This window comes from Pinus tabuliformis, chromosome 1_2, assembly GCF_031772625.1.
Source record: "Pinus tabuliformis cultivar Carrire ecotype Pingquan chromosome 1_2, CPIR1, whole genome shotgun sequence".
Classification (NCBI taxonomy): Eukaryota; Viridiplantae; Streptophyta; class Pinopsida; order Pinales; family Pinaceae; genus Pinus; species Pinus tabuliformis.
The window spans coordinates 829,984,488-830,056,576 of NC_142298.1; the positions used below are offsets into that span (position 1 = coordinate 829,984,488).

General features: G+C 37.9%; 2 pseudogenes; both read right to left on the reverse strand.

The window, feature by feature from the left end:
* Positions 1-14,936: 14,936 nt before the first annotated feature.
* Positions 14,937-31,279, reverse strand: LOC149208481 (cytochrome P450 CYP72A219 pseudogene; annotated as a pseudogene).
* Positions 31,280-42,765: 11,486 nt separating this feature from the next.
* LOC149208482 (omega-hydroxypalmitate O-feruloyl transferase-like) lies at positions 42,766-43,663 on the reverse strand (annotated as a pseudogene).
* Positions 43,664-72,089: the final 28,426 nt, after the last annotated feature.

The window sequence follows — 72,089 nt, forward strand, 5'->3', positions numbered from 1 at the left end:
TCGGATTTATTTGTTCTTCATCTAGGCTTTGTTCCTGGAGTATATCTTCTTCTTTTGACCTTTCTTGCTCCTTTTCTTCTTCCTCTTCACAATCTATGTAGAATAATTTCTTCTCAGCACACTTATGACCTTTAGTGTATTTGCTATCACAACTGTAACAAAGCCCTTTTGCTCTTTTTTCTTCCAATTGTTGTGGTGTCAACCTTATAGGTTGTGGAAGACTAGGGGCAACAACACTTCCGTCTTTATAGTTGTGAGTGGTATGCTTCCTGGTTGCCATAATTTTGCTTTCCATTTTTCTTGCTAACCTGAATGCCTTCTCTAATGAATCAGGTTCCCAAAGGCGAACATCATGTTGGATATTATCCTTTAAAGACCCTATGAACACATCAATCCTATGCTCCTCTGGAATATCTTTTACCCTTATGTTCAATTTTTGGAACTCCTCAATGTGCTCCATTACTGAACCCTTTTGTTTGAGACTTATCAATTGGCTAAAAAAAGTGTTGCTTTTTGTATCTTCATAATGTGCTATCAATTCTTCCGTAAAAATTGCCCAAGTGATAAATTGTTTACGAGAGCAAAGCCATTGATACCATACAAACTGATTTGGTTCCAAATATACAGTTGCCATACGTACCTTTTGTGTGTTTTGCACATTATTGAGATCGAAGAATTGCTCCATCTGTAATATCCATGTGGCGGGATCCTTGCCATCAAACTTCCTCATATCGATTTTTGGAATATGGTGATTCTTCGATCCAACATTAGCATCTATGGAATCATGATTAACATTTCTTTTGTTTTCATCATGAGTTTCCTTTACTACCTTTTCACCATTAGTGACCCTTTCTTGTAGCAACTTATTCAATTCTTCCATGTCTGTCTTCATATCTATCATCAAATCTGCCATGTCTCTCTTCAAATCTGTCTTCGAATCATCCATCTTAGCTTCCATGCCCTTTATCTTAGATTCCACGCCATTTATCTTAGATTCCACGCCACTTATCTTAGCTTCTGTTAGCTTTTGTGAGCGTGACATTTGTTGCACTTGTTCTTGTAATTTTGATATATCATGTAGCATTTCTTCCTCTTCTTCATGAGTCATGCTAGAGCTTTCAGGTTCCTTACTAGGTGTTTGCATTTTCTTTCCTCGGGGCATCAGTTACCGATAATAATGCTTTACTATGCCCTTTGAATTCCGTTAAACCAAGCTTACACAAAAATTTAAAAAAAAAACTACACACCTTTTTTCACTTTATAGAAGCCTGATATTGAATCTGATGTATCTCTGTAATTTTGGATCATCCAGTTCTGAAATTGCTACCTGTAGTAGCCTTTTGCATCCTCTTTCCAATGCCACAAGTCTGAGCCAAATTGGATTCTCCAATGAAGAGTTATGTGAAATCTCCCACAGTGACTTGCTTTTAGACTGGTTCAGTAGAGCGAACTTGTACGACGTGTCACGAGTAACTGTTTCAACCTTTGAATCTGAAACACACAGACAAGAAACTACAGTCCGTCCTCTTTCTGTACCTTTTTACGAAATTGCAATCCGATCCTCAGAGAGAGAGTTATGACGATTTTCCCCAGATCACCTGTTTTGAATGTAATTTAGGAGTCTGCAAAAAGGTCAACTTCCTCAGATCATATCTCCGAAAATATCGCGTGCGAAAAGCTCTGAAATTTGGACCCAAGGTTCAGTGCCAATTCTTCTCAAATGGGTTTTTTTTGCGACTTCTGAAACGTCACAGAAAAAAAGTTATAGTGAAAATGCCACGATGACCTGTTTGGAGCAGCGAAACCCTAGAATCCAAAGCTCTGATACCAAATGTTATGAAACCAGCTCAAGAAAAGATAGAAAAGATAGATCAACGCCTTAGAATTCAGCCTCTTCGAGGGGGCAACCTCCTTTACATTACATAAATGAACAATTCTTGGATGATACAAATGACAAAACCTCCTTTCTATATATAGGAGTCTAAGGAGTCACAATATAATCCAGCCGACCTAACAATAATAATATAAAGCCACAAAAATAACAATAGAGGGATTCTATGGGGCACAAAAATAACAATATGGGGGTAATAGGGGCACAACAATATAAATAAGGGGTATAACTACAATAGTAATGGGGTAATCACTAGTATTATAGGGACCCAATAGTACCCCAAGAAGATACATTTTTGACTCCTTACACCATTTTTTTTTCTTTTTTCCTTAGGTATCAAGGCATAATAGGTGGAACCAAAAACCCTAATGTGCCTCACTGAAGGAATGCGACCATACTACATTTCATAAGAAGTCTTGTTTTTTAGAGAATGAGATGGAAACTTAGTCCTAATATAAATTGCACATAGAACTACATCAGCCCAAAACATTAGCATTATGTATTTGAAAAACATCATTGAACATACCATATTTAAGTTTGTCTTGTTCATTCTTTTAGTTGCACCATTCTATTAAGGAATATAAGGCATTGTTGTTTTTTTATTATCCTATGTTGGAAAAGATAGTTTTCAATATCATTTGAAGTATATTATTTTCCATTATCAATTCGAACTGAGCCAATATGATATTGTGTATCATTTTCAATCTACGCATGAAATTTTTGAAATTTTCAACAACTTCAAATTTGTTCTTCAATAGATATACCCAACACATTCTGGCGTAACCATCGATAAAATTTATCATGTACTTATTACCATTTTCATAAGGAACATGAATAGGGACATACAAGACAAAGTGAATCAATTCAAGCTTTATATGTGCTCTGGAAGGATAATCATGAAAATATTGTTTATTGTGCTTTCCTAATATACAAGCATCACATTACTCAATTTTTCTAGGAATGGTGGGAAAATCAATAACACCATTTCTCTTCAATAAAAAAATACCGTTGTAGGTCAGATGTCCAAATATAGCATGCCATAAGAGACTGGATGGTATTGTACCTTCATCAAATTGAGAATTGTATGCAAAGTTTTGTGCATGAGTAGATGTTAATTGTAGCTTTATGAGTCTTTCTTCTTCTATCCCAGTCATGACAAGTGAGTTTTTTGATGATTTTATGACCTCACACTTTCCATAAAACATGTGGATGGAGTGTCCTTGTTGGCAAATGTGAACTGAAGACAAGTTTCTCTACAACTTTAGTAGGTAGATAACATCATGTAGAAGAAATTATGGGAGACCAGGCAGTTTGATCCCGATGGCTTGATTTTTGACTTGTCTACAAAGTAGAATGGTCCATCAACATTATCAGTGAATTATTCAAAGAAATCTCTTTGAAAATTCATGGGGAAAGTTTCTCCTGAATCGATAAACCATGCATCTTTCCATGAATAAGTGAAGCATTAAACAATTCTTTATTTACTCCAATATTGTTACCACAATATAGTGAATGGATTCAGATGCTTTACCTTTCCCTTGATTTGGTGAATTTCCTTTCTCTTCATCCCTTTCCTACCTGATCCTATCCCAAGAGATATTTCATGAGGAAGTATCATGTCCATTTATATTGCATTGTATACAATGAATATCGGGTCTTCCTCCATGGTAATTCCTGTTCCCCCTGCCTCTATTATTATTCCTTCCACGTCCTCTTCAGCCACCTATTTCTCTAGAAGAATCTTATGCATGATTACTCTCTTTCTATGCAAGGCACACAACTTCTTTAGAACACTGAGTTGTTGTATTCCTCTTCTCAAAATCTCTCTTTTAGCAAACTTCTCCACAAGAGAGTCAAAGGAAATCTCCTTAATTTTTCTAGTAGCTTATAATGACTCAAGATAATGGGAATAAGTGGGATACAGTGCCTTGATCAAATTTGTGAGAGGAATATCTATTTTAAGATCGGTTGCTTCTATATCATACATAATGACTCTTATTTCAAGGGGACATCATCTTTCAATTCTAAGTTGAACAATTTGGTCATTAATTGGACTGCTTCAAGCTCAAAGCGTGAGTCGTATAAATCTTTTGGCTTCTTTAATGCTTCAAAGGCATTTGTAAACGATGCAATATGATGACTCACCTATTAATTGACTAATGTTGTAGTTAAGGCATAAGCCTTGTTATTATTTTTCTCCCATATGGCGAGCTCTTTTTCTGAAGTGGGATTCTAAGGAGGATACCTCCTTCTCCTTCATCAAATCCTTTCCAAAGTTCATTAAAAATAAGGGTATGTTTTATCTTCCTAGACCATTCATGATAGTTCTCTTTTCCAGAGAGAACTACTCAACTATAGAAATAAGAGAATACATTTTAACAATAAGTACACCTCATAGTACCTCTACCTTCCATGAGATTACAATGCAAATTGTATACTTGTGCCACAAACCGCATTTATAAGGGTTTCAAATTCAAAAGTATAACACTCAATTAACTTCAAAATGCACCATATAGAAATCCATTCATCATTAATCAATACATTATTTAAACCAAGGCAACACCGACTTCAAAGGCTCAACCAAGAATAACAATTCAATATTTAACCTTATGACCGACCATAAAAAAAGCAACACAAAAAGCACCACCAAATTCCATATACAATGTTCAAATTATGTGCCATCACATACCATATACAATATTCAAAAAATGTGCCATCACATACAATACTATAATATAATATATATGCCATCACTATGGTCTTCAAAAACTATTTACAATCTTCAAAGAAATATCAATGCACAACATATTCAACGCAGCATGAACCACACCATACATACCATTGAAATATAAATGAAAAAACTATCCACCAAAATGCAGGAGTCTACAATGAATTGTTATGCACCATGCAATGTATACACTTGTAGGAATCATGTGGCAACATATACACGAATTTCAAGAGATTCCAATGGACTGATAATAGTTCAAACGTACATTCAATCACACCATAAGTTGTCATACCAACACACATATACACTAGCATAGTTCCAACACACATTCAAACACATCAAAATAAATTCAACACAAAATATTCACACAAAATTCACACTAGATCAATCACAGAGAATGGGCATCCACATTGCGCACGACCTTCAAAACTCTTATTCCATTTTGCATGCTATAATTGTTTGATATTCTCTTCACATTTAACTAGTTTCTCAGCTCAATGTTCTGCAAAGTGAATCGGAGGAATGGGGGTGTATTTTGAGCCACATCATCTACGATGCAAGAGACAGAATCCAAGAGACAAAGTTTTTAATTAATGAAATGACTAGAAGGATTGAATATGGTATGGAAGAGGAGTTACAGGAGCAGAGAGATGAATAGGGACTTGTTTCTTTGATACGATGGCAGGCCAGGTTTGAGTGACTCCCATGAATTGTGATTTGAATTAAGAAAACCATGAATATATACAAGGAGAGGGAGACTATTGGAATTCATATTCCAATGTCTCTTCATCTTATTAATTTTTTTATTTATATTATTTACAATAATTTCCTAATCCCAAATATTAGGTGTCAACAATAATATTTCTTAGTGTTTTTTTGTAGCAATGCACTTACCACAATAATATGGAAAAAATCGTATTGAAACACAAACTCATCCCTCTTTTCAGAATGAAATTTTTATAATAATTCTAGCAGTTGTATAGTTTGTGATTATGTCTTCATGAAGTACGAGTGAGCATACAAGTATTAGAATATATGCCAAATTTTCCAAGATAAATTATGCTAAATAATCTTTTAGGAATTTTTTGAGAACCATTGAAGGAAAATTTGGGTTTTTAGTTGGAAAGATTTTTCTGTTTGATTAAAAAATTTGAATTTCAGTGACTTGTTATTTTGGCCTCATGGATCTTATGGTTTCACTCCTGTTTCTGTGGCTACAACCCATTTGCAAGCTCATAGTTCTTCTATGTTGCATGCCCCACCCTCATACAACAATGGTGTCTTTCTTCTACATGTTCGCACTGACTCTAGGCTGCAATAATAGGTTCCCCTTCCTCCAATAATCATCAATGCAAAACAATATCCATAATGCTCCAACAAGTTCAATAGTAATAGGACCTCAATCTACATGCCTCCTCAGAATCTCCACTACTAATCAACATATGGTTTGGCCCAAATATGTTCAATTCTTAACAAATTTGATCAAATTGAATTTTTAGAAGTATGATGCAGGGGCAATCATTCCTCTATAGTTTCAGATGAAATTGTAATTTGTATGCAATCATTCATCAAGTATTCTTGCAAGATCATTGTTTTGAAGCCTTCATAAATTATTTATGTATCTCCACACCAAAAAAGGGGTTTTCAGTGATATTGAATTTGACTTTAATTAGATATCAAGATCCATCATTCTGAGATTTCATGATAGTTGGTAAATGTATTTTACAAATTCAATAATCATTCTTGATCTATGGTTGATATCAGGTAGTAAGATGGGTCTAGTTAGTATATTTGGACATCTATATCACAGCGAGGTCTTTAACAGAGTTCAATTTATTCAGTGATTATCGAAAAACTTGAGGATTACTATTCTAAAGGAAAATTGTTACAAAAATGCAGGGATGATGTATGCTCAGATTTTGTGGCATTTTGAATTTTTGTTCCTCATTTGTATGAGAATCACCATCATCTAATCGATATCCTAAAAGGGTCTAAATGTTTTCACTGGTTTTGAAGATGAATTTAGCATCCAATAAGTGGTATCATAATTTGGTTCCCTTTGGGGATTTTTATTTTATTTTAATGGAAGTTTAGTTTACCCCTAGTGAACTTCAACATGGTTAGGTCATTACAAAAATATTTTTAAGTTGATATGGGGTTAGCTTGAGGATTCTACTTAATTGATAACACATTTGGAAATCGATGGGACAATGAGAATACTTTCCAATGCTATCTTGGAGAATGACAATGAAGTGATATAAATAAGTATTGATTTCTAAATGTTAATTTATTTATGAATAATAATAACATTTTGAAATTGAAAAATATTGAGAATAAAATAAGTACTCCATGATAAATATTATAGAATATATGTTTTCATGTTGATTGATTTTAAAGAACACAAGTTGTATGGAAAAAATGAGTTTGATATTTATCACATGCATATAGCATATCAAAATAACTCCAACGACATAAGGAGAAAAGATGTTAAGCAAGATTGCTCCAATGCCTTAATTAATTAAGTTGATGATGACTCCTACAAAAATCAATCCATGTTGCTTTAATATTGGAGAGGCTCTGCATCTAAAAACCTAATGGCGGCAAGGCGGTAAAACCCTTGGGGAAGCGCGAAGGAAGGGCCAGAGGCCGTCAGCAGCCCGGACTAACAGGAACCGACAGAGAACTAAGAGACAAAGTATGACAGAATATGTCAGGAGGGGAGAGATCCCCTCCTATCGTGATACGATGGCAGGAGACGGACAGAGTATTCAGGAGACAGAGGAACGGAAGAGCGAAGGACCGGTGCTAGGATCTTCCTAGCAAGCAAGCCGCAGAGGAAAGTGCCTACCATGTGCAGAAGAGAGACCCAGGTTCGTGATTCCAGCAAATAAACTAGAAAAGTACAAAAGCTATATGAGGGATCATGCCCTTATCTGCAAGTTCGTAGGAGTCTGGCCGTCGGAAAGAGACCTTACCAAGTGGATTCAGCAAAAATGGCAGCCCCAAGGCCACATCGAGCTCAAGCTGGGAGCAAAAGGCTTCTTCATGGTAATCTTCTTTAACCTGCAAGATAAGGAAAAGGTATTTGAAAATGGCACGTACTCCTATTATAATGCCGGTTTGTTCATGCGTTTCTGGGAAGAATGCTACAACCCTGATAAAGAAACCTTTCTAGCTGCGCCTGTCTGGGTTCGCTTATTCGGGCTCCCCATAGACTTTTGGGACCCAGAAATCTTGGAGGGGATAGGAAACTCAATAGGTAGTTTCGTGAAAATTGTAGAAACCACGAAGAAAGGAAGATACACCACATACGCTAGGATCTGTGTTTATCTGAACCTAGCAAACCCCATCCCAGACTCAGTAGAAATTGAATATCACGAAGATGTTTGGTAGCAGAACATAGATTACGAACACATCTCATTCAGGTGCCATAGGTGCCATGTCCATGGACATCTGGCTAAGGAATGCCCGATAACAAAGGAAGAAGAAGAAAGGAGAAGCCCCCTGCAAAAAAAGAAAGAGCCAACAGAACAGGAGGAATACCAAGAGGTGAAAAGCAAAAGGAAAGTAAACAAGGAAACCCCCTAGAAAGGCATGAAGGAAAAACAAGCAGCCCCAGAGAAACCAAACAGCTTTGCAGTTCTATAGGTAGAGGACGAAGAGGAAGACCAAGCCATGGAAAATCAAGAGGATAAGGGGTCGAACAGTAGTGCGAGCTGCAAAAGAAACCACTCAAAAAGGAAAGCCTCGAGCGAGCCAACAGAGAAAGGTAAGGAAAAAGACGAACAAGCCGAACAGATGGAGACAGACCTGGAGACCAGCAGAGAAGATCTGAGTCAAGAGGAAGAATTCTTAAGAAAACTTCTGAACGAATGGAAAAACCTGGATGAGAGGTTTATTCCGGATGACCAAAAAAGGTTGTATGCGGAAACCTTCCAGCAATATAAAGCCAAACTTGAAAAAGGCAAAGCCTCACCAGAAGAACTCCAAGAGAACCAAAAGGAAAGTAAACCAGATCAACAAGGACAAGGTAAAGGGGGGAAAAAAAAGAGGAAGAAAAAACCTAAAGGACTCCATCCAACTCATGGGAGAATTGTTAGTCAATACAGGGAGAGTGGTCCCGCTATCAGTGGTATTTCAAAACCTATCCCAAGTTAACCAATGATTTTGAAATCTTGGAATATTAGAGGCCTAAACAGCAAAGGAAAACAGAGACATCTAGCAACAAGACTAAAGAAGGACAAACCTCAAATTATGCTTATCCAAGAAACTAAAATCTCAGGCCAGAAGATGGAGGAAATTCTCAATAAAATAAAACCGAGATATGAACATGTAACTATAGATGCCAAAGGGAGTGCGGGAGGGATAACAATTATTTGGAATCCAGCAGAAGTCCTAACTGACTGGTGGATAGGAATGCTAAGAATCCTGACAGGGAGATTCAGGCTCATAGGGAAAAGTGAATGGGTGGCGATCTTGGCTGTCTACGGGCCCCATACCCGTGCTGATAGAGGCCTGTTTCTCAATCAGTTGGAAAAACTTAGAAATATGCACTAGGAGCAGAGATGGATTCAGGCAGGAGATGTTAACTTAATCACTTCCAGAGAAGAGAAAAAAGGTGGAATAAACAGAGAAGACCCAGAGATGGAAAGATTCAAAGACGTTCAAGCAGAATTAAGGGTGGTCGATATCCCAACTATAAAAGGGAAATTCACTTGGAATAACAGAAGAGGTGGGACCAAACAAATTGCATCAAGACTAGACAGATTTTTAATCTCAGAGCATATAATTGGGCTGGATATCTTCTACTAAGCCTCTATCCTACCCTCAATAGGGTCCGATCACTGGCCAATAAAGCTCGAAATAGCCTTGAATGATCAGAACAAAAAGAGGCCCTTCCGGTTCGAGTCTTTTTGGCTTCAAGCCCCTGACTTTCTAGACAAAGTAAGGAGCTGGTGGCAGGAAAGTACGAGTGGAAAGGAAGGCCGCAACAAAATGCACTCGTTCCAGCTCAAACTCAAAGAAATCAAGAGCAAAATCAAGAAGTGGAACAAGGAAGAATTCGGCAATATTCAACAAGAGCAAGGAAAGCTCCAGTATAGATTGGAAAGAATACAACAGCAAATCATCTTGGAAGGACGAAATGAAGAGCTGGCTGAGGAGGAAGGCAGGGTAATCAATCAAATGGAGGAAAGGTGAAAATAGGAAGAAATTCTGTGGAAATAGAAATCTCGGGTCCAATGGTTAAAAGAGGGGGAAAAAACTCCAAATTATTCCATAAAGCAATGCTGAGTCACCGCCAGCACAACAGAATCTTCTCCTTGAAAGACAGTCAGGGAAACAGAGTGACGCAGCAGATAGAAATAGAACAGCTCTTGGTGGATCACTTCAAAGGCATCCTCACTGAACCAAACGCCAACAGATCTTAGGACATAGACAAGGTCTGCCATTATATCCCTAAGAAAGTTTCTAGAGATGAAAATCTGGCTCTGCTCAGGGTAATCACCAAGGAAGAACTTGAGGAGGTAGTTAACAAAATGTCGAAAAATAAGGCCCTGGGTCCTGACGGCTTCACCATTGAGGTTTACTAGGCTGCCTGGAGTTTTATGGGGAATGACCTGCTAGACTTAGTGGAGGAATCCAGGTGTTCAAAGCACATGCAGTAGGGTCTGAATGCCACTTTCCTAGCTCTAATCCCGAAGAACGGTTGCTCGGATGAACCGCAGGGATTCAGGCCCATCTCCCTTTGTAATTTTGTTTACAAAATCTTAGCAACAGTCATGGTAAATAGGCTCAAGCCGATCCTGCCGGATCTCATTGCCCCAGAGAAAACAGGCTTTTTCAAAGGGTGGCAGATTGCAGATGGCATAATAGTGGCCCAGGAAGTGATCCACTCCTTGAAAAACTCCTGCACCCCAGGTATGCTTATTAAACTTGACTTGGCTAAGGCGTTTGACCGCCTTAGCTAGGGTTATACGGAAGGCATTCTTAAAGCCCATGGCTTTGACCAAAGATGGATAAACTAGATCCTGTCCATGGTTGGCACCCCAGTCATGTCAATTCTGTTAAATGGCACCCCCACTGCAGCCTTCACTCCCTCTCGCGGGCTTAGACAGGGAGACCCCCTGTCTCCCTTCCTCTTCATCCTAGCCGCGGAAGGCCTGAGTAGGTTGGTCAAGGCTCAAGTCTCCAGGGATCAGCTAAAGGGCCTTCGAATATGCGGGAATGATATCCCAGTTTCTCACTAGCAATTCGTAGACGATGTGGTGCTATATGACCAAGCCACGCTGAAGGAGGCCCAAAGAGTAACCAAAATTTTATCTGAATTCAGCAAAGCTTTTGGGACGGAGATCAACAAGGATAAATCAGAAGTGTTTTTTTTCAAGACCCCACTGGCTGCCCAAAGATTCTTGGCACGCACTATGGGCTTCAAAATCGGAACCTTCACGTCAAAATACCTGGGTATAATGTTGCATGAGCATCAATTCAGGACAACTAACTGGGAACCTCTAATCAAAAAAATTAGAAATAAGGTGGAAAACTGGACCTTTCGCTCGTTGAATGCCCCAAGCTGGCTAATCCTCCTGAAAGCTGTTCTGCAGGCTATCCCAATTTACCAGATCTCATGCCAAGCTATCCCAAAGACTGCAAGCCAAAAGCTGGTTGCTTTGTTTAAGAAATTCCTCTGGCAAGGAACCAGCGAGTCGAGAAAGTGGGCCTTAATTTCATGGAAGTGGCTAAGTCGGCTCTCCAAAGATGGCGGTTTAGGGCTTCGAGACCCCTTCGTCCTCAACCAAGTCATGGGTGCGAAGCTCTGGTGGAGATGGACTCAGGGCGGCCCTGACCTGTGGAAAGTGATATGGGAAAGAAAATATGATGCGGTAGGGGAACCCGAAGGAAGACTAAGAAGTACGACGGAGATCAGAGGTTCAGCAATCTGGAACCTGGCGAGGGGCAACAAAGACCTCATAAGGAATTACAGTTTTTGGGAAATTCGAGCAGGGGACAAGGCCAGGTTCTGGGAGGAATCATGGCAACAATGGGAAAGACTTGTCCATAAGGCCAACCTTCACGACATTCATGCTTTCACGTCCCAGGTTGAGGCAATAACCGTTGGTAATTTCTGGAAACCCGGGGAAGAAGGATATTGGCGCAATTGGAAATAGAAAGAAGATTGGGAAGGGGCCTCTGAAACAGACAGATGGCACGAGTACTACACAGAGATGGCATCCCGCAAAGTAGCAAGGAAAACAGGGTCTGACACTCTTAGATGGGGCAACCGAATTCAAGGTAATTTCACAATAGTAGAAGCCTACTACCACATATTCAATCAAAATCAATAGACAGAGACCAAAAAATGGACGAATCTATGGAAAATCAAACACTCACCGAAAGTTTCTTTTTTTGTTTGGACTATACTACACGGTAGAGCACTTACCTGGGAATAGCTGCAGAGGAAGGGGCGCCAAGGTCCTTCCCGCTGCGGTCTTTGCAATTCCTAAGAGGAGACTATGGAACATTTGATGAACCAATGCACAGTCAGCAATTCCCTGTGGGAAAGTCACTACAAATTGTTTGAGCGCCACCATAGAAATTATCAGAACATTGTAAACACCATAAAAACCTAGCCGAGAAAACCTTACCAAAATCTGGTGGTCAATCGTGCATGGCTTCTCTCTGCCAAGTTCCTCCTTTGGAACATCTGGAAGGCACGGAATGGGGCAATCTTCAAAGTGGAAACCAGATCCGCAGTAGCCATATGGGAACAAACCACCAGGAACATGCGCGAAACAATCTTAATAGAAAACTGGAAGGACGAAGACTAGCAGGCGTCGCAAACGGAGGAGGCAATCCTGAAAAAGCTTGAGGTAAACCAGAGTATGGTAAATGGGGGTGTAAAAAGAAAAGACCAAAACAGAGAAGTGGCTGAAAGCAACCGGTATCGCCATCCCCCGCAGGGATTCATAAAGCTTAATTTCGATGGCGCCACAAAACATAACCCAGGAGAGGCTGGCATTGGGGGAGTCTTCAGAGACGCCAGGGGCAAAACCCTGCGAACCTTTGCGATGGACTACAGGGAGGCCTCAAATAATGAAGCCGAACTACATGCTTTGAAACGTGGCCTGGAAATTGCAATACAAGTTAATTTCAAGAGACTCCAAATCGAGGGAGACTCAAAGTTGGTGGTAGACATGGTTAGGAAACTACAACAGCAACAACCAGCGGATAAAATTAGTAAGAGCTGGAGAACGACTTGGCTTGTAGGAGAAATAGGGAAACTCCTACCTAGAATCGACTATCTAATTCCGTCACACATTAGACGATCTGGAAACAAACCGGCGGACTGGCTCGTGAACTGGGGTAGTTGGAATCGTGGCAAAGAGATAGATAGTGAAGGTTTGTCTCAACTGCTCCCGGAGGAGAGTGATCATCTCCAAAAATTGCTTGACGTTGATAAGGGTGGTAAAGGCATGCCCGAGGCGAATGACCAAGATCAGGCGGCATGCAGCAGCTGCGGGGCAAGATTGCAGCGGATGGGAACGGACAGCATATCCATGGGAAAGGACAGGAGTAATAGGAATGATAGAACCGGGCAGATGACGGGGCAAGATAAGACTAGTCAAGGCGACAGAGAAGAAGCGAGAAACGAAACATCATCAAGGAAGGATCTGGAGTTAGCTTGGGAAGTCGAGATCAATGACAGAGGAAGGACTACAGGTGGCACAAGGAGTACAGAAAGGCTACGGCGGGAACAGCCTAGAGAATATTGGAGTAATGATGCATAATGCAGGTAGGTCAAGTCACGCCTCATCCCGAGGTAGGAATACAGGGAGGCTAGTCAGAAAATTAAATGGCCAAGTGGAGGTCCGTATGGGAGGACATTGGGTAGATAACAACCATATGCCTGAGGAGGTAGATGGAATGCTCATCCAGTTTGGCAAGAACCATGAAAAAAAGCGAAAAGGAGACAGCACGACTCTACGACCAGACCTCTTCCCCGGCTCCGGCACGAAAAGGTGGTATGTTTCCTATAGTTCCTGTCCTCCAGGCGTTATGTCAGCTAGCAATTACGTTAACTTTGTTCGTCCTGAAATGTTCCACCCCAGTGAGCAGAATATCAGTAGTAGAATTGATAGCAGCCTTCCCAACACTCAGTCGATTCACCTCTCTCCCTTCAGAGCAGGGGAGGTTTTGCATGGCGATAGTTTTGATTCCTGTACTAAGAGCTAGGAGGCGAGGGGGGATTTGTTGGGTCTAGTTGCGCTCCACGAGGGGCACCATGGCCCTGCCCATTTCTGTTCCCTGGATTTCTTTCGTGGCTATAATCACGGAAGCTCTCCATACCAGATGGCTAGGTCTGCTGTCTAGTGCAGGTTTTCTGGGGCTAATGAGAGAGGGAGGCAGGTCTTAAGCCTCTTCGCTGGGAATTTTGTAATAAGGATGCAGACTACCAGCCATGCCGAAGCTGGGGTGGTAAGAGAGTGGATTTTGACTGAGTTTCAACGCAATGGCACTGACTTGTGGTTTTTCGTTGTGATAGGTAGAAAATCTCTTACAATTTCAAGGTCCCAGGTCCGAAGCAAGATGGCACCAAGGAAGGATAACTCTGCTAAGAACCGGAAAGAAGGCACCAGTAGCCATATGAACAAAAGGGGCAGGAAGCTTGACTCTGAAAAGAGGATGCGCACAATAAATGCGTACATGGCCGGGAATCCTTCGGAGGTCTGCACCCAAATCAATGGGTGGAAGCGCGAGCTGCAGTATATCAGTGAGAACAAAGAAATCCCCCATGGGGAATGGGAGGATCTGGTCCCGAACCCAGGAACCACAAGAGGCAGAAATTCCTTGTTCAATAAAACGCTTCAGCATTACTGGATTATGAAACATGTGGTTTCTCAGGCTATGGAGATGAATCAGGCCATTCGCGAAGAGGAGGAGGGGGAACGCAAGCAGGCTGAGGATCAGCTCAAAAGCCAGCTGGCGAAAGACTCAAAAAACATCAAGAATACTCTCCTGAAAGAGATCGCGGTCGTCCAAGTCCAGGCAGCGGGAAACCATCTGCTGCTGAAGAACATGGAACAAATGTTGCTGGAACTAAAATGGGCCATGGAGCAGAAGCAGCTGAAGCCCGGTACCAGCGCCTCAATGCCTGCCCCGGTCAACTTGTCGGACGAGGATTTTTTTCTTTTGTTTTAAATGTTGATAAAACAGAACTGTGTCTGGTTGTTAAGTCATGCTATTGATGGTAGCTTAGTCAGTACTAGACAAAAACATGGTTATGATAGGAAAAAGGAACAAAACATTTTTAAATTTTGGTCAGGTTTTAAGGCCGAAAGGTGGCGGTCTGGTTTCCTGCAGGCAGACCTGCCACTTGAACTCTAGTATGCTGTAATTTTGTTTGTCATCTGGAATGAAGAATGCCTAACTTTACAAAAAAAAAATATCAATCCATGTTCCATATTTGTAGAAATGGATTATAGAATAAACTAGCAATTGCACTAGATGTTGCAAAGGAAACATTGTAAGGGGATAGTAGCATGTGGAAGAAGAGCATAACAAAATAAAAGAATTTAGAACCTGCTAAATAAATAAACATGTTACAACTTTGTCGTTGTATATTTAAAAGGATAAATGATAATCTTCACAAGCTCCTTGAAAACAAGGGAACTCTCTAAAAATATAGAAATATTTGTGGTTTTGTACACCTAAATTTTCAATTTTCAACAAAAGCCAAACAGGACAACTAATTACGAAAAAAAATCATTGGAACAAAATAAAAGAGCTCGAAACCTTGCTAAAGAAATAAATATGTTACAACTTTGTTGATGCATATTTAAAAGGATAAACGAGCATCTTTGCAAGCCCCTTGAAAACAAGGGGACTCTCTCAAATACAATATATATATATATATATATATATATATATATATATATATATATATATATATATATATATATATATATATATATATATATATATATATATATATATATATATATATATATATATATATATATATATATATATATATATATATATATATATATATATGCAGTTTTGTACACCTAAATTTTCAATTTTTAACAAAAGCCAAACATGATAAATATTTATGAAAAATATCATTGGAACATAGTAAAAGAACTCTAAACCCTGCTAAACAAGTAAATAAATACGTTACAACTTTGTGGCTAGATCTCGTCATAATAGTTTTGAATTCTGCCTAATTATATTGGTTTATTTTGTTACAGAAGGTAGCTTCACTCAAATATTTTGAACTTAGTATCCATATTACTCTTCTAATAATATCTCATTCTAGAGTAAATCAAAACCATGCATGAAAAAAGATTCTAGGTAGAAAGGAGCATGTGCAACTTCAAACCAAGTTCATGATATTTCTAATAGCCAAATGAAACATTTATACCATGGTAGGTCATGGTAGGTCATAGGGAGTGGGCTTATTCACATGATTAGAAGCAAATTTATTTATTTATTGTAGTAGTTATCCTTGTAGGGTAATAAAGACTATCTAGAAATCCAATCACCAGATTATTGGTCATCTTGTGGGGTTGATTCCATCATGATTACTCTTTCAGTGCCTCTTAAAAAATATGAAGGTACTTGATTCTCATCAAGGATACGAAAGTAGGAGCATACCAAGTCATTTCAGTCAATTAGAAAACCTCCCTTCATGTTAACTAAAACTCGAAAATTCTTGCCATTGACTTGAACAAACCCATTGTTGCCTCTGCTTTCAAGAAAAATTGTCACATGGTTTCATTTCATCAAAAGAGACCATATTAATTTAAAGTATCCAGGAAAACAAATGCATCACCAACAATTTTTCTACATCAATCATCAACAAATTTACTCATTTTATGATTACATAATATCATTTTGTCTTGAAACACACAAACCAACATTACCGAAAATACAATAAATATTATCGATGTATACTTCAACTTGCACAAAACTATACTAATAAAAGGATCCTTTATGCATAAACTAGAAATTTTTCTCCGTTCATTGTGCCAATTAAGTATACATTCAGATTCTAGAAAACAAATCAGGTATGGTCAATAGGTGAGAGCATCTTGGTGGTTTCCTTTTCACCTAAGTGAATGATGTTGGAAGAAACTTGTGTTTACATATCTCCTTGTTGATATTTATGTTATAAATCAAGGAATGTGGGGTGCATAGTGAATTATCAAAACCCTTTGAGTAGGAGCCAAATATATCATATCAATATGCCAATAATTCTTCAAGAAAAGAAACCCTCATAAAATCAGTGTTGAAACTAAACAACATGCTTGCAAAGTGAATGACATTGAAACCCTTACGAATCAAAAGCTAGTATAATCATGGGAAAAAAAATTAAACATAAAAGCGTAGGCACAAGAATTTAAAATCCCTAAATTATAAAGCCATGAGAAAGCCTAAAAATCTCTCATAAAATAAAATTAATTTTCAAAAACCCCTTACTTCCATCATGAGTGTGGGAAGTCAAAGTACCTTAGTGGCGAGATATTCAAGAATAGTGGTGAAGTAAATTGGTGCACCAACCCCCACATGCTCTGCATACTTTCGAGTCTTCAGGAACTATCGATTCTTCCTACCGGGAACTACAAGATGACTTTCTGTGACCTCGACATAAACTTTGTAGACTTGGCCTTCCCACGGCCACCTTTTGCACCAAAATATCTCATGTTTGGAGAGATTTGGACTTTGTAACCAAACATCGCACCTCGCAAAATACTTATATCTCACAAGTGGATTGTGGCAGACTGAATTCAAACCCTTGAGTGCACTTGAAAACCTATTGATTCTTGAAAATATGAATGAAAATTGTAGAAGTGACCCACCTATTTAGAGGGAAAAGAAAGGGACTTAATGACCTATTAAAAAAATAAATAAGTTGAATGGTTGCAAAAATCAAGATCTGGTTGATAATTAAAGTAGTGGATCTAATAATGGAAGAACTTCCAATCATTTAACAATGGATTTGACGGTGCAATGGGGTGCAGAGTGGTAGGTGGGGGAAACATCGTAACTCGGTAGCATATGGAAGAATAGTATGTTGCTATACAACCAAGGGATCATACTTTTAATTTAAAGTATGTTAAAATCTAGAGATTGTCATTATTCTGTTGATATGTCCAATGATGATCAAGAGTATAGTGGAGTATTTTTAATTCACAATTTTTTTACACATTAAAATTCAAAGTGGAGAGAAGAACATACATATCGTGTTGGAATTGGAGAACATCCCTCGTCTCAACTCTCCACTCTAAGTGATACAAAGAATGAACTATGGATAATTTTTTCCTTTTTATGATTTGACAGACATGAGATATGCACCACATATGAATCCAAAAAAATTAAATTGACGAGGACTAAACAACATGACCAATAAAACTTAAAAGACAAGTCAAACACAATCCATTGTAATGATCTACTCTATTCAATTTTAGATCAATAGTCCAGTGTAATGATCTAGTCTATTCAATTTCAATTTCAAAGCAATAGTCTATTACAATATTTTATTTATTGGCAACATAGGCACTTGGATTTCATTGTAAGTAATCAATATGTAACAATTTTCTTGGTTATTGTTATTGTGTTCATTGCTTCTATTCTTTACAATATTTTATTTATTGGCAGCATACGTACTTGGATTTCATTGTAAGTAATCAATATGTAACAATTTTCCTGGTTATTGTTATTGTGTTCATTGCTTCTAATATTCATGTTCCAATTTTCACTCCTTTTTTCTGTATCTTTCCTTCTTGATGATGTTCTTGCTTTACAAGAGCTATGGATCTATCTCTTCAACCAAATTTTCTCATGACTTGAAGTTTGTAAAATCAAGTAGCTTTCTTAAGCAGGTGAAATGGCCTTTGAACCAAGGTGGGGCTATGCAACACCCCTACCTTACCGTTGAACCAAGACAAATTTAAGTTTTCATTTGTTTTTGACATAGAGAGATAGTTAGTTTTCAAGTTTGCACTAATTTTGCTTATGGAAGAATGATAAACTATTTTTTTTTCCAATGGAACCTATGATTTACCATGAAGAGAATAGGGCATGGGAGAAGGGTCATTTGACTGGTTCCCTTGGTAATGATTCAAAAGTTATATGTATGATTTTTAGGAGAGTTAGAGGTTTTTTTTATGACCTCCCTCCCCACCCTCCACAACAATATAACTAGTGTATGACATTGTTGAATTTCTTCTAGATCATGTCATATTAGTAAATTCATTGAAATCACAAGCAACAATATAACTAGTGTATGACATTTTTGAATTTCTTCTAGATCATGCCATATTAGTAAATTCATTGAAATCACAAGTTAACCTTGTTGATTAGAAATTTTCTAAAAACCAATGTAAATCTCCCCAACCAAAATGAAAACGTTGATGTCTAATAAGCATGGCTTATCTCAAAACAAAAAAATATTGAAAACCTATTTATGAAGTAGTGGAATGCTTCCATCTTACTTGGCTTCTCAATTTTATGATTTTTTTATGTTAAATATTCTTTAACAAGTCTCTTTTGAGATCCTCTTACCCTGCTATAAACGAGGTTTATGGATTTCCTCAAAGTTTCTACCAATTATTAGTATCAAATGAATGAGAAATCAATGATATCTAGAAAATGTGAATTGCATCACATCTACAAAGATTAGTTGGAACCAGAATAAATTGAAATTGTTCAAGGGTAATTTTTTGAGCATGGGATTTACTTTATTTAGAAAGAAACATTTTGAGTGTAACTGGTCATGAATGAGAAATCAGTGATATCTTGAAAATGTAAATTGCATCACATCTACAAATATTAGTTGGAACCAAAATAAATGACATTGTTCAAGGGTAATTTTTTGAGCATGGGATTTAATTTATTTAGAAAGAAACATTTTGAGTGTAACTGGTCAGCTATGGATCTTAATATGATGATAAATGATATTGTTAAAGGGTAATTTTTTGAGCATGGGATTTACTTTATTTAGAAAGAAACATTTTGAGTGTAACTGGTCAGCTATGACTCTCAATCTAATGATTTCATAACTGCAAGATGATCAACTTGTCCCTACAAATGATTTCTTCCAATTTAAGTAACAAAGAAAATGGTGTATTTTTTTCTATCTTGTGTGTGACTTTGAAGTTCCATTGCACCTTCTATCCTTGAATTTTCATTCAACTAGAATGAATTGTCTCTCCATTACTTCATTCAGAAATAAACATTTTGAGTATAACTAGTCAGCTATGGCTCTAAATTTGATCTCTAAATTTGATGAGATCATAGTTGCAAGACCATCAACGTGTCCCTACAAATTATTTCTCCCAATTTAGATAACAAAGAAAATCATGTATTCAGGAACAACCCATACCAAAAAATGATCCAAACAACTTTGCCCCTCCATTACCATATCCATCAACTTGTCCCTACAAAGGATTTCTCCCAGTGTAGATAACAAAGAAAATTGTGTATTCAGGAACAACCCATACCAAAAAATGTTCCAGACAACTTTGCCCCTCCATTACCATATCCATCAACTTGTCCCTACAAAGGATTTCTCCCAATTTAGATAACAAAGAAAATCGTGTATTCAGGAACAACCCATACCAAAAAATGTTCTAGACAACTTTGCCCCTCCATTACCATATTACAATTCTGAGTCTTTTTTCTATCATGTGTACGAACTTTGAACTTCCATTGCACCTTCTATCCTTGAATTTGCACTCAACTAGCATGAATTTCCTCTCAATTCCTCTCAAGTCTCTTATATTGCTAGATTATATTGTTTACATTTTTAACATGTGTCTTCATATATTTCTTTTTTTCCTGAAGCAAGAATCGGACCTTCTATTCATATGAAGCTAAAAAATTGGTTACATAAAATACAACTGGCTCCCTGTGCTTTGGGATCTGAGCCAATTGCTCAAGAACCTGGCTAAGGGCCCACAAAAGCGAACAACCTTCTAAACCAAACCAGGTTAAAATAAGAAGTCAATGAGCGGACCCGAGCAGGAAATAGAGACCGTGGTGAAAACATTTTAGTTTCGCAAGGTAGATAACCATCGAGCAGTTGTTCCACCCGAAAACCCTTAACCCGCTCCTGAGCTGGAACATGCAAGGAAGATATCCTGGTCCCACCAACAAGCACAACAAACCTTAGCCGTAGATCCAGTGCCACTAGATCCTACAGTTGTGAAGGATATCGAGCTGGAAAGAAGAGCAAGGAATACCCGCCCGATGAAGGCGATATTCTCTCTCCTCCTTGAGCCACGTGTTGAATGGTTAGTGGCATCAGAAGCATTTCTGTAAAACCACTTATGGTAATGCGGATGCCCGATAACCACTATAACTGTAGAAAAAGCACCTTGAATTGTAGCAAAGCTGTTGGCGCCACCTTTTGGTTTCGCACTCTTTCTTCTCTGCGTTCAATCCATCTACGAGACCCAAATATACCAATTCTCATGTTGCCTGTTTGTTAAACCCTTAACATCCATCATCTTAATTTTCAACTGGTTGTTTCCCTTTCATGTACCGATAATGCTCCCTGTCTGCCAAAATGTAGCAGTCCTCACGCAGTTGTCCTGCAGGAACCAATTCCCACAAGCAACACTTGTTGTCTCTTGTACAAAGCACCCCTTCATTAGCTAGCCGGTCTGCCACTCTGTTGGCATCTTTGTGCACATGAACAAAGCTAAGAGTTCTAAGTATTCTTAGGTGAGATTGAATTCAGTGATAGACCTGTGAAAGTCTCCAGTGGTTCGAAACTTTGTCTGGTGTTGTGCCAGTGCCTATCCTTTTGACCGAATTAATTGTTAATTCCGAGTCTGCCTCTATGATTGTGTTATGTAAATTGTGATCAATCAGAATTTCTAAGCCTTGCTCAATGGCCATGAGTTCCACCATATTGTTAGTTGCTCTCCCAAAATGACTGTGAAAAATGACTTTTATATTGCCCTCTTCATCTCTTATGACTCCTTCGTAACCAGCATCCCCAGGGTTTCCTTTTGAGGCTCCATCTATGTTGAATTTCAAAAAGCCATGGGGAGGGAGTTGCTAGAATGCCTTTCCTTCTGATACGTGCCTTGCTTTCTTTTTTATGCCCTGAGGGACATGTGACTAGAGACCCAATAGTTCAAGAATGTGAGCATCCCATTGACCAGGGGGTTTCTCAGGAGGTTGCTTCAGAAGGGCACTAACTGTTTCTTTGAGTTTTTTTAGGATTTGAGCCATGATGCTTTGTGTTGAACTAGATTTAGCTTTGAATATCTTGTTGTTGCATTCTTTCCAAACATCCCAGATCAAAAATCTTGGCATCAGAGTCTAGGCTAAATTGTCTGTCTCATTATCTGAGAAGTCTTTCCTCTAATTCTTTAAAGTTTCAGTAATGTCATTTTTGTTTCTGACTGTTTGGTTGAAGATAGAGTCCATCCAATTCCATAAGGTGGAGGTGAAAGAGTAGAGGTTGAGAAGGTGATCTATAGTTTCCTCCTGTAGACCACATAACTGGCATCTTGATGGACCAACAAAACCTCTCTTTCTGTGATTTTTCCAAGACAGAATATTTTTATGTTGTACCAACCACATGAACAATTTGATCTTCATCTAGTGTGGGTTGTTCCAAAGGTATTTCCAAGTCTTGTTAGGGCTTGGATAATTAAGTCCTGTGACTATTCTTTTGGATTCTTTGAGGTTGAAGATTCCCTCATTGTTTCTCCCCCATCTTAGTAGATCATTCGAGGTTGAAGTCAAAACTTGCCTCATTTCTAGAATCTCTTCAAGAACTTCAGCTTGGGCCTTCAAAGGGGTCTCTTCACTGTAATCAAGTACCTTCCAAATTCTCCATTTACCTGTGTCTCTTGACTGATCCCAAAAGTCACTTACCCTTTTTAGTCCTTTATTAATGGTATCATTTTTTACGATGTCCAGTCCTTCTCTATAGAGGTTATGTTCCTACTGCCAATTGTTCTCCCAGAACCAGACTAGATTCCCATTTTTTATCTCCCAGAAACTATGTTTCTTAACTAAGGCTCTCTTCTCCCAAGCATTGTTCCAAATATGGGAACCCCTGATGTGTCCTGTCATTCAAATGTGGTCCCTTTCCTGCCAATCCATTGCATATTTTTTTTTCCAAAGCTTTGCCCAGGGGTTTCTTATTTCTTTTAGCAATCTCCACCAAAGTTTTGCCCCAAAACTTTGCTTAGAGTGTCTAGGTCATGGAGACCCAAACCACCATGGGTTTTAGGTTTGCAGAGCTTGTCCCACGCTACCAGAGCCTACTTATTTTTCACTTCCCCTTTACACCAAATAAAGTTTCTTTGGATATTCCTGATTTGCTGTAAAACTCCTATTCGGAAAGGAAGGGCTGAAAACATGAAAATTGGAATGGTTTGTAGTATAGCCTTTGTAAGAATTAGCCTTCCTGCTAAATTCAAGGATCTGCTAGTCCAGTTGTTGACTTTTTCCTTCAGTTTATTTGTAACTGACTCCCAAACTTCCTTACTCAGAGGTTTATCAGTGAGAGGCATTCCTAGATATTTGGAGGGAAGATGATCTCTTTGAAAGCCAAGAATTCTGGAGAGATTTCTTTGAATAGAAATATCAGTATTGAAAAAGAAAACTTTCGATTTTGTGAGGCTTACCTTAGTGCCAGCAGCCATTGCGAAATCATGCAGGATTTGTTTGAAATCTTTGGCTTCCTTGACTGTGGGTATGCCCTACAGCATAGTGTCGTCCACAAATTGTTGATGAGTCAATGTGTCCCCATTCTAAGTAAGTTTGAGTCCCTGGATTTTTCCTTCCTCCTTGGATGAATTGACCGCTTCGCCCAATCCTTCCATCATGAGAATGAAGAGGAATGGGGAGAGAGGATCTCCTTGCTTGAGGCCTCTCGATGGCCTAAAGGTTCTCGATGGAGAGCCATTAAGAAGGATTGAACAACTAGCTGTGGTAACTAGGGCCATGACCCACTTTATCCAGTTGTCCTCAAAGCCATAACGCTTTAAGAACTTCCCTGATGTACGACCAACTTAGCTTATCATAAGCTTTCACTATGTCCAGCTATATTATCATACTTGCTTGCTTATTGGTCTTGAGGGAATGGACCACTTCGTGAGCTTGAATGATATTATTAAGAATTTGTCTACCTTCCACATATCCAATTTGCTCCTCTGGCACTAGTGTTGGAAGAAGAGATTTGAGTCTGTTAGCAATAACTTTGGAAATGATTTTGTACACCACATTGCATAAAGCTATGGGTCTGAACTTGTCTGGTGTCATGGCTTTTTCTTGTTTAGGGATTAATGCTATGAAGGATTCATTAAGTGCTCTCAGAACTGTTCTTGATTTTCTTGAGTCCTCCACTGTTATAGCTCTGATACCACTTGTTATAGATCTAACCCAAAAATATATGAGAATAGAAATAAACCCAAGAATAACAAGATCTGAATATAGAAATGCATCATTTTATTGATATCAAAACCCTTGAGGTAGGGCAACACCATACATTCACTCCTTAAGGAAGGAGAACACTCCACAAGCCATATGCTTGTTCGTACAATAATCCTTCACAATCTCTCCATGTGGAGTCTCTAGCCTCTATATAGGCCTCATACATAAAATACCATGGGTCATTACCATGGTTCCCTCATACCATCAAACTAATACCATGGGCCCATTACATTATTACTAACTACTTGTGGTCCCTTACATGATATGGGTTAACCACCTTATTTATTACTATGGCCCATCCCATTATTACATTATTACCTTGGGTACCTTCCTTGGTACCCCATATTATCTCCCCTAGGTATATAACATTCCACCCCCTTTAGCATGCTTCATCCCCGAAACATGGGAAGAACACAAATAATAAGATCTACTCAAAAGAGTAGTCCATTGGTACCATGCACGTGCATTTAGCCATCCAAGAGAAAGGTGAACCCTTGATCTCGCTGGTGCCTCACTCGCTTGAGATGGAAGTTGACCGTGGCAGCTCTTCTGTGTTGATGTGTAGTAGGTGGATCTTCGCTCCTCGTTATCCGTCATACGGGGGTTGTTGTCCTTTTGGCTAATTGGTTGCCATCTTGTTGGTTTTTTTCTTGCAGGGGTGATGTGGGTGATGATATGTGGAAGTTTTAACCCATGGTGTTTTTTTTTTTTAATTCACCCTGTTGTGGTGCCTGTTGTGGTGTCTTCTTTTCCAATATGACTTCAACCACTGAGCCCTCATCTGATGTACCTGTAACCTTTTCTGCTTCAGCCTCTGTTTGTGTTTGATTGTCGATCATCAAAGGCTTATCATCTGATATGTCATTCCCTGGAACATCTTCTGCTTCAGCCTCCATGTACTCTACCTGTTTATTGATGGAAATATCCTGTAATGTAATTTTCTTCTTTTTATATCAGAGCTTCAGGAATTTCTTCTGCACATTAATATTGATAGTACCCACCTCTTCCATCCAAGGGTATCCCAAAACAACATCCACATTAGCCATATCTAAAGCATAAAAATTAGAATGCAATACATACGTGTCCATAGAAATTTTCAAATCTTTATAAACTTGAACATCCTCATTATCAATCTGTGCGGTTTCAATGTGTTTTACTGGAACTTGCAATCTTTTTGCCAAATTAACATTGATAAAGTTATGCTTGCAACTAGGATTTATAGAAACCATGATCTTCTCCTTCTGAATCAATCCATGGATCTGCAATAAGGATAACGCCACATGTTTCTCCTTATCTTGTTTTCTGGCATGAGACCATCTATCTAAAAGTAATTTTTCAAATTCTTCATCGGGCAGGTTGAAACACTTCTTTTGGTTAAGTAATCCCCACCATGTGGTTGCCTCATCTTTAAAATTAGCCAGTGCCACCCATTTCCAATTGTGTCTAAATAACCTCTTGTATTCATTTATGTATTCTTCAATAGTAGGACCCTTATCATTCCCTGTAAAAAATTCCTTGCTAGAAGCCATGAAGGTTTGGAAAAAATTCACTTACTTGGCGAAAATTTGAAATTGTCACAGTTTAGTCAATATTTCTCAGAATCCTTATTATGACCTGTTTTCAGAAATGGAGCAATCATTCTGCATCTACCCATGTGTTAGAAATCTTGATCCAGGCACTGGAATTTCAGATCTGGGCTACAACTCTCCCGCCGTCACCAAAATTTCTGCAAAAAGAGCTGATTTTAAATCAGCTATATCTCCCTCATCCGGACTCTAATTCGACCGATTGTTTTTTTAAAATCGGGTATTTTTTCACATAGCATCTAGATCTACAATTAGATTTTGCAGATCTTGCACCAGAACATCTAGATCTGCGCCGCAAACTCGTTGCCCTGAAAATTTGTCTGCAACCCCACTAATTTTTAAATTAGCGTTATCTCCTTCATCCGGACTCCGATTCGACTGTTTTTTTTTTGAAATCGGGTATTTTTTCACATAGAATCCAGATATGCAATTAGATTTTGTAGGTCTTGCACAAAAACGTATAGATCTGGTCTGCAAACTCGCCGCCCCCGAAATCCTGCAAAAATAATAATAAAAAAATTCTCCACTTTTTTGCCCAAGAAAGTGCTCTGATACCACTTGTTATAGCTCTGATACCCCTTGTTATAGCTCTAATACCACTTGTTACAGATCTAACCCTGAAATATTATAGATCTGATAGGAAAATATAAGATAATGAAAATAAACCCAGAAATAATATGAAATGATTCTTTATTGATCAAAACCCTTAAGGTAGGGCAACACCATACATTCACTCCTTAAGGAAGGAGAACACTCCACAAGCCATATGCTTGTTCCTACAATAATCCTTCACAATCTCTCCATGTAGAGTCTCTAGCCTCTATATAGGCCTCATACATACAATACCATGGGTCATTACCATGGTTCCCTCATACCATCAAACTAATACCATGGGCCCATTACATTATTACTAACTACTTGTGGTCCCTTACATGATATGGGTTAACCACCTTATTTATTACTATGGCCCATCCCAATATTACATTATTACCTTGGGTACCTCCCTTGGTACCCCATATTATCCCCCCTAGGTATATAACATCCACCACATCAAGAATGTCTTGTTTGATAGTTTCCTAGCATGTTTTGAGGAAGTCTACATTGAAACCATCCGGGCCTAGAGCTTTCCTGTTGTGCATCTCTTTGATTACTTACTTGACCTCTTATTCCATTACTGGCCCATTGAGATTATAATTATCTTCCTTGGTTACCAGTTTTGGAATATGCTAAGTGAAGCTCTTAGTGAATCGAGATCTATCTGCAATGGTCTCCTCTACTATGTTTTGAAAATGTTGTACCAGAACAGATTCCATTTCCTTGTGAGTATTTAGCTCTTTCCCTTGAGGATCTATGAGTTTCGTTGTCCGATTATTTTCCTTGTGTTTCATGGTGGACTTGTGAAAGAAGCTAGTATTTCTCTCCCCTTCTTTATTTCTGTCTCCAGAAGATTTCCACCTGCATGCATCTATTGTCCCATTCTTGTTGAAGAGAGTCCGCTTGCATTTTCCTTTCCTCTGTGAAGCCTTCTGTGATGAGAATTTGATTAGTTTCCTGTAATTTTTTCTCCACTTCTCTTTTGGCTTCAAAAATATTTCCAAACTCATTTTTGTTCCATTCTTTGAGCCTTAGCTTGATGTGTTTGAGTCTCTGTTGCAGGAGGAACATTTTTGTGCCTTGGGTGGGCATGTCTTCTACCCACCATTTTCCAATATTAGTGATGAAGTCAGGGTGAGTGAGCCAGACATTTTCGAACCTGAAAGGTCTATTCCTCGGGGTACCAATAAATGAGGCTTCCAACTGGATGGGCCAGTGGTCCGAGCCTCCAAAAGGAAGGATAAAAGCTGTCATGATACGACCAGAGAGAAGGAGATCCTCCGAGATTATGAATCTGTCTAATTTCAAGGCAACTTGGGAAGTTCCTCCTCTCTTGTTATTCCATGTGAAGGTACCATTTATTGTGTCCATATCCACTAGTCTCATGTTGTTTAAGAAGTTCTGGAAGGCAATTGAGTCTCGTCCAAACGTTCTGGTCTGTCCTTTTTCTCTGTGAGCGATCTGATCATGTTAAAATCCCCTCCCAGAATCCAGGGGATTACTGGGTGTCTCTCTCTCAGCTCCTCCAGAGAGGTGAGGAGCCTGAGTTTGTCTTCAAGAAGTTGAGGACCATAGACATTTGTGATCATGTAACAATCCTTGTCCCCCAAAGGTTGTATAACCATTGAAAGGTGGTTTCTAGATGCCTCAACATCCAGGATCTCTAATTTCTGAGGATTCCATAAAGTAAGAATTCCCTCCACTGTATTATTTGCTTTGACTTTTAGATACTCATATTTGATAAGCCATTTGCTATGTATTTCTCTGATCTTGTCTACTCAGCATTTTGTTTCCTGTATAAACACCATGTTTGGTTTTTCTTCTTTTATTCTATTACTGAGATTTCTTTGTCTTCTTTTACTTCCTAATCCTCTAATGTTACAGGTTGTAAGCTTCATAATGATGTGTTTGTGAAAGAGTAACTAGTGAGATCTTTCATCTTACCTGAATTAATCATGAGTTTCCCACACTCTGACAGAAGTTCATTCTGTCTCTTTCTTCCTCTTTTCTTGCCTAGGTTTTTGTTGGAGTGTCCTGAAGTAAGCTCCATTGATTTAACCCCTATGTTCTCCTGGCTGTTGTAGTTCCTTTTGACTCCTGTAGCCTTTGTTTGAGACCTTTGGAGGATTAGTTGTTGTACTCTGTAAAACTCCTCTTGTGGCAGAAAGTCAATCCCTTTGTTGGTTCCCTGCTCTAGAAACTTTTCTAGTTGAAGGTTCTCGCTCTCGAGAATCTCCTGTAGGTCTTGGTCCAAAGTACCTCCTTCGCTTGGGGTCATCTCATGGTCCCTGCCAAGTTCCATAGTGCTTGGTGGGTCCTCCTTTTGTTCATTGTATTCCTGTATGATTTCCATGCTATCCTCTTTTTCTTTCTCTGTATGAATGTCCTCCGGTTCCTTGTTTGTTCCATTCCCCCTCCCCCCCCCCCTTCTTCTAAAATCTCGAAACTATTATGACTTGGTAGCTTGTTCTCGCTAGGTTTCTTTTGGTACTCTTTTCCCCCTCCTTTCCCTCTACCTCCCACTTTGGTGAAACCTTCAGGGTCTTTTCCTGTGTTGGTTTTTAGGTTGTCCTCCCTTTTGTTGAGTGGGCAGTCTCTGAAGAGGTGCCCATGTTCATGACATTTATGGCATCTGAATGGGATGTGTTCATAGTCGACCGCCTGTACCCATTCCTCATCATATACTTCTAGGATGACTTCATCCAGGAGTGCTCCCGATAAGTCCATTTCTACACATATGTGGGCGAAGGAGGTATATTTACCTCACAGAGTCGCCTCTGATATCTTTATAAAATTCCCTAATTTATTACCTATAGCTTTTAAGGATTCTGATAGCCAATAATCTAAAGGTAAGGAGTATAATCTAATCCATACCGGGACCGATGTGAATGTTTCTCGCTTTGGAATAAAGTTCATCATCTAAGGTCGCATGTAAAGGCCAGCAGCAGCATAGAAGTAGGGTCCTCCTTCGAAAACTCTGTCTTTGTCCTCCAGGTTAGTGAAAACCACTATGAAAAAACCCTTGGACCCAAGATGTAGATTTATTTCTCCCTTTGGTTTCTAGTTGTTTCTTATCCATGTGTACAATGCTTTCTCCGTGGGCCATATACCCATAAACTTGCATATGACCGCATAAGTTGCCATGTGATCTCTGTGCACATGTAGTGCAGGATCATTTAAGACCACCCGGGGTTTGATGTTAGACTTGGGCTTGTAGGGTCCCATCATAGATATATTCTCCATTCTCTAACTGTTGTCTCCATATTTCGTTTCCCTCCTAGCCTCCTTGTGGGTCCCTTCCTTTTCTAGGGATTTGTTGCTTTCCAGCTTTTGGGTACCGGTTGTCTTTGTCTCTGCCTCCGTTGGTTTCCGGAAATTGTTCAGACTTGTCTCTTTGCTTCTGTTTGAAACCACATTACTATAGGAGGGAGTGGAGCTCCCTCCTCCATGCCCCTCCATAGTTACCAACTCGCTTCTATCGCCCCCGGTTCAAAACCCTCGTCGCTCAGTCCTCCCATGTGTTTACAATTTCATGTAAATTTATCCACTTTTATTTTTGTGTCATTGAATTTTAACCTCCATGGTTCACCATGTGTCTTCATGTATTTCAAGTCTGTTATAGTTGTTATATTTTCTTATTTCCACATAGATTCCTATGTCATATTCATTGATATCCTTGTATACCCGAAAAAAAAAGTTTCTACATAATATACATAATCATGTTTATGAACTTTCACAGCATTTAGATATTACAACTTTTATTCCCAAGAATTCCTTCACTCCCTCTTCATGGATTTCTGGGACCACTGTGACCTTTGTTCAACATAGTGTCTCTATATAGTATCTTGAACAACAATTTATTCGAATACATAAGAAAATACATGACATGCATTTAAGCAATTCCATTTTATTCATCATCGTGCCGAAAGGCTTATTAAAATTGAAACTCTCGAGGATCACCTAGGCTCCATGTAGTAGTTACAAGGTGAATATATGGGTAGGTGCATGGGCATAAGATGGGGAAGTGACAAAAGAAAATCATTGCAGAACCATAGCCAATACCACTTTTTCTTCCATGAGTGTAGCCAATACCACTTTTTCTTCCATGAGTGCAAAGTTCTGACCCACACAAATTCTTGGACCATATCCAAAGGGTAGAAATGTGGAAGTCTTGGTGATTCCTTTGATAAATCGCCCTGAATTAAACTCATTTGCATCATTTCCCCATAAAGTTGGATCATGATGCGTTGCAAGAATTGGAGTAAGTTGGGTGCCTGCGGGAATTGAAATCCTTCCAAGCTTCACTAAATTTACCGCTTGAAGTAATAGACCCATTACTAGTGGATAAAGTCTCAAGGCCTCATTTGGAATCATTCCCACCTACAAACAACCATAATTTACGCTTCAAAAAAGGATGAAGAATATATGTAAAATATATTGTCAAGGCCATGTATACCTCTATGATTTACCTACTACTCTGTGAATAAATTATAAACCTCTATATTTTTTTTCTTTTTCACCCATCTAGAGATTCTACATTTCCATGTCATAATTTAACCAATTTAACCCACAATAAAATAGTAATAGTCTTTTGAAATTTACTAAGAGATAAAAGGTTTTTCAGAAGTAGCCATTACAATCTTAAGGTGATTCAAGCTATCTACATCTGGATAAACATCTTTTCCAAATACTTCCAACACCTCTTTGAGTCCTCGTTCTTGCCAATCTTGATTCATTCCCAATAATATTATGGCCCATGTCAGCAAGTTTGATGTAGTTTCATGTCCTACAAAGTAAATAGCCCCTGCATTCTGCAATTATTTCCTCTTTCGTCATGCCTACATCCTGCATGTTTCCCCGCACTTGCTTCTTTTTGGTAGACATCATTAGACCTAGCAGATCATTACCATCACTACTTGGATTTTCCATGACAACACTCCTTTCTCTGCCTTCAACGACATGCATCACAGCTCTTCTAATCTCTTTGTCTAACTTCCAAAGTCACCTGTTCTTTCTCATCCTGCATGTTTCCCCACACTTGCTTCTCTTTGGTAGACATCATTAGATCTAGCATATCATTACCATCACTACTTGGATTTCCATGACAACACTCATTTCTCTGCCTTAAACAACATGCATCACAGCCACTGTTGCACTAATCGTTATCAGGATATTATCGGCGTAGTGAAAAATTGGAAAAAATTGGGAAAAAATCGGTAAAAATCGGGAAAAAATCATAGCATACAAAAATATTCATTTTTTGCAATTTTTTTAATATCTAAAGCATCTACAACATAAAATAAATACATTGACACATAAATATGATAAAAAAACTAATATATAAGATGTTCAATATCATTTCTAGTGCCACATCACACATAATAGTGAATCATGTCGTGAATAGTGATGAGCCCCAAAAATGGATAATTATTTGGGCTCATTCAACCTCCTAATTCGACTTAATCCACCATTCTCATTAGTTTATTGCATGTTTTTTATTATTTTTATGTTAATAGAGTGAATTTGGTTAGTCATTATGCCAACAAGTCTAATGGGTGCTTTGTGTAGCCTTTTTGGTCCACTTGGAGACAAAATTGAAGGTCTTAATGAGCACTTGGCAGCCAAATTCGTGGGAGAACAAGCTAGAGGATTTGTAGGAAGGTGTCCCCCTCATTTATGGGCCCTTACCTCGAATTCTCCACCATCAGCTCGGAGTTCAAAGGCCACCAAATCAATGAGCACAAGAGCAGCCAAGCAAGTCAAGTAGGACTGCTGTTAACTACAAGTCTTGGGCAGCCAAGTCCCTAAATTTTAGGAGGACTGTTGGGTCCTCAAATTGTATAAATAAGAAGGCTTAGGGCCTCATTTTGGTTAGCTAGTGGTTAGTCATTTTGTAGCTGGTAGTTAGTCATTTCATAGTCTTGTTGTAGTCATTTTGTAATTCGATTTTTAGGCAATAGATTAGTTTTGCTGTCAGCTCATTTTCAAGTTCTCCTTGTGGACAACTTTGATGTAACTCTTCATTCTTGATTAATAAAGATGAATCCAGCTTTGCACCAGCTCTAAATCTCTCTTGGGAGGCTGTAGCTCTTGGGGTTGGGCCCATCTCAAGCGCTCAGTACCTCCCTTGACTATCTTTATGTGTTTGCTGTGTTCTTAAAATGAAATCTGCTCTTTAGATCTTGATTTGTTATTGTGGTTGTTTTTGATGGTTAAAGTAGCTTTTTATGGTTAGAATCGATTGGTAGGAGTTTGTCATGCATTTAGATATTTTTGAATGTTCTTACTCACGTGATGTACATGGTTCTCTTTCCAAACAAAGCTGCTGTTTATTCATTTCATTGACAGTTGGATTAAGTTAGCTAGGACTTGGTTTGTTTGCAAGGATTCATTGATTCGTTTGAATGAGCATTGTGCAGGGCATCTTTATCACCTTCATCACCTCCTCGTTCATATGAGCCTTGTCCAGATCAGTTCCTCCATCACCAAGTCCGTTTCCTCATCTCCCATCTGCTCTTTTGCCACGTAACCCTACCTTCTTGCTTTTCCATTGCTTAAACCTTCGTTGATGCAAGTCAGCCTTCCACATCATCTCACCACTCCATCCATCAGTTCCTGGTTCACTGCAGACCCCCATCCTACCTCCATAACCATCCATGCATCTTCCATCAACCATCCGCCCTCAAACATCCCATTTCGAAACATCCTGTAGAAGAATTACAGAACTTCCTGTAGAAACCCCTGCAGACTTCCTGTAGAAGTTCATAAACACGGTTGCATGGCCTCCAGACTTTGTGAAACTCTCAGAAAGAATGCTAGGGATCCCTTAGACCCTCTCTGTACCATCCCAACCTTTCCCAAAGCATTTCATCCCTTGATCCATCCCTGCACAGTGGAAAACTAATTAGAAGCACATGCATGATAATTTCAACAACTTAAGCAAAAATACAAAAAGATGTTTTCTTCAGATAGTGATAACTTAGACACATGCATTTTACCTTCCTAGAAGTAATGGCATCTCTTTTCGTAGTTTGCATTCTCATTTTTGCATCAGTAGGACTAGTTGGTAGAATTAGGGTTTGTTAGGGTTTGCTAGGGTTGGTATTTCTTTTTGGCTTTCAGTTTCTTTCCGCAAGTAGATTAGCTTCCTTTGAGTTAGCTTTCGTCCATCAGTTAAAAAGCTTCTTCTAAGAGCTCATAGAAGTTGGCTTGAGCCCCTAGCGGACTTGTGCCAGCTGACCAAGTGATAGCTGCGACAAGAGCTAGTACTTGTGCATACAGCACCGTCGCTTCCAAGTTTGTTACGAACTACCGGGTTGATAAAATTAGAGAAGGGAGTCTCAGGAGTTGCAGCATTATTGCTACAATACTGGAGCCCACCATCTTTTTGGCGCCGTTGCCGGGGAAGCGGCAGAGTATTGGTGATTGTTGCTATTCTTCTATTTTCTACTACAACCTTCTGCTAAGTAGTTTATTTCATTTCCATTATGCAATTTCAATTATGCAAAAGTAGATTAGCATTTCTTGCTTTCATAGATTAGCATTTCAATTCCGCAATTTCATTTCTGCAAGCGTAGATTGGCATTTCAATTCCGCAATTTCATTTCTGCAAGCGTAGATTAGCATTTCAATTCCGCAAGCGTAGACTAGCATTTCATTCCTGCAATTTCATTTGAGCAAAATAGATTAGTCCTTTCCTGCTTTCGTTTCAATTCCGCATTTTCATTTTAGCAAGATAGTTAGTTGCAGTTCAATCTATTTCAGTTTTGCAAGTAGAAGTAGAAAAAAGCAAAAATAAACCAAAAAGATTTCATTTCATGCCTTGTAGGAGTAGAGATAAGTTAGAAAAATGATTGCACAACACCCCAACTGCTTCACACAGCCAAGATTCTCTCTTCTTCGATGGCTGTGATTGAAGAACCCCTGGGTGGACATCAAGGCATATTTAAAGAACCTCTAGGGGAGAAGAAGAAGAAAACATTCCTCTTGAGCAAATGGCTACAAGCAGAGATGTTGGGAGCAACATCTTGTCCAAAGATGAATTTGAAAATCAGATCAAAGATTTCAAGAGTGATATGAGGCAGTTTCTTGCCATGCAACTGGATACCTTGCGGATCCAAAAGAAGCAAGAGGAAGCCAAGAGGGCTTTGGTCATTTTTTGTCCTAGGTGCACTAGAAAGCATCCGAGGAACGAATGTCCAATGCACTCCCTAGAAGTGTGTTTTATCTGTGAAGAATACCATCCTACAGATCAGTGCCCTTCCTTACCCAGATTCAAAGCTGCATATCAGAGAGCCAAAGGAGCCACTGAATCACCCTATTACATGAACCAAAGTTGGCCGCATGGACCTAGATCTTACCAGCAGGAACTGCAAGGGGCACCCGAGACCTATTATGACCCCTATCAAGCCACTTTCATGCCTTCTTGGGGTCCCCCTGCTCATCCTTCCTGGTCTACACCTTCTCCTTGGTCATATTCTCCTTGTTCCTTCACAGATCCATATTATGCCCAACCAGTTGCTCATTCATTTCACTCTTATGCTCAGCCACAACCTTAGTGGAATGCACCTTATCAGGAGTGGAGGCCCCAGTACAACTCTCATCCCGCTCATTTTCCTCCCCCACCTACTCATCCACAACCATCGCCTCCTCCTCCACCAAGGCAACCCCAAATGCCTACCCAACCACAATGCCATCCATCTCCATCTCAATTTCACACCTCCACTCAACTACCCATACCATTTCCAAAGCCATACAATGGAGTAGCTCAACCCAATTGCACAGTTGAGGCACAACATGTGCAAATGACTCCTCTTGAGCTCAATGATGTTCACCAAAGCTCAAGAAGAGTGTTGCAAAACAAAGATTCTATTGAAGGACCAAAGGAAAAAGAAGATACCAAAGAGGAGATCAAAGAACCATGGGCTGCACTTGATGAAGAGAGGAGATCAGAATCAGAGATCAAGAGAGTTCCCTCATGGTTACCATCAAATCTTCCATGTACTCAAGAGAAAGATCAACAAAAAGAGGAAGATCAGAAGGTCATGATAGAGGGTGACATGAAGAATGATCCAGATCAGCAAAAGAACCAAGGATATCAAAGCTATATTGAGATATGGTTTCAGAAGGTCACTAAGTTGCAGCGGTACTTTCTTCCTCAGTTTTGTTTGATCCCTTCAAAGCTAGATCATTTGGTCTCTGAGATCTGGATACTTGTCCAAGCATGCATTTCGAGCCTTCACATCATTTTGTCTCTAATATCGATGTGCACATGGCTCCATTGGAAGTATTTTTATACTTGAAAATGATTTTGTTTTTCAAGTAGGGTAGGGTAGAAAAAAAAAGAAAAAAGAGAAAAAAATGAAAATAAGAGAAAAATAAAAATCTAAGGTGAAAACCTCCTCGGAGGCGCCTTAGATTGGCTCATTGATTGAAAACCTCCATGAGGCAGTCAATGGGTTGGAAAAAAGAGAAAATAAAAGGGAATAAGATCTTTGGGTGAAAACCTCCCTTGGAGGCGCCCAGGGCAGGCAATTAGGGTGAAAACCTCCATGAGGCGCCCTAGTTGTTTTTCAAAAAAAAAAAAAAAGAGAAAAAAGAAAAAGAAAAATAAAGCTAATCTCCATTGAATAATTTCATGTTGCAGCAATGACATTGCAGGTTGCAAGAAGGACGTTTCATGACAGGAGGAGCACTCAAATCAAGGTCAAAGTAATTTTTCTTGTGCCTTCTACAGGAAGCTCTGTATTTCTACAGGAAACATCCTGTAGAACCTTTGGACGAGCCAAATCCAATTTCAAAAGTGAATCTGATGGTGGGAATCTGTTGATCAGGCCTACAAGCACTTGTGTGTCCATCCCGTGCCTTTATCCATCATTTTTTTCACCTCCTTGTGCTTCTCATTGTGCTTCTACAGGAACTTCCTGTAGAAATTGTGGGAAACTAGGCATGCATTCCAAAAAGTGGTTTGGCAAGCATGGTAGCTTCCTCAAGGGTTCAGAAGCCCTCATGCAATCTTCCAACTCCTCCTCCATCATCTCCATACCTGCATCACAGCCAAAATTCATTTTGTCATACCATGCAACCAAAATGCAAAGTGCCTTGAAGCAAAAACACATAGAGCAGAATTTGTTTTTGCCATAACTTGAAAACCATGCATCCATTTGACAAACCGTTTTATGGGGAATTGTACAAGGTTGATGAAAACATGCCTGAGCAGTTTCATGCAATTCCAGTGCATGGTTTCCAAGAAATCAGCCTCCATCACCATCAGCCATTTTTGCATTTTCTCCATAACCGTGCATCCGTTTCAAAACCTGTTTCATGGGGAGATGCACATGGGTGATAGTAACCTACCCAAGCAGTTTCAGCCAATTCCGATGCACAGTTTCCGAGAAATCGACCTCTGAAATCTTCAGCCATTTTCCATTTTTCTCGAAATCCGTGCATCCATTGATCACGAATTTGCTATGGGAGATGCATAATGATGGTAGGAACATGCTCACTGAGTTTCAGATCAATCTGATCTACCGTTTGGGAGAAATGGCAAAAACAAGTTCTGGTTCTGTGACCATGCAGCAGCAGCAGCTTGAACGGGCAGAGTTGAACGTGGAAACAATTGCATGCAGCTCAGATCCAGCCAGAGGACACCTGCACAAGGAAAAGCAATCAAAAATCATTAGCCAAGACTCATGCAATCAAAGGATCAGAGCATGCAGCAGCAAGAAGCTTCACAAGCATCCGTTTGGCTTCAGGTACGTGACAAAACCTATTCCTCTATTGCATGAATCTAATTCAAGAACTGCATGAACGAATGGAGTGATGGAATTAAGCCATGAATTTAGGAAGGTTCACTTGATGTCCAGTTCTCTAGCAAGTCACGCAGCATGCATGGGTCAGCCATGCACGTGAAAGTCAAAAAACGGACAGTATGGGCAGTCTAACTCCAGTGCAACTGAATCAATGAGATTTCAAGCAGAGAACAAATAGTGACCACTGCAGTTCATGATTGCAAAACAGTCGCATAAGCCAGCACACGTATGTGCCACCTCACTCCAAAAATCACGCAGAAATCTGAGCGCTCAGCTGTTAGTCAACTTGCACTTGCATCATGCTCACTCAAAGTATACATCCTCTGCTTCCACAATCGGCTTAATCTATCGACCTCCGCTGAGTTTCCTACCTATTTTCGAATTTCTCTAGTGCATCGGGCTCACTCAAAGGCCGAATCACGTTCTACAGGAAACGGGTGAAGTCGTCTACAGGAAACGCAGAGAACAGCTCTGCAGAATGAAAACCTGAGATTTTTGTCAAAATTCAAGCTTGAAATGAGGTAGGCTTGGGGAAATCTATCTGCATATGACTTATTTGAATGATTAAAAACACAACAGTGGATTGAAAAAGAGTCAAGTTTGAAATTATGCATGCACATTTTCCCTGTGTTCTACACAGTTCTCTGTTTCCTTCTCTGCACTCAAAGTTTGTTGCCTTCTTTCTCAAATTCCACTGTAAAGAAAATATATGCAACCATAGAAACCAGCCTGTGTGAAAAGAAATGAATTTGCATATCTGCCTACTCTCTGAAAAGAATCTGTGTTATTTATCCTTTGTTCTGTCAAAAAAACTTTTTGAAGCAGAGAGTCAAATTCGGGATAAAAGCAGTTTAAAACAAAGGGAAATATTGCAAGGTAATCTCGTAAGGAGAAGCACATGGGAAATTCCTTATTTGGTTTTAGAAAAAGATGACAATTCAGCTATCCCTCTGTTTTCAGTTCTACCTGCTTTCTCACCTGAGTATTTTATTTAGAAAAAAACACTCAACACCACATGGAGGACAAGCTAAAGGAATTAAGAGAACAATTGGCCATGGTGAGACACATTGGAAGCATTAAAAAAATCCCAGCTACAGGAGGAAAATGCACTGCTGAAAAAAACAGTTAGAGCAACACGAAGGCATAGAGGTTTCTACAGGAATTTAAGGGAAATAACAACAAAAAGAGAAATCCCCTGAAATGTTGGCAAGGGAGGTAGCAGCTGTGCATGCTGCATTAAGCACACCTACAAAACAAAAAGGAAAAAAGAAAAAGGCAGGCATCCATGTATTTTAAGGCCAGGAAAAGCATAAGAATTCAAACAAGCAGAATAGGAGGAGCAGTGGAAGGACATGGAAAAAAAACACAAGACAGACCACCACAGAGGGAACAAGAAGAATGAGTGAAATGCCAAGCTGCTGAGGCCAAAACTGTGGGAGGAATGAAGGCACAAACACCAAGGGAGAAATGGTTTCAAACACGGGCAGAGAGGACTAAAAATGTCAAAACAAGTAGGGACACACCCAAGGCAACCACAACACAGTCAAGGAGAAGGCACCCTCAGCCAAGTAGGCCAAAACAGTGAAGATTGTTTCTACAGGAAGACAGAAAACAGCCACTACAGGACTTTCTACAGGAAGTTTGGAAAAAGGGCAGCAAAAGGAGAAATCGGCTGAGATTTTAGCTAAGGAGGCAGCACCTGTGTTGGCCACCCTAAGCACATCCATCCTCTGTATGAACACTCATTCTTTTCAGGGTTCGGACACAATTTAGTCATGGTTCAACTTTCTACAGGAAGTTCTGTATTTTTACAGAAACATCTTGTAGAAGCCTTTGGGTAGGCTAGAATCAATTATGGAGAGGGATTTGAAGATTGAAGACTGTTGAGGAGACATGAAACCACTCTTTTCTTCCATCCTCCACTGGTTTCATCTCCTTTCGCCACCATTGCTGCCATCAAATTGAATATACTTGCACACTCATACCAAGGCTAAGAATTCATTAGGAAAAGGAACAGGCAGTGAGAAGAAGCAAAGAAGCATGGTTTCTTGACAGAGAAGAGGGCATCACTTCAGAAGCTTGGCATCACAGGGAAGCCACCAAGGCCATCAAAGATGAGGAGAGAGATTGGTTGCTCAGAGGATGAGCAACACTTTCAGTAGGGGGGTGATGATGAGCCCCAAAAATGGATAATTATTTGGGCTCATTCAACCTCCTAATTCGACTTAATCCACCATTCTCATTAGTTTATTGCATGTTTTTTATTATTTTTATGTTAATAGAGTGAATTTGGTTAGTCATTATGCCAACAAGTCTAATGGGTGCTTTGTGTAGCCTTTTTGGTCCACTTGGAGACAAAATTGAAGGTCTTAATGAGCACTTGGCAGCCAAATTCGTGGGAGAACAAGCTAGAGGATTTGTAGGAAGGTGTCCCCCTCATTTATGGGCCCTTACCTCGAATTCTCCACCATCAGCTCGGAGTTCAAAGGCCACCAAATCAATGAGCACAAGAGCAGCCAAGCAAGTCAAGTAGGACTGTTGTTAACTACAAGTCTTGGGCAACCAAGTCCCTAAATTTTAGGAGGACTGTTGGGTCCTCAAATTGTATAAATAAGAAGGCTTAGGGCCTCATTTTGGTTAGCTAGTGGTTAGTCATTTTGTAGCTGGTAGTTAGTCATTTCATAGTCTTGTTGTAGTCATTTTGTAATTCGATTTTTAGGCAATAGATTAGTTTTGCTGTCACCTCATTTTCAAGTTCTCCTTGTGGACAACTTTGATGTAACTCTTCATTCTTGATTAATAAAGATGAATCCAGCTTTGCACCAGCTCTAAATCTCTCTTGGGAGGCTGTAGCTCTTGGGGTTGGGCCCATCTCAAGCGCTCAGTACCTCCCTTGACTATCTTTATGTGTTTGCTGTGTTCTTAAAATGAAATCTGCTCTTTAGATCTTGCTTTGTTATTGTGGTTGTTTTTGATGGTTAAAGTAGTTTTTTATGATTAGAATCGATTGGTAGGAGTTTGTCATGCATTTAGATCTTTTTGAATGTTTTTACTCACATGATGTACATGGTTCTCTTTCCAAACAAAGCTGTTGTTTATTCATTTCATTGACAGTTGGATTAAGTTAGCTAGGACTTGGTTTGTTTGCAAGGATTCATTGATTCGTTTGAATGAGCATTGTGCAGGGCATCTCTATCACCTTCATCACCTCCTCGTTCATATGCGCCTCGTCCAGATCAGTTCCTCCATCACCAAGTCCGTTTCCTCATCTCCCATCTGCTCTTTTGCCACGTAACCCTACCTTCTTGCTTTTCCATTGCCTAAACCTTCGTTGATGCAAGTCAGCCTTCCACATCATCTCACCACTTCATCCATCAGTTCCTGGGTCACTGCAGACCCCCATCCTACCTCCATAACCATCCATGCATCTTCCATCAACCATCCACCCTCAAACATCCCATTTCGAAACATCCTGTAGAAGAATTACAGAACTTCCTGTAGAAACACCTGCAGACTTCCTGTAGAAGTTCATAAACACGGTTGCATGGCCTCCAAACTTTGTGAAAACAAAAAGAAGTTTTCTTCAGATAGTGATAACTTAGACACATGCATTTTACCTTCCTAGAAGTAATGGCATCTCTTCTCGTAGTTTGCATTCTCATTTTTGCATCAGTAGGACTAGTTGGTAGAATTAGGGTTTGTTAGGGTTTGCTAGGGTTTGTATTTCTTTTTGGCTTTCAGTTTCTTTCCGCAAGTAGATTAGCTTCCTTTGAGTTAGCTTTTGTCCATCAGTTAAAAAGCTTCTTCTAAGAGCTCATAGAAGTTGGCTTGAGCCCCTAGCGGACTTGTGCCAGCTGACCAAGTGACAGCTGCAGCAAGAGCTAGTACTTGTGCATACAGCACCGTCGCCTCCAAGTTTGTTACGAACTACCGGGTTGATAAAATTAGAGAAGGGAGTGAGTTGCAGCATTATTGCTACAATACTGGAGCCCACCAAATAGTAAGTCCTAACTCATGACTCCCAACTCAGCCTCAAAATATCAACAAAAAATATAATAATGTATCTCATATCATGAGTCATAATGTCATATACAATGAAAATAACCACATTACTAACTCAGCCTCAAAATATCAACAAAAAATATAATAAAGTATCTCATATCATTAGTCATAATGTCATATACAATGAAATGAACCAAATAACTAAAGTCTAATACTACTGATTTCCTTTGCCCCTCTAGATGTAGATGTGCTGAAGAACTACTGGAGGTAGACCACATCCTCTACTAGTGAGAGACCACGTCCTCTACTGGTGAGAGGGGTAGCTTGGGTCACCTCCTCCTCCTCATATTTTTCCCAAAAAATCACGATTTTTTCAAAAAAATCGCCCGAGTTTATAGTTTTCTTGAAAAAATCGCGATAAACACTCATTTCTCTGCCTTCAACGACATGCATCACAACTCTTCCAATCTCTTTGTCTAACTTCCAAAGTCACCTATTCTTTCTCATCCTTTTGTCTAACTTCCAAAGTCACCTATTCTTTCTCATCCTTCATGCTTCCCCGCACTTGCTTCTCTTTGGTAGACATCATTAGATCTAGCATATCATTACCATCACTACTTGGATTTTCCATGACAACACTCCTTTATCTGCCTTCAAGGACATGCATCACAGCTCTTCTAATCTCTTTATCTAACTTCCAAAGTCACCGATTCTTTTTGGGAGGAACAAATATGTTAAGGAGGTCACTCTCACGAGTTATAAAAGACAATGCCAGATATTAGAAAATTTTCTTAATCATGGTACACCTATGTTGAAGACAAAGAACATTCCTATTACAATTCCAAGAACAATATTCAGAAAAAGTTATACTAGCCAATGCAACACATCATATCTTCAAAAGTAAAACTCATGCTAATAAAGAACCAAAATGACAGAAGAACATTGTTAAACAAACAAAACATTGTAAAGTTCTTATAGGGAGTTGAGATTGAAAAGAAATGATATATAAATGTAGCAGTAAATCCCATATTCCTGGGAAAAACAAATGTAGCAGTAAATCCCATATTCCTGGGAAAAACAAGTATTCAAAAGCTGAACTGAAAAGATCATATCCAAGTATCTTTTATTCTATTCTATTGAGAATGAAAGAGTGTGATGCCATTAAAACTTGAATTTCTAATTATATTGGCGTCTGTGTTTGTCATTTGGAATCAAGTTTGATGAGTTAGCAGATCCGGTGGAAAGGGTTTCAGATTTTGCAGAGGATTCATTTAAGAACAGCAAGTGCACCCCCCAACTGGCCTGTCAAAACATGGAGTCCTCTTTGAATGCAGTAGAGATGTCATCAATATCATGTGTTCCAGCGCGTCCCCGCAACAAAATATCACGAGCAGCCAGAGATGTTGGCAGCTGGTGTTTGCTGCCGAGTTGGAGGACAAACAATAATCCATTGCAAAGATCATCATCGAAGCCTGAAGCCTGGAATATAAAAGGTAGAAAGTAAATTGACTGTAAGAAGCATTTGCTAGGATTGCAGATTGAAGATGTGCTTTCCCTTTGTATAATTGCTGCCAAATGTTGTGCGAGAAATAACATCTGTTGTAAGTTTGCGGAACTTCGGGAGCACATCAACTTCCTTTTCACCAGAGAACACCAATTTTCTCCACTGCTGCAACATAGTGGTAGTAAAATTCACAAATGTTGGAACCTGGCCTTACATTCTACCGGAAACAACACCATGGAAATCTCGTCATTCGTCATTTCCAACGCCAGGCTTCTTGCCCTCCACATGTGCGTGGTCACCACTTCGAAACTGGTGCACTTCTTGATCTTTCCATCCTCCATTGCTTTTTCTTTGAGGCGATGCAGCATTTCTACAGATACGGGAAAGAGCTTCAGCAGAAGCTTCGACCGCGGTAGGATTTTGATCCAATTCTGACTCTGCGGGTGCCCCGTTGCCTCCTCTTCCCTAAAAGTTGTCAATCTGCGAGGGATATCGTGAATCTTACTGTACTGATCGAGATGGTCGTGTTTGATTCTCGAAGGAACCATAGCTTTCAGAATAGTTCGATCCAAGTTTGGTGTGACTTCTGAGCTTTCTCCTTTAATATTCCATCAAAAACGCAGTGATTGAGTCTAGTCCCAACTGCAAAACCCCCACATTTGAAACGGGTGGAGGTGAGAATGACAACGTAGTCCTACAATATGAATTGCTTCCTTCATATTGGAAAACTTTACATCATCAGTTCTTCCATGGTGAGATCACTTGTACCCATACCAAAGAACACTCCAGCGCCATTGTAATCAATCTCCAACTGGTCCTCCTCGTTGAGCCTAAGCCTCCCGACCATGAAATCGTAGTGAACGAGTAGGTTTCCTCTGCATACCTTTGGACTGTTTCATCAAAAGCCATGTGAACACAAGCAAGGAAGAAGGTGATTGTTGCAACAACAGAGATCAAGGTTTAATCAATGTTGGAAAGAAACATGGAGCGTCGTGGGGTGGGCTCTGTTGGATAGACAGCAAAAGGAGTCTCCATCGTTATTTGCAGGTCACTTACAAAGTCCCGCTCTTTCATCGCCACTGCCATCGTTGATCTACTCAAACACCGCTCTTCCTTTAATTACACAGTTTCTTTTCGGTTACCACTTGCTTGGGTTAGTAACCACCTGGATATGCCACGTGATTTCTTGGGAGTTAGTAACCGCTTTAATATGCGTGATGGAGGTATCAATTTGACGGTAGAAGATAGTTCTATCATTTAAACACAGAGAATAGATGGCAGACAACAGCACACAGTGGTAGCTGGGAAGTTGTTTTCAAAGAGAAACGTTGGGTTTTACCATGTAAATATGTAGATATTTGAAGGACGGAGTCGTAGGTGGAGGAATTGTCCGGACAGTTAAAAGTCGGGCAAAAAAAAATTAAAAAATCTTGTAGATACAGTGTTTGAATCGTGTTTTTGATGGTAGAAATGGATTCAGCACCATCAAAAACGTCTAAAACACCTAAAATTTTGAAATTTAACAACTATAACTTGGATTTACAAAAATCCTTGCCGGATTTTCTCTAAATATGATCGGAATTTCCATAACTTTCCAGGCAATTCCTCCGGCTAGTTAGACTACTGCTTTGAAGGACAAGTTAACATGGGAACTAGAAAAGTGGAAAACTGATGACAAGTAGACACCAAATGAAAGTAAAAGATTATGCAACATTATCCTTGATCTTTATGTCATTGATTCCTTAAATATTTATGGCTAGACCTACCCCTTTCTTCCATACTTTCTTCACATAAATTGCATTAATATTAATATACCATAAAAACATATAAAATATTGCATGTTTTTGATATTGTATTTTCTTTTTAAAGATCACATAAATTGCATTAATATTAATATACCATAAAAACCTATAAAATATTGCATGTTTTTGATATTGTATTTTCTTTTTCTCTTTAAAATTTTTAGAAAATAAAATTTTCATTATTTTAAAAAATTTAACGAAAGTTTATATTTAAATTGATGTCATTGTAATTTATAACCTTAAATTTTTCTTTTCTTTTTTGGAATAATAATATTCCTATTTGGAAATTCTAACGTAGGCCAACATCAAATTAATAAATGGGCTCTTCTTGTTTGTAAAAACAAAAACCACTTATGCATAACAATTTCACTATTTAACTTACAAATGTGTATTTGTATTTATTCTATCTCTCCCAATTCAAACCTATATGTTGAAAAAAAATTCATTAAAAAAATGTTACTTCAAAGTTAAAAAATGTTTGAAAAAAAATTTCTCCCTTTCTCGGTATCAATTGAAAGGGTATCAAATAATAGTTAAAAATACGGTATTAATTAACAGATAAAAATATGAATTAATAAATAAGATACCCATTATTCCAAAGTTCTAATCTTTCAGAGTAGAAAAATAGTGTGAATCCTATTTCTGGAATAAGAATTACGTGCGCAACAAATTTCATGAATTCTTAAGTGGTGAGGACCTAGAATTACAACTCCATAATTGTTGGAAGCAACATATGAATATATAAAGCAATTTATAAGAGGCCTAGCGTTTAATATTTTCATCCCTTCTATGAATAAAAGAAAACTCTCAAATAATTAAAATTTCCAAATGAAATGGGAGTACCCGTAACAATCATAGCATCCTTAGCAGCGCTCTTCCATTAGAGAGAGTAATCCACCATTCCAGAAAAATTATTAGGAAAACATTTGTCCTTTCCATGCCCCCTAACAGTTTACACTTCACCATAATCCTGAAAGAGAGTCTTGCCAGGATGGGGATGTCAGTAGCAGCTCTCTATCTCATCTTTATCTCTTTACTCCTTGTGTTTACAACATCATTGTCAAAATATGAAAGTGAGTGATATGAAAAGCTTCAAGACCCACCCATTGCAGAGAGCAATGAAAAACGTCCATTGAGAAGAACATTCCCAGAGAAAGTATGACAACCTCATTAACTGGGGAGAAGAATCGAGCATTCAGAATACTGAAAAGTGGATAACGATTCATGGTGACATCAAATTTTGAAACAATAAAAACTTTTAACGTGCCTTTGGCAAAACACAAACTGTTCGAAGCTGCTGGGACTGGCTTGGAATAAAAGCTCCATTACTATAACAGAATGCAGTTAATTTCATTACAGTTTCTATCAAGCAAGTTTAATTCACGAATCCGATAATAAATAAAACTAAAACTAAATGTAAATTTACAATCTACTTGAAAAACCATCTAAATTTCATATTCACAGGAGTAACAAATATATAATACATGCAAACAGAAATGTGTTTGAAAAATTAAAAATAAATATGGTTATTTTAAAAATAATGATAAAATTAAAATATTTTGTACTTACAATTTTTATGGACTAAAATGTAGAAGAACTTTGGTCGTTTGATGTTATGGTGTTGTTATTTGGTGCATTTGTATGGCCAAGTAAACTGAATATGCTTCTTCTTAATTTCTTTGAAGCAATTGTTTTTGTCACCAAATCTTTTTTGAGACTTTCTAGCACTATTACCACATCCCTCATAGTAGGTAGTTCGTCATGTGAATTTTTTGAACAAAGAAAACCAATTGGTAAGCAAATAAAGTATACAATTTGTATATCATTTTTTTTCAAAATCACTTCCATCTGGTATACTAAAAAGATCATTGTCAATCAACTCTTTCACTTTGTTTGGAAATGCGAAGCTCACCCACTTGTGCAAATTTAGGTCTCCAAAAAACATATCATTAGTTGGCTGTTTCCTCGTAAGCATTTCCAATAACAAAATGCCATAGTTGTAAATATCTCCTTTGGTAGACACTGGCTCACCGAATCCATACTCTGCATTAAAAGAAATCTCAATAAAAATTTATCTCTCTAATGCATACAAAATTGTTGATGAAAAATGACAATTAAAAATATATATATTTTTAAATCCATACCTGGTGCAATATAGCCCATAGATCCTTTCAAAGAAAGTGTTGAAGTAAGTGACTCAGTAGAGGTTTCATCAATTAATCTTGCAATACCAAAATCTGTTACATTCCCTAACATGTCTTCATCAATAAGACATTATTGGGTTTTAAATCACAATGCACTACTTGCACATGATAATAACAACACATATATTCCATGGCATGGGCCACATCAATTGCAATGTTTAGTCATGTTTTCAATCCCAAGCTACACACATCCTCATCATTCTATTACATGGCCTATCATGTCTTCATCCAACAAGACATTGTTGGGTTTTATATCACAATGCACTACTTGCACATAATAATAATGATGCAGATATTCCATGGCATAGGCCACATCAATGGCAATGTTTAGTCTTGTTTTCAATCCCAAGCTACAGACATCCTCATCATTGTTGTCATCTCTGTTAGGATGCAAATGTTTCTCTACAATTCCGAGACATAAATTGAAACACTAAACCTCTGAAATGGAGCTTGGAACATGAGGTTATGATTCTCACCAAATTTCGATGCCAAACCTTTTGTAAGACATTGCACTTTGCTTTGAAACTCTGCTCCACCCTGTCATTTTTCAATAACTTTCACACCAACAATTGTGCCATCACTCAAAATTCCTTTATGAACTTATCCAAAACTACTTGATCCCAACAAGTTGGTCTTGGTGAATCCCCTAGTTGCTATGTGAAGCTCTTGAAATGAGATCCTTTTGTGCTCTAACTTTTGAAAAATATATTTTGAGGAATCAAAGTTTTGCACATGTATATTTTGTCTCCAAAGGAACACCAAAAGTAAGCAACATAGTATAAAGGAAATACCTCCACTAATTGGAAATAGTATTTTTCTCACAAATGAAAAGTGATTTCTTGGTGTTGGACATACACGTAACATGAATACTTGTGATCCAAAAAGGCTTGGATTTCCAATGAAGGACATGATAATTGTTTGATTTGCGAAAAAACCTACTTTTGGGATTTCTCTTGTGAGATTATTGAAAGACAAATTCAAACACTAAAGCATTTTCATTTTTTGGAGAGTAACTGGTATTGGACCTGATAAGGAGTTGAAAGAGATATCTAGGTTCACAAGACTTAGTAAATTTCCAAGTGAATCTGGAATAGGGCCATGAAAGGTATTTCTAGATAAGTTCAACTATTTTAGTTCACTGCAGCTTCCAAGTGTAGGTGGAATGAGCCCAGTCAAGTGATGGGAGGAAATGTCTATAGCTTGATCCATTGCAATTTTTCCAATCTCCATGGGCAATGAGCCATCTCATAAATTGCATGACAAGTTCAAATAGAACTGTAGATTAGAAATTTTACCAATTTCATGTGGTATACTTCCAGAGAGCCTATTGTGAGATAGGTCAAGCAATTCCAAATTTATACAATCTCCTAAGCTGGAAGGTATGCTCCCTGATAACTTGTTGTGATGAAGATGGAGTCTTCTTAGTTGTTTAAGGGGTGAAAGGGAATTTGGAATCTTTCCAGAGAGTCTATTTCCACTAATGTCGAGGAGACCAAGCCCTTGTAATTGTTCAAATTTATGGGATATGTTTCCTTCTAATTTATTGTTTCCTAAACCTAGTCCTTCTAATTTTGTAAGGTTTCCAAATGATGGAATGGTACCATTTAAGTTGTTTCCACTTAAATTTAGAAAGGTTAGGCTACTAAGATTTTCAATATGTGGAGGGATATCTCCATGTATATTGTTTTCTGCCAATGATAAGTAAGGCAAATCGGTGGAAAGTCTTCCTATGGTAGGGGCCAAGACACCACTTAGTTTATTGTCACTCAAGTGCAGTTCTTGTATGTGAGAACTATTGGTAAGAGATACAAGAAAGAACATGGTTGTGGAGCTATCACTATCAAGCTCATTATTATGCAAGTATAATTGGTGAAGGAAGGACAATTTACCCAACTCTACTGGAACACACCCACTCATTTTTTTGTAATTTAGATAAAGTTCTTCAAGTCTGGAGCATTTTTTTATAGATTTTGGTATGCTTCCTCTAAGTTGATTTCCCCATAAAGAGAGTTACTTCACATAAAATATATTTGATAGTTCTTGTGGAATGTTGTGAGTAAGTTTGTTTGTGTTAATATCTAATTCAGTCAAAGCAAAAATATTGGACAAACATGGGGAATTCTACCAATATTGGATAAAGATGGGGGAATTCTACCAGATAATTCATTTGTATCAAGGTAAAGCATTTGCAAATGGGTGAGTAGTCTGAATTCTTGTGGAATTCTACCAATGAAGTGGTTGGTGGAAATTTCCAAAGTCTTCAAAGTAGAAATATTCGACAAAGAAGGGGGAATGCTACCAGATAATTCATTTGTGTCAAGGTAATGTGTTTGCAAATGGGTGAGAAGGCCCAATTCCCATGGAATGTTGTCAGTGAGGTGGTTGGTGGAAATTTCCAAGTCAGTCAAAGTGGAGATATTGGACAAAGAAGAGAGAATTATACTAGACAATTCATTTGTATAAAGGTGAAGTGTTTTCAAATGGGTGAGAAGGCCCAGTTCTTATGGAATGTTGCCAGTGAGGTAGTTGGTGGAAATTTCCAAGTCATTCAAAGTGGAGATATTGGACATGGAAGGAGGAATGTCACCAAAAAAATCATTTGTATCAAGGTAAAGTGTTTGCAGATGCATGAAAAGACCTAGTTCTCGTGGAATGTTGCCAGTGAGGTGGTTGTTCAAAATTTCCAACTCAATCAAAGTGGAGACATTAGACAAAGAAGGGGGAATGCTACCAGATAATTCATTTGTATTAAGGTAAAGTGTTTTCAAATGGGTAAGAAGGCCTAATTCTTGTGGAATGTTTCCAGTAAGGTTGTTGGTGGAATTTCCAAGTCACTCAAAGTGGAAATGTTGGAAAAATGAGGAGGAATGTTGCCAAACAATTCATTTGTATGAAGGTAAAGCCTTCGCAAATGGGTTAGCAAACTCAGTTGTGGTGGAATGGGACCAATCAGATTGTTTTCTCCCATTTCAAAAATAATCAACACAAAAAGGTTTCCTAAAGAAGAAAGAATGGTACCTGTGAGACTGTTTTCTCCCAGATAAAGCTCTTGTAAACATAACAGGGAAGCCAACTCCCCCTAGATATTTCCACTCAGATTGTTGTAGGAGAGCACCAGTAAGATTAAATTTACACATCTGTTGATTTAATGTGGGATATTTCCTTCCAATTGATTGTCATGCAGACATAGCCACCTCAAATGAAAGAGGTGTCCCAATTCGTGAAGGATATGACCGTGGAGCTTATTTTGTGAAACATCGAGTGAGCATAGGAATGACAAATTATCGAGAGAAGGGGAGATGGTTTTGCGCAGATCCTTGTGATGGAGATCGATGGCGACCACTCTATGTGGATGATGCCCGCTACAAGTAACAACAATCCAGTTGCAAAGAGGGACTGTTGGGATTCAATTGGCCAAGGAATTATTAGGATCGCTAGTAATGAGATTCTTAAATGCTAACAGGGACTATCCATCATCATGAAATGAATGTGTAGAGGAGAAAGGGAAAAGGAAGAGGAGAAACAACGCAGGCAAAGTGAAACAGGGAGACAACATGGCGATGGAAATGGAAATAATGGCAGAGGAAGGAAGGAAGGAGGATGATAAATTTAATGGGAGGGAGAGAAGAAGTGTTGCAGTGGGTATGAGGCTTCTAACAACCAATATTTATAAACCGAAAGGGGCAAAGGGGCTACGCATTGTGTGGAAAAACATAGTGTGAGAGAGGGATGTGTGTGGCGTGTGGATAGAGTGAAGAGAGAGGATATGTAATAAGAAGTGAAGTACACATATGGATTCATTTATCCTCTAATTTTCTTTTAGACACCCAGTTTCAAGTGCACACCAACTGGAATGGATCTAGAAAGAGAGAAATATAATTATTTAATGTCCACGACGCTAAAGATAGCCCATGGGACAAATTTCTTCTTCATCTGCTTGATGTATTCGACCCTTTTCTATGAAGCCTCACAATAAATGCTCTCAGCGTCTCGAAAAACCCCTCGATAAATATATTATCCCAAGAGCTAGTTGCAAGCATATTTGCATAACTTTTCTTGTTGTCTTTGAAGGCCTCACATTCTAAAATGATTTTTTTTTCCACTTTTCTAGAATAAAAAATGCATACTCTTTCCTCCCACACTTCCTTTGCACTTTTCCAGTTCCATGTTTCACAACGAAGTTGATGAGAATTAGTCCTTAATTGAGCAATAAGAATTTTGGCTCTCTAAGAGATATTGGCCTCTATGCATGCTTTTGGTTGATGAGTATGAGTGGGATTAAACACTTCAATATAGTACTTTTTATGTCTTCCTAGCTCCTTATCCCAAGTACGCTTGTGGAACTTATCCATAACAAAATATTTTGTCTCTTTGGTTTTTATGGGACACGTGTTCAAGCAAATACCCCATTTACTAAACCATTTGTTATTTTTCTACATCCAAGTCTTTTTTCTGTTGCACAATCTATCATTAAAGACAACATTAGGACATCTACCCTCTTCCATTTGCTCAATTTTTTTTAAATATCTTATGACTCGCACTATAGAAATTGCTTCAATAGGAGAAGCCCCTGTTTCACTTAACAAGTTAGCATAAGGAGCTACACTTTTAATTTTGAATTTGTTTGTAATCAAACGCTTCTAAATTTTCTCAATTTGTTTCCACTACATGTCAGATGTATTGCTGGCCCATAGTTCACAACCATAGAGAATCATCGGAATCACTAGAAGCCCAAAAAGAGTTTTAGTGGTTTTCCAGTCCCACGACTCTGCCTCTCTACACCTATTTTGAAAATCATAAAATTCTTTTCAACCCCCCAAAGTTCTTTTCTTTCTACAACCATCCCACCTTAGATTTTTGTTGAAGTCAATTGTGAGGTATTTGTAATCTGTAAATTCTTCCAAAATTTCGCCTTCAAAGTAGAACTTATGCTGGTTATGTTTTCCTTTTTTAGAGAAAACCACTACTTTCGTTTTGCTGATATTGACTTACATCCCCACACTTCTACAAAAATTCTCAAGGGATAGTAAGTGATCTTGCAAACCAAGAGCTGATTTAACAATCAGAATAAGGTCATCTGCATACAAAAGAAGCCTTATAACAAACTTGCCCAAATAGATACCATCACCCCAAATTTAACCACTCCTCAATCTTGTCAATATATAAACAAAAAAGGGTAGGAGACAGTGGGCAACCTTGCTTGACCCCGATATTGCTTCTAAAAATTTCAGAAATGCCTCTTGAAGTTCTAATTTTGACTTTCACCTCTTCATACATCCTATGCACAACTTCTCTCAAATTTTTAGGAACCACAAGTTCCTCCATTTTGTACCAAAGCTTATCCCTTGGAACTGTGTCAAATGCTTTTCTGAAATCAACAAAGCAACAAAAGACTTCTTCCTTTTTCTCCCAAAATTTTTCAATGATGTGCCTTAAAGTTATACAATGATCAACTGTGGAATTTTTAGGTCTAAAGCCTACTTTCCCTTTAGCATGCTTATCTCTTTCTTCTGCCACTTTCTAATTTTATTTTCTAACATGCTTCCAAATATCTTTGTAAAGAAAGGGTTTATCATGATTGTCCTATAATTGGAGGGGTTATTGACGTCACCGCTCTTGAAAATAGGTATTTTCATACTAGTTGTCCAATCTGTGGGGAGCCTCTGTTGTATGATGTTGTTGAAATTTGTTGTAATGTGAGGTGCAAGGATCTTTGAGCCCCACTTTCGATATTCTACTTGGAGTTCAGCTAAGTCTTTTTCTTTTCCAACACCCAACTTCTTGATACCCATATCTACCTCTTGTACCATGATGAGTTCATTATCAATGTTAACTAAGGGGGGAGAGTCAACCTTGGGATCATGCTCATAGATTTGTCTTGCATAGTCAAACCATTAAGAAGCTGTAATACTATTTCCAGTTTGTATATTTCTCGATTGGAGCTCCATCCAAAATAATTTGGGATTATTTTTCCCAAGGAATATTAGTTCTTCCCTCCTTGAAACCATGAAATCAACCTTTTTCTTTCTTAATAATTGCTTGTAAGCTTTGAGCTTTATGTTATCCTTGTTTGACTCTTTCCACATTATCCTTGCCTTTTTGCATTCCTTGTCAAACCAAGCATTAACCAGAAAGCAATTTGTTTCAGACTTCTTAATTGTTTCTCTTTTGAACTTTGCAAGTGTGCATTGAATTAAATGTGTTAATTCATGACTATGAAGGTCATGAATAGTGATTTTCTCCTTCTTGAAGAGCCTCTCTAGCATCATTTTGAAGGTATTATAATTTTCTGGAGTCAAAAGAATTCTGACCTTTGGGAGGTTTTGTTGGACATGATGAATTTTTTACTCTAATTGTTTCTTTCCAGTCCAAGAGAAACTTAAATAAATTGTCTTGTGATCTGATTTTAAGTACCAAATCTGATCTCCAATCAAAACTAATCTCCAATCAAAACTTCCTTCATTTTCTCACACAAGCCATGTGAGAAAATTACATAATCTACTACACTTGCTCCATTGTAAGTATTTCAAGTGAAATTATGGACATTGACAATCTAGTCAATCCATTACAAATGCCTAAATCAAAGGCCCCACATAGAGTAAGCAATTGTTCACCAAACAGATTGTAGCCCTTGTCCTCTGAAATTCTTTCCCACTGATTATTACTCTCTTCTATAAGCCAAATAATCACAATCTTCTTTATAGAAAATAATGCTAGCTTTCTCACTTGCAGCCTTAGAATTGAAATCACCCACTATAAGGACTTCACGTAGCTGATAATATGTTGCAATATCTGCTTTTAAGGTTGCAAATGGATCTTTGTGGTCAAGACCCCTACCTTTTTATATGTTTGAAACTTGCGGTGCAAAATAGCATGCTACAATTTTGATGTGGTTTCCATTTTTTGATATTTTAAACCAAATGAATTGTTTATTTGAGTCTTCTTTTTCTAAATGAATGAGAAGACCTTCTTTCTCCATCACTAAAACCATGATACCCGCATGCCCTTTTACGTTCCTTGCTACCTCGTTCCACACTGCAATATTCCAGTATCCTTCAAATAGAGGTGTCTTGCACCCTTCATGCTCATTTGTTTGTATGAGGAAAATTATGTCTCTATCTTCCGTAATAAGCCCTAACCCAGGTCCTCGTCTCCATGGGTAACTTTTGCAGTTCCAACAAACTAATCTTAAGGAAACCTAGGTAGGACTTGATTGTTATTTGTTTTGACATGCAAGACTCACATTTGAGTATCTGTCCTTTCTTTCCCATACTGACCTTGCTTTCTCATTTCCTGTTGAATAGTTTGTTGTATCTTCTTTATTACCATCTTGTTGCTCTATTTTGGAAGGAATTCCAAATCGCGCTATCACAACTTTACCTTTATAAATCCATGCTCTCTTGCCTTCATCTCTTTCTTCCCTAACCTTTAACATTTCCTCCCTCCTTTCCTCCTATTGTCTTACAGTTAAATCTTCTTCTAGGAAAAAGCAAGAATCCCTTAAGAGATGCTTCTTGCTTAGAATGTTATATTTGTCACACAAGCTAGGCATGATGAATTTTATGGGCTTGGCTCTCTCACCGTTAAACTTACCCACCCTCCATGCTTGGCATATTTTTCCTTGCCATAGCAACTTGTCTTTCAAGAAGTCTCTTGCAAGGTCAAGAGTACATTCATTTTTCCCATGGTATTTCACCCCTTTAATAATTATGTTTGTTGCTCTATTTTTTCTTTCCTTGCCTTCTCTATCTTGCATGTTGTCAACCCAAATGTTTGTTTCTCCTTCCTTACTAGCAGAATTACTAATAAATTGAGACTAAGTTTTGGAAACTTTGGTGGAATCTCCTTTTCTTTCTTCTCTTGCTTTCTCTTCATGGTTGTCTATTTGGGCAATCATTTTCCCTTTATCCTGGGATGATTTTGCATTCACCACCTTTGTACTTTCCACTAAAAATTTCTTTATGTTTTTCACATCCGCCTTCATGCGTTGCCATTTTGTCTTCCCTATTAAGAGAGCTTCCTGTAGCAATGCCACTTTCTCTTTAAAAACTTTATTGTTTTCTATTAAATCTTTGTTCTTAGATGTTATTAGATGAATTTTATGATCTCCTTCCTGCTCTTTAGCTTCTAAAACCTCCAACATTTATTTTTCAGTTTAATAATTCTTTCACATAAAGATCAGATGACTAGGTGAGAGGTGTGGATGTGGGACTATAGAAGGCAAAATCATCAATGACATTTCCTCTAGACTTCCTATTGCCACATGCTTGTAGAGGGGACTTGTTTGAGTGCTTATTGCGAAGGACTTGAGTACTTTCCATTTGAGATTGTTTTTTCCTTGTCTCCTCCCATTTTAGACAAGCTAGTTTTCGTTTTAAAATGCATGTTGTCTAGGGAATCCTCTCTGTGGACAGAGATGATTCCTCTAGCCCAATGAGTGGGACTAGAAACCTACGTGACAATCTAGTGGACACTTTCCTAAGTTACGATTGAAATGAGAGACAAAGAAGATGTCCTACCTCATTATGATGCTATCATGTTCTCCTTTGTTGAAGACCTTGGATCACTCATCTCACGCGCTCGTTCTTGTTGTTCACAATGTTTATACATCTGCAAAAGAGATCAAGACACAACAAGGTATGAAAATACAAATAGCATATTCAAAAGTAACCTACTTAATAGATCAAGGAGTGTTATGCTAAATGATACATGAGCATACACATTTAGGGAAAATGAATTAGCAATTGTATATAATAGAATAAAGGAGGAATCATACAACCAAGCCTTGATTTCAAGAGTCTCTCCTTGAATGAATGTCCAAGTCCAAGCTAGGCTCTCCAAGCACTCCTTCTCCAAGTCAAATGAGTAGCATATAGGAAAAATCTTAGCATAAGGGTACAAATAGACAAAGACCAACAATTTTGGAATGGGAGAGGATGAATATATAGGTAGGGAAAGGGAGTTAAGATCTCTCCAAAGATAGGAGAAGACCATCATCTCAAGGAGGTAGCTCATAGGGATAAGACCAAGAGGCCAAGTTGGGAGAAATCGACATCATCTACATCGAACAACCTCCATCTCGTCGCTCTAGAAGCTTCTAGATCACGAAGCTTCTCATCCGCTTTTGGAAAATTTCCTTTTAGGGATCATCACGGGTATAAAAGAAAATAGAGCGATGGCATCGTGGGTCTAGTATAGTGCAACAAGCGACCATCACGATTTTTAGTATCATAAGAGCGATGATTCTCAAATTAGGGTTTTAGATTTATTTCCTTTAGGGGAAGCTCAAGGCATTTTCCAATCAGTGTTTTAGGGAGGATTTGAGATGCATGTATGAATTAGTACACTACATGATGGTCATGTTCCGAGCACTTCGGGGTATGTTATAGGGAAGTGGGGGAGGTGTGACAAAATACTGTGTAACAGATGGCCCCTAAAGCATGAAGGTAGAACAGGGAGTGATGGTTGAGATGATTTACAAGCTTTTGCAAGGATGAGAACAAACATTGTCAGGAGACTTGCAAATCAGGGATGCATATACATATACATATTTGATATCAAACATGAATGTATGGTATGGATGCAACCATCTGAATAATAAGAACTATATGAAAGGATCCATGGTATGGGCGCAACCATCCAAATGAAAAGGATCTGTAAATCTAATATCCAAGGTATCAACACAACCATCCGATATAGAAGGATCATCATAAATGCAAAGTCCCACAGTATGATCACAACCATCCATATAGCAGAAACATGTGTAGAATCATGAATAATACATAACGCCACGCACCCTGACTCAAATAAAAAAAGACTTAGGGTCTTACGCTCCATCCAAATATGATGAAAGTAGGAATTCTAACATGCAAATGAATGTGTCGAAGTCAAACATGCTAGAAAGCCGCTTGATTACCGACCAATGATGTGGACCATTAACAGGCATGAGAGAAACTACCAATAATGACAATGACTTTCAAGGTACGAAAGTATAATCCATGAATGTCAAAATTAAACTGAAGTCGAACACTTGTGGAATCATCTGATCGAAGGCCAATGATGAGAACCTACTGTCAGATGTGAAGAACTTACCATTAAGGCATGCAAGCTCTAAGGTACTGAAAGGGAATTTCTAGGTCATCTTCCAGGATAATGAGCTGGAGTCGACAGGAAGTGACTCGTCGAAGGAGGGCTATGATGATTCCCCCATCATCGACATGAAACAAGGAATAAAAGGAATGAAATGAATGAAATCCAAGACTGTAACAATGGGTTAGACAATGTATAGGTAATAGACCACAAATACGACTTCTCTTAAACATTGGCAACACGACTCCGGAGTGTGGCAACATTCGAATCAACATAAGACTAAAGGTCATGATGACGAAGTGGAATAGTCATATGAGAGGAAAAAATGGATCACCCAAACCCGAGAGGACAAGTGACTGAGCGAGGATGTCCCAAACCCGCCACGAGAAGCAGAAGAGTGTCATGTTCAAGAGCGACATGTTGCCTATAAAAAGGATGTTTTATTTTCATTCTTCCCCGCTATTTCTAGCGAGTACCCCAATTATTTTTATCACAAGATTGAAGGGGATAACATATTCTTGTCATGTAAGTTCATTCTTCGAATGAATCCATCCTAGTAAGTTTTACGAGCCCTAGGAAGGAGAAACTCGATCTCATCATGGTGACGAGTCTTTCATCGTAAAATTTTAACGAGTCTGATGTAAGAATAACTTGATATCTTTTTCATATTTAGAGAGTTTGAAAAAGAGACGAAAAATAAAACTCCATCATGTCCCTTTTCGTAATTTGTCTCTCGAACCTGAAAAGGTAGAAAACAATATTTGAGAGAACCTCTTGACCATGTCGACCAAGATGTACCTTTTTTGTAAATAGTCAATCCCAACCCGAAAAAGGGGTAAATGTATACTGATACGAAGTCAATCCATTTAGTTTAATGAGTTCGAAATGACAAGTACTCGGTAATATTTTCATATTTGAAGAGTCAGAAAAGAGCTGAAAGATGACTCTTCCTGGAGGAATGGTGGTATAAAAAGGATAACAACTGGTTCCAATGAGGATGAAACAGCTCAAAACATGTAAAGGTCAAGAGGCTAGATAATAAGACTACTCATCACATATGTTCCTCACGTAAGGGTAAAACAACCAAGTGAAAGTGTATGATCAGCCAAAGAGATGGTGACAATGGAATGAAAAAACCAATGTCCATCTAGAAAAACATGCTGATAAAAATGACAAACATGAGATGTAAAGTGGGAATGGTTTCATTTTTACACAAGCTTGAACCATGGGAAACTATGCTTGAGTATACTTGAATATGGTTTCATTTTGCAAGAGCTTGAAACATGAGAAAAACTATGCTTGGATTTGGTTTCATTTTTACACAAGCTTGAAACAAAGATAAACTATGCTTGAGATAAGTTCGCATGCCCTTAGCATAATGACTCAATTCAAGGTACATGCCCCCCAAGCTCCTCTTCATTCACCTAAGTAGACTATTGGTTACTAAAAGCTGGATGGAATGAAGGTTCACTCACGAGATTAAGTGAAAGACTCGACTGGGATTTTACGAGATCTAATCAAAGACTCGAATTGGAAAGGGATTTATGTCATTTTTTAACGAGCTTGACACAAGAAAAAAACCATGCTGATGACCTATTTCATTTTTTAACGAGGTTGACATGGTAAAAGAACTATCCTCATGGGGACCTATTTTATTTTTTAATGAGGTTGACATAGTAAAATAACTATCCTCATAATCCTTTGTTTCACTTTTTAATGAGCTTGACACAAGACAAGGAACTATGCTCCTAACCCTTCATCACAGACCAAAAGAGGCCATGTCTTTCAAGAAGTTCGCATCAGATAGGAGAACAACACTCTGGAAGGGATGCATGTCCAAGGATCCAAATGAAAAATCGGGCCCTAATGCCCCCAGTACATGGTCTACTAGATCATTAGTAGATGCCGGCATGGAACAGGTGGCCACATAATTAACCTATGGCAGGGTGATACTGATTGCATATAACAACTACTTAGGGATGATGGTTGATTGTGAGTTGATTCAGGACCAATGAATGTAAGATGATCAATGATCACAATGCTTCCTTCATGCGGGAAACACATCACTCGAAAGAAAGAAGAAACAAGAGCTCCCATGACATAAACATAGTCACGACCAAGGAGTAGATTAAAATCTAAAGGGCCTTGGACAACCATTGTATCTATATAGACATCCTTTCCTCCTAAAGTAATAGGTAAATTAGGAAGGATCCCTAACGGTTGAATGGTTCCTCTGTTAAAAGCTAATAGATTATGGGTGACGGGGACAAGGTGATGAGAACCTAAAGCTTTCCAAGCAGTTGAGGACAGGATGTTAACAGATGCACCCTCGTCAATGACTGTGCTAGGTATGGCCACATGGTAAGCCGGTACTGTAATCTGGAAAGGCACATAAGATGGAAGGCGATATCCTACCAGTCGACTCCAATCAAGAGAAGTGACCAAACTACTTGGAGGAGGTGTTAGAGGAATGTGAGAACCGTCATCTCGCTCGATGGGAACAGGAGAAATGCTCTCATGCACCTTGAGAATAGGAGGATTTACCTCCAGTTCTTTCGAAACTGAAGAAACCAGAAGAAACTGAGCAGTATGAGGTTCACTCTCTACTGGAAAGGTACAATTAATTGAAGGTGTAGCCAAGTCTACCATTTTCTCAACCAATGGTTGATTGAGAATGGACTCATGAGACTCACTTCTAGAGAGAGAGAGGTTGACCAAAGATGAATTTTGATCAATCACTTGATCAACTAGTAAAGGATTAGGGGAAAGCTTTCGATAACCAATCAGAAGATGAGGTTTAGAAGCTATAAGGTTTTCCAACTCTTTGGAAGCTTCATCCTTAAGAGGACAAAGGTGAATGGGATGACTACCTTCACACAACTTACAAGGAAATTTGACTTTTGCCTTTTTCCCATGAGCTTTACCATTACTAGTTGAAGGCTTATCACCAACATGATCACCAGAAGTTGATGAAAAAAGTCGATGTGAACCTATGGACCACACTTCTAAGACCTTAGGAATACCAAAACAATTTTGAAGAAGGTGGTCACCCTTACATAACATGCAAGGGAATTTTACTTTCAGGGGTTGGTTGGAAGATCTCTCTTTGTTAGTTGCATTGGTAACAATAGTTGTTTGGTTGACCCCTTGCTTATTTTTCTTCTTTTTCTTCGTCCTCTTCTTGTTCTTCTTCTTAGCTTCCTAGTTACTAGAATCCGGACTTTCACTAAGCGAAGAGGAAGAATGAGGTGAAGAAATAGGCGAAGAAGGAAAGGGGTCAACTTTAGGATCAACATGAGGTTGATATTGTTTAGGTGGAGGAGAACTTGGTTGAAAAGAAGTTTGGACAGTCAGAACCACCGAGGTGAAAAATAACCAAACTGGTAAACTAATGGTCAATCCAAGAAGGGGCAACGTCACCATATACAAAGCACCAGTATTTCCAAAAGAAGGAAAAGGACTAAGATTCCCATCAGAGGGGTTTCTTTGACTGGTAAACTCAAGAAATGTCGCCATCAGTATCAACCTAAGATCTACTAAGGAGAATTTCCATAGGAAGGATGTTTTTCCATAGTCAATTAATTGATTTTAGAACTTTAACAAAAATAAATCAAAAGGTGTAATCTAGGCAAGAGGGTTTACCATGTATCCATGAACCACAATATACACCCTAACCGAAACCAAGGACTTAACATACGATGGTCAATTTCCCCGAATGTTGTGTTCAGTGTATCACGTTTATAAGGTGGCTGACTTGGTTACCTATGGTTAAAGGATAGCAACCTAGTGGGGTCTCGCAATATATACGCGACGGTACAGGGAGCACAAGTCCGTGTTAGCGTTGTCTAATGCAGAACCATTCGATGAGAGTGTCCCTAGATACTTATCATACTGAAGTTCCTCCGATATAACCGAAATTACTAGAGAAACTTCTATATACTTCCATACTGGGACAGGATTTCACCCCCGGGATACACTGCTGGAAATTAATGACATCTATTATGTTTAAAGACGCTAGAACACATCTCTAGCCTAGACCTCCAGATATTTGTTTTAAGTTCCAAATGACCCTTAGGTTAATTGAGGTAAATCTTAAGCTTATCTTCAATAGAGTTTTAGTTTCAAGGCTAGAAATGATGTTACCTGAACATCTAAGATGCAACTATATGAGAAAAGGAAAACTTTTTGTTTCTATGAAAGCTAGACTAATCAAGGGAAGAAATTTCAATCAATAATGCATCAAACAAAATGCATCTTGCAAAATGTCGTCCACTAACTTTCACAATGCAAAATGTGAAAACGAAATCTAATCTTTCATTTCACTAAATGCAATGCCAAGATGTGATCCTATAAGAAACGAAAATCACCTTCCTTTCAATAAGATGCAATAATGATTTTTCTTTTCAGTTTGATTCAATCTAATGAAATGAGAGAAGGAAAATGCAATTTCGCTTTTGTCTTTTAAACCCAATTCCAAAAGAAAAAATGATTTTCACTTTTCACTATCCTAAATGCAACTTTTTCGAAAGCAAAATGATTTTACTTTACAAAGATGCGCTTATATGAATTGTGCTTTTCTTTACATTTAAATGATTTGATGCACCTAATACAACTTTTAGATTTTAATCACTAAAAAATGTGATCTATTTTCAATGATGAATCTCAAAAAATAACTTTTTAATGCAACTGATCTAATGCATTTTCATGAAACGTAAATTTCGAAATACAAGCTAAAACAAATGCAAAACAATGTTTTCAATGATCTGTACAGAAAACAACACTCAATCAATCAACAAAACAAACATCTCAATGACACCAACAAGCAGAAAGCAATGATCAATTAACCAGAAACCCTAGAACTTAGTAAGATTTCACTTCGAAGCCAATGAGACAATTTTTTCAAATTAATCAAGACAATCAATCAAATAACTGACAAATTCAATTATACATGATAGGAAAAGACCTTAGGGGCCGAGACAAACTAGATTCTAAGGAAGAAACCTTAAAAATTATCACATTCAAGGATCATCTTTACTTTATATACCCTAACCCCTGATGATTAGGTTATCATCGCTACTTTGCATAGACAAACTCGCGATGGTCGGGGTCATCAGCATTACTTTGTATAGCAAAAGTAGTGATGATTTTAGCGAGACCAAACAATGAAGAAATTTTTTTCATCGCGACTGTACCGGTAAAAAATCACGATGCCATCGCAAATGTCACTGTGAAACCCATGATAGGCGTGGAATATGGGAAAAAAAAAAGATTCCAAGAAACAATCCAAACTTAACACTCTAAGGTAGTAATCAGTGATGGTATAAACCTAGAATGATGCAGACAAGTCAAGAAATCCACGGTTGGTCTAACTAGTCAAAGGATTTGATTGAAGGAATGGATGGAAAGGTTTAAAACTCTCCCCAATGGAGTGGCCATTTGGTTGTCCTCTCTACATATAGAGATGATCCCTCTAGCCCAATGAGTCAGACTAGGAACCTACGTGACAATCTATTGGACACTTTCCTAACTTACAATTGAAATGAGAGACGAAGAAGATGGCCTACCTCGTTCTGATGCTATCACGTTCTCCTTTGTTGAAGACCTTGGATCACTTGTGTCACGGGCTTAGTCCTGCTACTCACATCATTTATACACCTGCACAAGAGATCAAGACACAACAAGGTATGCAAATACAAATAGCATATTCAAAAGTAACCTACTTAACAGATCAAGGAGCATTAAGCTAAATGATACATCAACGTACACATTTAGGGAAAATGAACCACCATTTTTATATTAATAGAATAAAGAAGGAAGCATACAACCAAGCCTTGAATAAATTTCCAAGTCCAAGCTAGGCTCTCCAAGCCAAATGAATAGGCACAATCTTAGCATAAGGGTGCAAATAGACAAAGACCAACAATTTGGGAATGGAGGAGGATGAATATGAGAAGGGGAGTTAGAATCTCTCCAAAGATATGAGAAGGCCTCATATCAAGGAGTTATCTCATAGGGATAAGACCAAGAGGCCAAGTTAGGAGAACTCGACCTCATCTACACTGAGGAACCTCCCACTCGTTGCTCTGGAAGCTTCTAGATCACGAAGCTTCTCATCCTCTTTTGGAAAATTTCCTTTTAGGGATCATCGTGGGTATACAAGCAAACAGAGTGATGGAATCATGGGTTTAGTATAGTGAAACAAGCAACCATCGCAGTTTTCAGTATCATAAGAGTGATGATTCTCAAATTAGGGTTTTAGAGCTATTTCCTTTAGGGGAAGCTCACGGCATTTTCCAATCAGTGTTTTAGGGAGGATCTGAGCTGCATATATGAATGAGTACACTGCATGATGGTCATGTTCTATGAACTTTGGGGTATGTCACAGGGAAGTGCGGGAGGTGTGACAAGATACTGTGTATAATTTCCCCAATATTGTTTAGCATTTACCCAAACCCACTTCCCAACTTTGGTGGATGAGGCAATTTTCACTTGTCCTAAATCTTTTGTCTCCATAGGTTCTAAAATTTCTTGTCCCGTTTTCATGTTTGAATGCATTTTTCATCCAATCTGTTCTGAAAAATATGTAGGTCCAACCTATTACTCACTGTGTGCCTGTAGAAATCGAACTCTGCCCTGCTCCTCACTATTGTTGTCTAAACCCTGCTGCCCTTGTCTACTAATTCGCTATCCCCTATCTGCTATGCTATTTATTACTATTGTTGCTATCCATTGTAGGACTTCCTGCGACTACGCAACACCCTGGAGTAAATTTACTGCTAGTACAAATGTCAACACACGTAGTCCTCTTATAAAAATCCCCAACACTAGATTATAAAAATGCACTAACCAAGTACACAAATAATGAATCAACTCTCAAGGTTGAGGCCACACGACTTGATGTCACAGTGCAATCCTTTTAGAAAAACCCTTTGCAAGTTGATATATGTGTAGTAACTTGGCCGGAGACATTGATATGTTAATATGCCTTGAATAAGATTTAAAACACAAAAGAAATGACGGTAAAACAAAACCAGAATGACGGAATACTACAACCACATACGCATGTTTCTGGTTGTCATGATCCGAACTCGACAGGCACCAATCGCTCTTCAACTGAGATTTTCTTCAGAGCTGAAAATAGAGTCATGCTTTGCATCCCTGAGCTAATCTGACTTCAGAGATAGTGTGTGCGTCGATGCCCCGCGTTGCTCAGAAGTGGTAAATTGGTGGGGATTTGGGTTGAAAAACCATGTAAGATGTCAGGTTTCACTGTAAATTTAACTATGACATAACAACTTTAACTGTGACAGAACAACTGATCAACGGATCGACTTCCTTAATGGTCGTGGGATGACATCTATGAAGTAGACATTGTGTATAGGAGCGGACGGTGTATTTGGACATTGTGTATTGGGGTGGTGTTAAGAATAGAATAAAAAAAACATATATTAAAGAAAATTGTGCATCTAATAAGTGAGGAGTTTCACCTAGAGACTTCCTCTCGCAGAACGCTCTACAATTCATCATTAATCATCAAGAATATATATAGTTTACATGCAAGTAGGAGAGTTAGAACAACCACCTAGAATGTAGGAACTAATTCCTAAACTAAGTCTCACACACAACTAATGAACGAACTCTCTCCAATAATACATTCTCCATTAATTTCAACACTCTCCCTTAATGGAGAAAGGGTTCACTAGTACTCCTAACATCTCCCTAAATAACTCAAATTTAATTCTTCCAAGGGGCTTAGTAAAAATGTTTGCAGCATTATCACAAGTATTACAATATTCAATATAAATCTCTTTTGACTGAACCTTCTCTCTAACAAAGTGAAACTGCGTATCAATATGCTTTGTGTTTTTATGAAACACTGGATTGTTTGCAAGTTTGATTGAGCTCTAGTTGTCACATCTGATAACTGTTGCATCTTTTTGTTCTTCTCTGGCATCATGGAGAAGTCTCCTCAACCAAACTGCTTCACATGTAGCTCCACACATTTCTTGATACTTGACTTTTGCTAAAGACAAGGATACAATATTCTACTTTTTTTCGCTCCATGCAATGACCCCGGACCCAATGCTGAATACATAACCTGTTATGGATAGTCTGTCATCTAGATTTTCGGCCCAATCTGAATCTGAAAACCTGTCAATCTAACATCAAATGAATCAATATATTTAATACCAAAGTCTAAGGTTCCTTGAAGATACCTTAAGACACCTTTCACTACCACCCAATGACTCTCAAGAGGCTTTGACATAAACTGGCTTAAAACACTGACTGCAAAAGCTAAATCAGGTCTAGTTGTAGTTAGATAAATCAAACTCCCAACTAGTTGTATGTATAGTGTTGCATCCACCTCCTTAGAACCATCATCATTCTGAAGTTTTAGATTTTGTTGTAAAGGCACTGAGGCAGCTTTGCACTCGCCCATTCTGATCTTTTTCAAAAAGCTCCTCACATACTTTCATTGAGACAAAAAATTCTAGCCCGAATCCCTCTAGACTTCAAGACCCAAACAATAGTGTAACTCTCCAAGGTATTTCATCTCAAAATCTTGTGACATCTGCACTTTGATTTCTTTAATGAGCTCATCTGCATTTCCTATAATAATAAGATCATCTACATATAAAGAAATCAAAACAATTTTCCCCTTTTCATCAACACAATATATAGATTAGGGTTGTTCTTGCTCCTCTTATAACTATGTTGCAGGAAAAATGAATCAATTTTTTCATACCATGACCTAGGTGCCTGTTTTAAACCATATAATTCTTTCCTTAATCTACAGACTAAATGTTCCTCCCCCTATTTAACAAATCCCCCAAGTTGCATTAAATACAATTATTCTTTTAATTCACCATTTAAGAAAGTAGCTTTCACATCTAGTCGGTGTATCATCCAACGATGTTTGGTGACTAAAGCAATTAACATTCTAATTGTGTTTAATTTAGATATAGTCTATGCCTTCTTTCTGTGAGTATCCATTTTCCACCAGCCTAGCTTTATATTTGTCTATACTACCATCTACTTTAAATTTAGGCTTGTATAACCATTTGCAACCTATGGGTTGTTTTCCTTCAGGTAGTTCAACTAAATCCTAGGTTTTTCTCTTAAGTATTGACTCATATTCTTTTGCCATGGCAGCCCTCCATTCATCATATTGACTTGCTTCTTTATAATTTTAGGATTCAACAACATTTAACATACTAGTTATAAGATCATGATCCCTATATCTTGCTAGCAATTGAATTTTCCTACCTAATCTCCTTAGTGGTGGACTGACCTCAAATATGTTTTGATCATCTCTTGGTGGACTTGGCCTGCTGACTGCATCTTTACCATCTGATTCTTCCTTTTGTTGTTGTTGCTGTTGCTGCTCATGGTTGTCCCTTGTTTCATCACTTCCATCTTCCACCAGCAAAGGCATGTGCCATTCTTCATTGCCTCTATCATGGTTTCCATCATCAACCTTCTCATGGAATACTACATCTCTACTTGCAAACACTTTATGAGTAGAGGGATTAAACAATTTATAAGCTTTAAACTCTGTGCAATACCCAACAAAAATGCATTTAATGGCCTTTGAATCCAGTTTCTTCCTATCCTCCTTTGGAACATGAGCAAAAGCTTTCGAGCCAAAAACTCTTAAATGATTAATTGTAGGCTTAAATCCTAATAAAGCTTCGAATGGGGTCTTAAAATCAAGGCTTTTTGTTGGACTCCTATTCTTTAAATATACTACAGTATTTATTGCTTCTTCCCAAAAACCATTAGATAGGTTCTTACCTTTTAACATGTTGCATGCACACTCCACAAGGGTTATGTTCTTCCTCTCTACAACCCCATTTTGTTGAGGAGTGTGGGGTACTATGAACTACTAAACTATCACATGGTCCTTGCAATATTTGATGAAACCACCCTTCTCGTATTCTCCCCTTGATTTGAGCAGAGAATTTTAATGAACTTTCTTGTTTGTTTTTCAACCATGCTTCTGAACTCTTTAAAATATTCAAAAGTATGACTCTTCTTTCTGAGAAAATATACCTAGGTAAATCTTGTGCAATCATCAACAAATAATAAAAAATAATATGCACCTCCTAATGACCTTGTTTGCATCGGCCCACATATATCAGTGTGCACAAGCTCTAGTATATCTCTCTTATTTCTATGTAAACTTGAGGGAAAATCATCCCTATGCATCTTCCCAAGGGCACATCCTTCACAATCAACATGAACATTTTTTAAAACAGGGAGACCATTGACCATACCTTGTTTTTGTAGTAGCACTAAATCAAGGAAGATTGATGTGTCTGAATCTTTGGTGCCAAAGATTCTCTACTGTCATTGTTGTTGAAGTCAAAGCCTGGTGTGGTACGCTTGTGACATTCAACTTGTACAGGCCTCCAACTCGAATTCCAGATGCAATCGATTTATGTTTATCCAACAAATCCTTAATGATACAATAGGTTTTAAAAAACTCTACCTTCAAGTTTTGATCTGCAATCATTGAAACAAATATTAAATTCTTTTTAATTCCTGGTACATACATCACATTCTAGATTTTCCTAATCTTGCCATCAGGAAAAATCACAGGAATGTCTCCATGTCCTTTGATTTGGTAGGCTCTGTCATCACCAAGGTATATATTAGCACCATCGTTGGTTTCTTTAAAACTTTCGAACCAGTGCCTGTTACCTGTCATGTGAGTGGAAGCTCCTGAATCCACAAACCAAGTTTCTACTTCATCATTCTCAGTAAAGAAGGCAAAATCAGATACAAACAATCTGAGGTTCTGATTCTGATCTTCATCAACAAAGTGCCCTGCATGCTTCCTATGTCTATGTCGACCTTCATGAAACTTCTTCTTATGGAAATTCCTAGCAATGTGACGAGATTTACCACAGTGAAAACATTTGATCCCTGAATCATTTTTGGTCGAAGACATACATTGAGGTGGCTTTCTCTGTGGTGTACCACCACCTTCCTGTCTTGCGCTTGCTTTCCCTCTGAAAGGCTTTTTCTTCACCATTAACTCAATATCTAAATTCTAGGGTTTCAGAGTCATCCGCCTCTCTTCCTCTTACATCAAGATCCTTGTCAATTCTTCGAAATTGGTGGCTTTCTCCCTTGCATTCAGACCTGTAATAAACATCTGATAATCATCAGTCATACCATCCATGACAACCGTGACGAGATCAGTGTTTGATATTATCTCCCCTATGTCGGCCAACTTATTTCTCAGCTTCTTGATTTGAGAGATGAATGTTGCGACTGATTCATTATCCTCCATTTCAATGGAGAGAATCTTGCTCTTTAGGAACAATAAGTGATTTGTATTCTTTATCTCATACAAATTCTTGAGAGTTGTCTAGATCTCATTTGTTGATTTACACTCTCTGATGTGAGGGATAATGTAGTCTTTCACTGACAATTTCAACAACACTTTCACCTTGTTCTCCCTCTTCTCCCAATCTTGAATTGTTGCAGTTGTTCTGCCTCCTGCTGCAATCGGCTTCAATTCATCTCCATTTGCAATCGCCCATGCACTTTGCCCCTCAAGCAGGGTCTGCAACTTGAATTTCCAATTAGAATAATTGGACCCATCGAGCTTATTGCTCTCGTTCAAGTACACCTCTGCCATCTAATTATTCATCATGACATGTGATATGTAGATCTACGTCAGAAAAAAAAAAAAAAAAAAATCAACCTTTAACGATTAAAAAAACGACTTCAATCACCCAATCTATCACCAATGGATCTATCTCCAGTTCCAAGCAACAATCTAAAAAAAATAACTCTCTCCAACCCACTTGCACTAAGCATGCATCTTACGCATACACTAAAACAAATTCATGCATGGCATTGAGGATGTCTATTCATACAACATTAATGGAGGCATGTAACAAATATTTGTAGACAGTCCAAATGGATCTTGATACACTATATAATACCGAAACACAATGGTGAAGAGAGAAACCCACAATGGCACCAACGCTCCCAATGCTCGTCGCAAAGAAAAAAAACAATCATGGAGCACACTTAGCGTGGATTTATCTCACCAGTTTCGAGCATCCCTCCGGCTGCCTCCTCCGATCAACAACACTAATTCAATCTGCAACGAGATCTCCATGATTTGATGGGTTATGCCATGACCGAGTCCGATCTAACACTTTGTTGTTGCACGATAATGCCTCTGCCGAGAAATCTCCTCAGACCGGTGATGGCTTCTCAGGATCTCGGATTCTGACACGAATTCAGGCACAAAGTGAGGCTCTGAGCTGCATGCAACTGAAACTGGTGGAAGGTGTATTTCAACTAATAATTTATTTTTGGGATATAGAATTCAAGATTTTTATTTTATAGTCAATTAAGTAGAGCACAAATGTTATTTTGAATTAATTTACTTGTGCAACACAAATTTATTTAAAAATAGGTTATATTTTGACAATGATGCGGAAAATATTTCAGGCATCAAAATCTCATAATATTAGTACATATAAATTATTTTACCATTTTCGCGGTTTATTCTCTAATTTCATGTAAATGGTTAGCTTGAAAATATATAAATAATATTAATATTATTTATATAAATTATCGTTATCTATTAAATACTTAATAAATATGTTTGATCATTAACATATTATTGATATTTATGGTATATTTTTATAAAATTGATAATTAAAATATTGTGGAAATTTTGTATAAGCTTGTAGTGATTATTTGTTTTTACAATAATTTCCGAATAATATCTTTATCATCTTTCCAAACTCACAATAAATAAATGTTTTTACAATAATTTTCAAATAATATCTATCATCATTCCAAACTCACAATAAATAAACATTTGCTCATCCATATAAATATCATCTATATTTTGTATTGTGTCATGTTAATTTACACTTTTGTAGTCTCTAAAAGCAACTTAATAACATGTTTGGAATAGAAATCCAATATCTTCTCTTCTACCATTTTTTTACATATACATATTTTTTTTTTTTTAAACATTAAAAAACTCTACATCATATCTACGTTGTGAATTATTTTTATTATATTAGTTTTTCACTTTAATAATTGAATATTTCTTTTGTCTATTAATTTTGTGAACAAATATCTTAGGCACATATACTTCCTGATATGCTTTGTCACAATTAAGCTTATTGCTACTCCTATTATCATGGTAGTTGACTTGTGCTAGTTTTGAGTGACTTATTCACCGTAGGTTTTTAAATGTCTATTAATGACATCTTTTAGGTTTAAAGATGTATCTTTGATCCATTGAAGTTATCTTAATGGATGACAATATTACAACCATTTTTGTCACAATTAAGCTTATTGCTACTCCTATTATCATGGTAGTTGACTTGTGCTAGTTTTGAGTGACCTATTCACCCTAGGTTTTTAAATGTCTATTAATGACATCTTTTAGGTCTAAAGATGTATTATTTGATCCATTGAAGTTATCTTAATGGATGACAATATTACAACCATTTCAACTACAAACACAATCTTGTTATCCTAATTGATGACAATATTACAACCATTGACTACAAGCACAATGGCCTTTTGTCTCAAAGGTTTATCAAGAGGTAACTTTTTTGAAAATGTTACAAATTTCTTTGTTGATGAATAAGTTGACTGACTACAACTATAACCATCCATAGGTCAACATGTAGCCATAAATTTCTTAGTTAACAAGGATTGAGACATCCTAGGGCACCAAGGGTGTGAACCTCTATCCAAAATTTGTCTATCCTTCTAACTTTATCACAATAAAACAACATGTATTTTTAAGGAATTGACTCTAAGTGTAGGGGAAAGTAAACCATGCTCTAAATCACCTGAGGTAGAACTCTAGACAGCCCACATTACATGATTCTTTTGTAAGATGAATTCCTCTTAAAGACGTTATAAAAGAATGGGTCAATGAGGTATGAAAGACATATGATTTTGTCATGTTTGAGCATTTGAATCCTTCTCGTTCTCATTATTAAAAGAATCACACTGTATTTCCATTATATGTCATGATTGTTGGATTTAGAAAACCTAAGTGATCCTATCCTTCTAAGTGGTGCTTCTCATTTTTAGAAGAATTGCATTCTATATTCATTATATCTTATGATTGTTGGAATTGTTTGAAAACCTAAGAGATCAAATCTTTCTATGTTAAGAACTTCCCCCCCAAAACAAATTACACATCCATGTTCTCTAATGTAGAAAGAATTCTCAGTGCTCTCCAACAACTTTTTGGACTTCTTCAAACACATTTGTGGATTAATTAGAGAGATTATGTGTGATGGTCTTGCAATTTTTCAATCCTAATCTCCATAAAAATATTACCATTTTTCAATCCTTACCTCATAAAAATCTTCATCTATAGATCAACCTATTAAAAGATCTGAAAAAATTAATTTTATCTTTTTTCAAATTGCAAACGAAATAGTTAAAGAAGCTTTAAAGTCTTTCTTTAGTTAAACATATTAATTAGTTCTTTTAAAAGCAATATTCAAATCTATGTTAATTCGATCTCAATTACTTCTATATCTTTCTTTATATTGATATAAAAACTTTAATAACCATTTTATGTCTTTTATAATTATTCTATATTTTAAATTAAATAACAAAAAATATATTAAAATTCATAAATATTAATTTTTTAGTAAAATGTTTTACCTTAAAAATTAATATTAAACTTTTTGTTAATTTGATTGCCATTATTTTAATATATTTTTTATTTTCATATAATAATTAATTATATTTTATAATTATCCTAATTTATTTTAAAATTTATAAATATTATAAATAAATTATAACCTATAATATTATTTAACATTTAATTATTTTATATATATATATATATATATATATATATATATATATATTCTCACGTATTTAAAATTAAATTATTTTCTATATATATATTCTCACGGCAATGCTAATGATAAAAGGAAGTGGGAAAGAAAATAAAGGGAAACAACGTCGTCTTCTTCATGATGTTTGAAATGAAACTTAGGAAGGCAAAGATGACTGATTTCAATGGTCCCAATTATTCTTCAATGGTCCCAATTATTCTTCTTTCTGTCAGTGCGAGTACAAATAATTAAAGGTGATATGGTATGACAATTGGGTTGCAAAATCATGAGTTTTATATAATTGTAATTGTGGTGAATCTTCGCCCGTGGAAAGTGAAGATGGGAATCTTGGGTGGTGATGTGGAGCATGGATTAATCACGTAGTTTAATTAGGTGGAGGAGTTGGCCAGAAAGTCATGGAAATTCTGGTTATATTTAGAGAAAATTTGGCAAGGATTTTTGTAAATCCAACTTATGGTTGTTAAACTTCAAAATTTTAGGTGTTTTAGTCGTTTTTGATGGTGCTGAATCCATTTCCACCATCAAAAACAGGGTTCAA